This window comes from Natrix helvetica (genome assembly GCF_964273705.1).
Source record: "Natrix helvetica genome assembly, chromosome: 4".
Taxonomy (NCBI): domain Eukaryota; kingdom Metazoa; phylum Chordata; class Lepidosauria; order Squamata; family Natricidae; genus Natrix; species Natrix helvetica.
The window spans coordinates 102,385,165-102,446,112 of NC_138550.1; the positions used below are offsets into that span (position 1 = coordinate 102,385,165).

Sequence of the window (60,948 nt, forward strand, 5' to 3'; positions counted from 1 at the left end):
ACTCATGGACGAAGCCATGAGGCTGGGTCTTTGGGCCGAGAAGAACTTGTTCTCCCTCGCCGCGGAACATATCTCTGGGATGGCGAATGTGCAGGCAGATTGGCTCAGCCACGAGATTCTGGACAATGCCGAGTGGCAACTGCACCCCTCGATCTTTCAGGACCTAGTGGACAGATTTGGCATGCCGGTAATAGGTCTATTCGCCACCCCATACAACAGTCAGCTTCCGAGGTTTTTCACTCGGTACCCAGCACATCGGTCGGAGGGGGTGGATGCCTTGAGATGCAGATGGCCTCCTGGCCTTCTATACGCCTTTCCACCTCTGCTCTCCCGCCCAGAGTTATACAGAAAATTTTAGGGGAGAAGGCCGAGGTTGTGTTGGTCGCCCCACATTGGCCACGCAGGACTTGGTTCACCGACCTGCGGACACTTTCGGTGGACAGACCCTGGAGGATCCCTCGGGACAGGATCTCCCTCCGTCAGGGGTCATTGGAACACCCGGACCCTCAGTGGTTCCAGTTGACCGCCTGGCGTTTGAGCGGGGCATCCTGGGGGGGACAATTTCTCCTCCAGGTTCATCAAGACGATTCAGGCCGCTAGACGGCCATCCACAGACAGAATTTACGATGCCACCTGGAAATGTTTCTGTTCCTGGTGTTCTGGTAAAACTTTGGACCCAATTAAGGTCACAATCCCTCAACTTCTTGAGTTTCTGCAGGATGGATTAGCTAAGGGACTAGCCCCAAATACCATCCGGAGACAGGTGGCAGCCATATCTTCCGTTTTGACATGTGGGGGTTCTCCTTCCCTGGCTCAGCTGCTTTCTCAAGGGGGCGTCCAACCTCAAGCCTCCTGCGGTCCATAGGTACCCTTCCTGGGATTTACACAAGGTACTTGACGCCTTGACTAAGGCTCTCTTTAAACCTCTGTGGGAGGTTTCACTCAGATTATTAACGTTGAAAGTATCATTTCTGGTGGCCATAACTTCAGCGCGTCGGATTTCAGAGTTGCAGGCTCTTTCGTCCAGAAAAGAATTGTGCATTTTCCATACAGACCGGGTGGTCTTACGCCTGGATCCCTGCTTTGTCCCCAAGGTGTGTTCCTGTTTCCACAGAACACAGGAGGTTATTCTTCCCAACTTCTGTCCCAATCCTGTCCATCCACTGGAACGCAAATGGCACACCTTGGACGTAAGGAGGGCTCTCAAAATGTATTTACAATGCACATCTGCAACTCGGAAATCTGACACGCTCTTTGTGTCCTTCCACCCCACTTCCCTGGCTAACAAGGTCTCTTCCCCTACCATAGGCAGGTGGTTAAAGGCCTGCATTTCTTTGTCATACCAGTCTCAGTCTCTCCAAGTGCCAGTTAGGATCACTGCACATTCCACTAGAAGCGCGTCAACCTCCGCAGCGTGGGTGGCTCAAGCCTCCCTACAAGAAATCTGTAGGGCTGCCACCTGGGCTACACCTAATGCCTTCATTAGGAACTATAAGATGGATTCATTTGCATCAGCAAAGGCGGCCTTTGGTCGCAGGGTGCTGCAGTCGGTGGTTGGGGCTGATGCTTCATTGCCACATTCTTAGACCCTCCTTGGGACAGTTACTGCTTTGGTACATCCCAGACTGGATGCTGCCTTCACCACTAGGGAGAAAGGGCATTGGTACTTACCTGAGACGCCTCTTCTCCTAGGGTGGAGACAGCACCCAGCCCCTCCCTGATTGGGATTTGTTCCTGATTCATGCCTTGCTTGTTGCTGTTTTTACCTTTGCTGTTTAGCTGTTGAATAAAAAAAAAGGTTGTCGTCTTGGTTATGACACGGTAAGGACGGTCAGAGGAGATTAATGACATAGCAGACGGGCGCAACTGGATATCCGGAGTACAGGTATATTACAACTATTGACGATGACGCACGGGGTCTGGGGTTGTTTCTTCGTCAAAAGCTGGGTCTACCTAGCAACAGGGACGGAGCTTAACAATGTTACCAGACTCAGTCCTCAATATGATTGGATGAAGGTTAACCCAGCCTGGATGCTGCCTCCACCCTAGGAGAAGAGGCGTCTCAGGTAAGTACCAACGCCCTTTCTAAAAAAAATGTTTAATGTGGAATATTAAGAGTTTCATTATTTATCTGATGTTCTAATATCCTGCTTTTGTTCCTCTGGAACTCAAGATGGCATTCTTTCCTTCGTTCCTTTGTATTTGTTGTAAGTACTTCACAAGGGATATCTGTTAACATGGGGTCAGACATTATTGGTTTGCAGATGAAACCCAGTTATATATCTCGACCCAGGCTGAACAGGATATGTGATAGAAGCCGTATTCTGGTGCCTATTGACTGTTGGGATGTAGATGGGGAAGAACAAACTCAGCCTTAATCTGAGCAAGACAAAGAAGCTGTGGATACATAAATGTTCTGATTTCATGGATATTCAATCTATGGTTCTCTATGGGGTTGCATTCTCTCTTGCAGAAATGGTTTGTAATCTAGGAGTCCTCTTGATTCACAAAGCAAGTGGCAGCTGCTGATAAGGATGTTTTTGCTGAATTGTCTTGTGCGGTGACAACCATTCCTGACCTTGTAACAACCACTCATGTCAGACATCTCTGTTTGAATTAACATAATTCACTAAGGAGGTTTTGTCCTTGGAGACAACTTTAAATTTTCAAGTGAATGCATCTGGCTCCAGTAGTGGAGTATGAAAGCTACCACATGTACAGTAACAGTCTGCTTCATTGCATGATTATTAGTTTACACTGATTATTCATTTGCTTTCAGGTGTAGTAAGAAGACACCAGTTGTCAGCTTTAAAGCTCTACGTGGCTCAAGAGCTGTATATCTATGAAGTCACATTTTTCAGTGATTTCTCCGTAACCAATAATAGATAGGGGAGACTCTCTGCAGGTCTCTTCTTTAAGGAACGTCAAAAGCCCAGATTTAAGGCTTTTCAATGGCATTCACCCTTCCCAAAATAAAATTAGCACCCACCCTGTTGGGTTTTAGGAAAGCCACTATATCCTGGCTTTTCAAGACAGTCCTTTAGGCGTAACTGTTAGGAACTATAATCTCCCATCCTGAGTTTTTGTTTGCTCTTTGTGTGCCAAACTTTTGGTAATTACAACTGCAACTTTGATTTTTAACCTTTTTTGTAACAAGTAAATATAAGATGTTGTGTCTTGGATTGGGGTAACATAAACAAGCCTCATTAATTCAGTAAACATGTCTCTCTATTAAGCTATAGTTAAAGATGTTTTCCGATTTATAATAGTAAGGGAAAATACTGCAATATTGAGTTCATGCATTCCCCAAATTCCCATTTCAACATGTTGTTTGAACCCAGCCATTTGGATTGTAATCCACAGTTTACAATAGCACTCGGTTTATTCTGTATGTTGTGATTAAATAATCCATGGTTTAGTATGATAAGCAAGACATTATGTCCATTATGATCTGAGAAAGAAATCTAAACTGAAGATAGTACTTTTCTAGTTTTCCCATGTAATTTCTATTTGTCCGGGACCAAATTGTGAAAGTCAAGCTTCCAAATAACCTGTCATCAAATCAGAGCATAGTGATGTAGCACAAATAATTACAAGCTTCAACTTGTAACTATGAGATCCCAGGCTATTCACAAGATAGTCAAACTCCCAATTTATTGAAAATATGAATGGAATGGCAAAAGAAAATAATGAAAATAAACAATGTTGTTGCCTTATGTGTTATAAAGTTGGCATTGTATTTGTGCAGTAAAAGGATCATAATGGGTACTGTGTGTTAAATTACATCACTCTACTAAAGAAGATTCTTCATTATTTTCTCCAGTATGGTGCTATCCAAAAATGTTCAGCAGAAGATGGAAGGAATTGGAGTTCTATATATCTGGGTGGCCATCAAGATTAGGAATGCTAGAAAACTATTTAAATTATGGTATAAACTTCAAAGATTAAAAAATAGAATAAGAATGTTACTTTTAAAGTGTAGTATTCTCTTCTACTCTATTTTTACATGACTTGCTCATTCTATGGATTTTTAATTGGTAAAGCCCATTTCTACAAGCAGACAATATAAACTTTTTAAGTCCTGAACACAAATCCAGGCATGTTAAATTAAGATTAAAACCAAGCATTATACAACATATATTGTTAAGAAACATTCTCACAATGCAAAGGGAACTGCAGCCAGTGCAGCTGGAGCGTGTTTGCAGTAGTGCCTCCCGGTTTTATTTTATTTTATCAATTTTTAGTACTGCCATTGGATCCTTTTTTATTTAATTAACATTTTTTGGTGGAGATAACAGCGTAGAACATAATACAAACAAAAACTTTTGTTGCTGCTGAGAATTAAAAAAGCATGTGAAAAAGCTCCAGTGAAGACAGCAAAACAACCAAGAATTGAGGAGCTCTTTGTTGGCAAGAGATCTGTAAGTAAAACTAACCCCCCCATCCCCAACAATCTGGAGAGATTAGAACGGGACCGGCAAAAAGATGTGGCAATACAGCATTTATTAGACTTCACCGATCTGGCAGGGGGAGGGGGGAACAAACTGAAAGCCAGCTCTTCTCACAAACAACTAGCCAAATAACTTCCTATATGGAGGCTAAGCTAAAGGTAAAAAAGGCGGCCAACAACCAGATAATTCAGAGTATGGAGAGTTTACCTTGGGAAAATTCAACTGAGTTTATGGCAAAGCAATGCCTTCTCACAGCGCAAACGGTGGTTTCAATATTTGAACAATTAATTGCCATCCAACATGATGTAGAGACATTGAAAGAAGATTTAGCTGTTTTTCTTCAAGTACAATATCAGGTCCCAGGTACCACCACTAAAGTTCTTGCAGAAGACTTGGTTAACTCCCATACGCAGGATAAGAAAAAGGAAAAAGAGCAAAGAGTCAGAGAAACAGTTAAAGAGTCGGCTAAAAGGTGGCAGTCCTCTCAGAAAAACAGCCCTTCCCCAGACAAGGCAACGAGAGGAAAAGGTATCAATAAAGAAGAAATCAGGAAAGTATCCCTCCCTCAATTACAACAATCATATCACTCACTACCCAACGGATAGCTTTTAAAATCCATATGAATGAACTTAATTATGGACGTTGGAATTCCAGAAGTGCAATACTAAATTCCCTAAGCCAGCTTCTTCACTGTCACAGGGGCATGATTGATCTCCGTGCTGTGGAGTGGTTATCTGAGGCCCCAAATTGGAAGCGGATTCTCCTGTCTTTCAAACAGCCCACCATACCACAGATGTTATTCAAGATGAAGGCATATTTAGCCTCCTTCCAAATCTTGCCCATCAGAGTCTTTGGTGAGGAAAGGGTTACTCCGTTAATAGCTAACATGCGAGCTCCCAAAGTGGCTGCCTCCTCCTCATTTTCACCCTTGGAAAAGAGAGAGAAAGATAGTGGGAGTCAACCAGCCCTGCCCGGTGAAGAGATACTTAACAGCACAGAAGTTGGTCTCATTAACGCTTTTGGTGCTCTCCCAAGGAAAGAACAAGACAATATATTATATAAGTTAGAAAATTTAAAGAAATCCTTATTGGTCACAATGGATACAGCAGAGCAGCTTATAGATCTGCTTTCCCCAATAATTGAGCCTCTCACTTCTTCCCTAGAGCTCAAGGGATTACATGAATACAAGATCATGGAAAATAGAAGCCAAGACCCAAAGGGGGTATTAGAGATCCCAGTAGAGATGGAGATGTTTTCATCCCTGTGTGAATATCCCCTGACACCTTCAGCACCTTCAACACCAAACCAAGAAACTGAGAATTGACCCACGTCAGAGCTACCATCTCAAAGAATGAAAGACGACCTAATAACGCCTTGTCCTACACCCAGAGAAGAGGCATCAGAATGGCAAGCTCTGTTAGCTGATGCTAAAACCTCTTACCCTGAACAAGTTCCTCAAGAGTCTACCCATGACCTAGACGGGTCCTCCCTATTTTTAAAGAAGGCAAATTCGGTGTGCGATGACACCTCAATTCATGGTAACAACCAGACAACTTCCCTTTGTATAAATCAAGTTTCCTGATGAGCTGCAAAAGAGACCCACTTTCCCTTATAACCTGGAATATAGCAGGCTGGTCTGTTCCATCAAAAGACCAACTCTTTTTTGACTATATATCACAATTTGACATCTTCATCTTGCAGGAAACCTGGGCCTCCACAGAGATTCAGTTAGATGGCTATTGGGTTAACTCAATCCCGGCTGTCCCAAGCAAGGGGGGGGGGAGAGCTAAAGGGGGTATTGTGACATTAGTTAATACATCCTTGCAATTTAAATATGTACCACTGCCACCTTTCCAGCCATGGGTTGTAACTACATTACTCTTATTTAAACAGGTGGATATTTTGCTTTTTAATATCTATATTCCTCCACTTAATAAGAATAATGTGATTAACAAGATTTGGGACAGCATAGAAGATTTTATTCTTGGCTGTTCAGCCAAATTCGCCAAAGCTGCAATAATTATAGGGGGGGACTTAAACGCTAAAATGGGACCAAATAATCAAGCATTATTTAATCATTTTAAGATTCACTATGATGAAAATGCAACAGGAGAATCTTTGCATTCCAGACAATTTAAAGACCCTAAAGCTAATCGGGCAGGTTTGTTGTAAGACAAATGACTGTACGTTTGGATCTTTGCACAGCCTACCTACCCAGGTTAGAGACTCAAAATACCCAGGTAAAAATTAAATGGAACGAGAAAAACGCTAAGGAAGTTACCAAATGGATGTTAGCCCCTGAAACCATAGAGCTACATACATCTCTGCTAAAAATAAGTGTGGAGGATCTTACCTAGAGGGGTTTGAATCCTTAATTTTAAATTTGAATTCGGTTCTCAGTAACAGATCACTAGCTCACTCCAAAAGGCCGGTTTCAAAGAACAAAAAATGGTTTGATATAGATTGTGTGCAACTAAAAAGCATATATAATATGGAATTCAAGAAAAGTAAAAGTGCCCCCTTTGAGGATCACATTTACTACTTAAAGCAGCTGAAAGCACAATATAAGAACCTGCTAAAAGAAAAGAAAAGTGCGGCTTTGAAGGAGTCTTGGCATAGACTAATTACGGCAGTTGGGACAAAAAATACATCCCTTTTTTGGTACATCACCAGGGGATTGAGAAAACCTCCCCTACCCCCAACAAATCAGGTTCAAATTCATGCCTGGGAAGAGTATTTTAGGGAGCTTTATACAGATCCTGACTATGTAACCAAGGAGAGCCAAGCTTGTTTGGACCAAACTCCTTACTGGCCCCCTGTTACACCAGAAGAGATATCACGGTTGATCGGAGCCCTAAAGGCTAATAAGGCACCCGGGACTGATAATGTCCTGCCAGAAATAATCAAAAAGAACGCCAGTTGGTGGGCTCCACTTTTAGCATCACTGTTTACATTTATAGATAAAACAGGCCATATGCCTAGAGATTGGGGAGTAGCAATTATCATACCAATTTATAAAAAAGGTAATAGAAATGACCCAGGCAATTATAGACCCATTAGTCTTATTAGTAAACTGTATGCCAAACATCTAATTTCAGGGGGGATAATCAAAGACGAACAAGCCGGTTTTAGAGAAGGAAGACCTACGGTGGATCATATCTTGGTACTCCACCATTTAGTACAAAAATACATATATTAAAAAAATCCTCTTTTTGTGGCCTTCCTTGATTTTAAGCAGGCCTTTGATTCAATATCCAGGATCACCCTCTGGGAGAAATTAAAATGCACCACTATTGATAAACGCCTCCTCTTCCTCATACAAAAATTGTATGCCAATTCCACCTTGAAAGTGAGGTGCAATCCCCAAGGGAGTTTAAGTAAGGGTACAAAAAGGGGTACGGCAGGGTTGCATCCTGTCCCCCTCCCTCTTTAACTTCTATATTAATCCCCCGATTGATCTCTTACAGAACCCTGATTTCCATCCTCCTAACCTAGCACAACGCAAAGTGCCAATTCTCTTATATGCTGCTGCTGCTGCTGCTGCTATCATTTCACAAACCCCTGTAGGACTGAAGAGAGCAATTAGGGCAACACTCGGCTATTGCAGGCAAAACAAACTGGTCCTTAACTTTGATAAATCAAAATTTTTAGTTTTTGCTAAAAGACCAAGCCAATACTCCTGGAAAATAGAAGGACATAGTTTGGAACAGGTTAGAACTTTTAGATACCTTGGGGTGGTTTTCCACTCGCAAGGGAAATGGAAGGCACACCTGGATCACACATTGCAAGTAGACAATAGGTCCTCAAATGCAATTAAACATTTCTTTTATACAGGTGGAGGTCAGTTAGTACCTGCTGCCTTAAAACTTTTTGAGGCCAAAACATTGGCACAAATTCTATATGGGGCACAAACAGGAATCCTTGCAAAGAAAGACTTGCTAGAAACCATACAAACCAAATTCCTGCGAGCCATCTTAGCTGTACCCAATGGAACTCCAAATGCCCAGTTAAGAATTGAGACAGGCATGCCTCAAATTCAGGTAAGAGCCTGGAAGATGATGATCATTCATTGTCTTAAAATGCATTTCTTTCCAGAGAGACTGTCCCCACTAGTGTTGACTGACAATTTCCCCACCCCCTGGAAACAGGCAATTGATCACAAACTGTGCTCTTATGGGCTCACACCATTATTCTTAATGTCCCTAGGCTTTGATCAAGCAAAGCAAGTAGTAATTAATAGAATGAAGGACATGGAGTTCCAAGAAGAACTAAATAGGTTGCCTCTCCACAGTAGGGATAGAATCAAATAGGGTGTGTGGCAATCGGCAAGATATCTAAATGACCTGATCTTCTCAAAACAAAGAATAGCTTTTTTCTGAGACAGATTTAACACTCTTCCTTCAGCAGTCCTCCAGGGCAGGTATAAGAGAACATCCATAGCAGAACAGGTTTGTATATATGGTAAGAGAAGTGGAAGATAATTCACATATTCTATTACACTGCGAGCTATACAGCGCTTGTAGGTCTACACATATTCTCCCCTTATTAGAGAGATTGCCAGAGAGGGCACACAATTTTTATCTAGGCTTTCTCCTCCAGGACACTAACCTAGTTACCATGTATGCAGTGGCAAAGTTCTGTGCTGCTGCAATGTCCATAAGAAAAAAATTGGCTACAGAAGTATAGTTGTCATCTTGTACAAATTATCTGGACATATCTCTAACAATCTTTGGACCATTGTATTTACTCCTATACTTCACAGCGTTGCACCCAGGTAAACCAGGGAGTGACCCGAACAATCTGAGAACATGTATGTTATTTTCCACTTTTAATGTCAATACTTTTTAATTATATCTTAATGTCAGTACCATATTGTAAAAACTAATGTGTATTGCTGGTCTTTGACCGTATTAAAGATTTACTTACTTACTTCTCACAATGCAAAAAAAATCTATTTAGAATTCCTCATCCACACTGTCACACACAGTTTATCGTCCCGGTAGCAGAGACAGGTACTGATAAGAGGAAATAATGTTTATAATCTACTTTTAATTCTTAAATAGGGATGTACAACACAGTCTTCAAAACTTGCTATCACATTGTCAATTTTAATTTTATAAAAGAGGCAAATTATTAAATACGTCAGACAGAATTATATTTACTTGATTTAAAACAAATTGCATTTTATCTTACTGTTTGCACTCCAAAGTCACATACAGTTCTTGGTTCAAAAATGTATTTAAACCTAGATGTCTTAGACATTCCACGATTCTAGATTTTTCCTACCTTTGATCTGGAAGTTTTCAAATCAGTATAAAATAACAGAAGATATAAGACATCTATATTTTCCATGCAATTGACGAATCAACATTAAAAATATGGTAATTCTGATATTCTACAGAAAAATATATCTGAAAGGTATTCCAGTCTTCAGATATGGACTCAGCTACAAAGAGCTTTTCAGAAAATCAGATGGCTATGCAAGAGTTTACTTAAATGGGGCAACTGTGAGATAGAATAAGTACATATACTATGATTTAAAACTCATAGTATGTCTGCAAGGATCAAGACTTTTTCTTCATTTATGTAATAAAAAACTAGAATTTTAAGTACTTTTAAGTAGATTATGTTTTTAATTGGGAAAAAAGCAGGATCATTTTGCAGTACGTAGAGAACATGTTTCTCCACTACTTGTAAATAAGGGATTGCATTTGTTTTTAAAATTATAGAATTAACCCACCCATCTATTGCATTTATAAACAAAACCACCAAAAAAGATTAGTGTTTTGTACTAAACTCTAGATAATTAACTAAATCATGTTCCTCCCAAACTTTAAATAAATAACCTCAATAATAGTCCTGAGAATCTTTTGCTAATGAGATTAAATCAAGTAATTTAATGTAGACTAAGCAACAGTAAAACAGAAACTGCTCTTGCAGGGAAAGATCATTGTTTTAAAAGAGGCTGAGACCTGTGATACAAATAGTAGTCAAAAATATTGATTTGCCGAATAATAATAATAATAATAATAATAATAATAATAATAATAATAATAATAATAATAATAAAAATTTATTTGTTAGCCGCACCCTCTCCCGAAGGACTCGGGGCGGCGTACAATAAAAACATATAAAATACAAATATGGACAATACAAACACAAAATAGACATATACGTGGAGGAGGTAGACAGATGGATGGAAACAATTAAAATCACAGTTTAAAATCCCCTAAATACAATCACAAAATTAAAAAACCCGTCAGGAGCGATATCATCAAACTATGGTTGAGCCAGGCCAGCTACTTGGAATAGGTGGGTCTTGAGCTTTACACGGAAGGCGCGGAGGTCAGAGGTAATCCTAATATCCGGGGGGAGGTCATTCCACAGGGCTGGGCCCGCCACAGAGAAGGCTCTGCTCCTAGGCGCCGCCCCCTGGCACTGCCGCCCCCCGGCACTGAAAAACTATCAGATATTATTCACAAGAAACTCAGCCTTCTGTGGCTCAGGTATATTTGCAGTGGTGTATTAACCATTAAACAGACTAAGCACGTGCTTAGGGCACCAGGCCCAAAGGGGCACTACCAAGTTGAGAAAGAAAAAAAATCAATGAAAATTTGTGCAGTATATATAAAGGAGGGGCACCAAGATTTGTCAGTGCTTAGCCTTAATCCTCCACTGTATATTTGCATATGACGCATCCATGAACCATAGGCAATATGCTTTATTAGGAAATATGGTAAAATACTGGCGAATTGACAAAACCAAATGTTGATATTACTCCCATTTCTTTTTCTCTGTTTTATGAAGGTTTAAATGCAGAAGTTTGATATCACTATTCATTCTATCATTTTAAGACTATTTCTTACATGTATTGTTTTTATTCTGCCAAATTCAAAATAATGATATAAAGGACTTCCATATATCCAGTCAGATTTAAATCCAAATTATCCAGTATCATGTGCTTTTACATTTTGTTTATAACCCATTGTGTTAAAAATACTATAGTTATCTGACTTTCCTGAATTATTATGCAAGTATCATCTTTCATTAAATAAATGTATGTGACAGATGACCCTTTCTTTTATGTTATTATTGTATTGTAATTATTTTAAGGCAGCTTTAAGATACATGTACTTTTTCTCATAAAAATACTTTGCACAATATATCAACGTAAATGATATATTTATACTATACTTGATGTTACTTAACAGTAAGATAAATTTGACATTAATTATTGAGAAAGGCTTTTCTTCATTAGTTGGAAAGTCATGTCTTGGGAATGTTTCAGTTTACTTTCCTTCACAAAACAGGGTGTGTGCGTGTGTGTGGATCCAGTGGCCAAGTGTCAGTTCCAATGTTTTCTGGGCTTTTCCAAAATCACCTAGTCAGCTACTGTGAAAATTTATACTAGAAAGGCCTGCAGTGCGAACCAGCATTTTTTTCCCTTTTGTTTTTAATTCTATGCATGCTCACTACCATCCTAGCCATTTGGGAGACGACCTACTGAACTCAGCAGGCCAAGATGAACTAATTTCTATTTGGCAGTGACAATGATCAGCATATTTAATTTTACTCAAAATAGCGCCTATTGATTCCAATCACATTTCCACAAAAATCCAACAACTGGATTTTACTACCCCTTGGCGCCTTGTTCCTATTACTGGACACAATGGTAACTGTAAAGGAGTTACTTAAACAGGCATTGAATGAAAAATGTATTGGCATGCGTATAAGAAGCCACCGGATTTGTCCTGCAAATATCCAGATGGCCGCTAAACGGCAGCAAAGAGAGATCGAAATACGTACATTCCTGTTATGGTTGAGAAGGGAGAGAGAGGGAGGGAGGGAGGGAGGGGGAGTGTGTGTGTGTGTGTGTGTGTGTGTGTGTGTGTGTGTGTGTGTGTGTGTGTGAGAGAGAGAGAGAGAGAGAGAGAGTTACGTCGCAGCCTCCCCACTCCTTTCCTGTTTTGCGACATCGCGGGGCGATGAAGCCGGTCAGCTCTACTGGTTGCCGCCTGGCTCATCTGCAGCTCCAGGCGCGCCAGCCCACTTCCTCCCTCGTTCCTTTCGCCCGCCCACCGTCGCTAGCGGGGCAACCGGCACGGTCCCCGCACGCACTCCGTGTCACTGGCAGGCAAGCGCCTCCACTCGGCTCTCGGCGTCGCCACGCCGCTCAGCTGATTGAGGAGCACGTTCGGAAGCGGCGGTGGCGGCAACTGCTGCCACTAATGAGTTAAGGAGTACAGGGGCAGCCCGGCGGCGGTAGCATCAGCAGCCTTCGCCCGAAGGCTCGCGGCGCAGTAAGCGACAAAGCCCGAGCTCCCGTCTCCCGTTCCCTTTCGCGTCACGCGCGCGCGCGCATCCTCCCGAATTCTTAGGCGCGCCTCCCAGCGCGCGCCAGCACGCGCAAAATATATACATATACAGACACACACACCTCCGCGCGCGCCCGCGCTCGTCATCACCTCCGTCGTTTCCAATCCCTTTCTCGTAGTCGCGCGAGCTTCCACAGCCGAGTCGCCTCCTCCTCCGCCGCCGCCGTCTCCCCCCCTTCCCTCCGTTTGTTTGTGGCTCCCGTGCTCTCCGCATCTCGGACTGTCACTCCGGTGAGAGGTGGTTCGCATAAACCCCCTGTTGTAAGAGGCCTTCGCGAGAGAGAAAGAGAGACCGAGAGACCAAGGCCGGCATGTCCGGGCAGCAGCCGCAACAACTGCCGGCGACGTCTCCTCTGGCGCCGAGCAACCCGACTCCCTCGCCGGCCTCGGCCGCGCTTCTCCTTCACCCACCGCCGCCGCCGCCGCCACCGCCGCCGGCCACTTCGGCCCCGCCGCCTCCTCCTCCTCCGCCCGCCGTAGCGGCGGCGGCAACAACAACAACAGTCTCGGCTGTCTCCTCAGCTGGGCCCATATCTGCCGGGAGCGGCAGTAGCGCCCCGGCCCCTTTTCCTCACTGCGGCGATCCAGCCCTCAACGAGCAAGAGAAAGAGCTCAAGCGGCGCCTGAAGCGGCTCTATCCGGCCGTGGACGAGCAGGAAACGCCGCTCCCTCGCTCTTGGAGCCCGAAAGACAAATTCAGCTACATCGGCCTCTCACAGAACAACCTGCGCGTCCACTACAAAGGTGAGGGGAGGGGGAGAGAAAGGTGAGGGGGCTACGGACAAGGCCGAGGCCAGCCCGCTTTGCTGTCCGGCCTTCCCTCCGACAGGGAGACCCCCAGGCAGGCAACCCAGCAGTTTGTGTGACAGGATGGTCGACAGAAGGCCGGAGCTTGTCGATCTCTTCTCCACTGTCTACTAGAGAGCGAAGCCCCAACCCGAGGTCGACCCCTGCCCCTAAAACATCCACCCCAGTTCGGCCAGCAAAGCTCCCCCTTGGCCCCCGCCGCTGTCGATGGACGACACCCCGCTTCTTCGTGCATCATTTTTTGTTTCCCCTTCAGCAGACAATACTGACGCCACCACAGTCTCTCCGTTGCCCACTTCCCAAAAGACCGAATGGCCTATTTTTTTCTCCCTTCTGACAACCAACCCTGGTTTTGACGCCTTTTGTTTTGCTTTTGTTTTTTGTTTTGTTCTGGTCTCTCTCTTGATTTCCTTTCTGCCCCATCTACCTTCACCTTCGGTAACTTGGTTCCTCTCAACCGGATTAAGAGCAATCGGGCCTGTTCTTTTAAGGGAACTAGGCCTGGGATTATCTGTTTTTAAACCTGATACTCCATCTCTAAAAAAAATCCCATCCCTGGTTTTCTTTTCTTAACCTGGGAGGAAACGTTTTAGAAGCAATCGATGGGGGTGGGTGGGTGTTAAAAAATAGAACAACAGGAAACAAATCTCATTGGGTCCTCTTGAGAAAAAGTTAGGAAGCCAAGTAGACTCCCTCCCAGCTTCACTTTTTTTTTCCAGCTTCCAAATATTGGGACACTTGTGTGAGCCTATTTTCTGGTTGTGGGGGATGTGGGGAGAAGGAGTATATAAAGTGTCATTTTCTTCAGAAGTGATTATTTCTCTTGTTGAATAACAACTTGGGGTCAGGGGAGGAGAAAGCAAGTCAGTCAGTGTGACGCGTCACATTAAAAATAACCGGTTAGGGCAAGAAATGTGTTTGTTTAGCAAGAGAGTAAAGGTCAGCAGAAGTTGGAAGAATAAATGTAAAACTTTTAAACAGGTAAAAATGAAGAAAGAAAACCTTTGTTTTGTAAATTCATCCTGCATGATGGTGAACATTAGTTGCAATATTGGTTAATGAAAAAATAATTCCTTCCAATTCGATTTCTATTATATATTGAATTTATCTTCCTTCTTCTGATGTTAATATCAGGAAGCAAAGAGGCAAAATCTGATGTACAAAAGAAGCTATATTTTCTGTTGTGCTGAAATCATTTGGGACAGTTCATGTTTCCTTCTGCATTTTAGATTTATATGTGTACACACGCTCCACACATAGACTCATTCATCTAAAATGGAATAGGAAAGCAAGATAGACTTAAATGAAGCAAGATAAAAAAGGAAACTTTTGTAGAAAAGGTTATTGTAGAAAAGACTCACCTATTCTAAATTTTTGAACTTACGAAGTACAGGCTTTGGAAAAAATTATGTGTGTATGTATGTATATATGTATGTGTGTGTGTACACACACACACACAGAAACAGGAGCACTTTGCCTAGAATGCAGAAAAATGAAAACAAATAAGAATCTATTATATATAGCTTCTGATCAACTTAGTACATAGTAAATTTGAAATTCTAAATATTTAGATATCAGCATGCATCTTTCACAAAAAGTGGTACAGTGTCCTAATATGCTGACAGGCCCTTTAAGCACTGGAAGAAGTTGTTGTTCCTTGTTTTTATGCCGAATTCCTACATAGTGAAATAATATTTTTAAGTTCAAGCATAAAGATTTAGATAACTAGGAGTTTGGAATTTTCCAAGCCAAGTTTTTCTTTGGATTGCTTTGTATATTGTATGGTGGTATTACAGTGTATATTTGAAATATGTAACAATTTAATGATTCAGAAGTAAAACTAAAGTACTAAACTATCACTAACTGAAAAGAGAATGATATTTTGTCCTTTAGCTTACATACTTCTTTATCCCTGTGAGAAAGACATAAGTCATTGCTTCCATTTTTATTAATTGCAACTTTTCATATCATCAAAGGCCAGATCAATAAATACTTATCTTAGTTATAATTAGAAATATTCAGAATTTGAGAGTGTTGTGAATCTATGCTCACTAATCATAATCATACTACCAGATTTGGGAGAGATGCTAAACTGCTGATAAACTAAAATAATAATGGATAGTTTTGAACTCCTTGCACCCTTGCTGAACTATGTGTTGATAGCAAGGGGGAAGGTAGTGGCTAAATTTGTTGGACTAACCATGATTTATGTACTGTTAAGTCTGACAAGTGCTTAACTTCCTATGGATTTGAGCTTTAAGTTAATATGATTATTATGATTTGTGTTATTAATCAGGAAATATATTTTGAGAATAATTTGCAGCTATTCCATATTCTTTATTTTATTTTGTATTATGCTTTTTGTGTGATATTTTATTAACAAGTATTATAGTATGTAGTTTGGCTTAATATAAAAATATAATAGTGGTTTCTTTCTTTTTCTGCAATGCTCAAAAATAGTTTCAGTTCAGAAAATTTAGATTGAGCTGATTTCACCTATAGAAAAATAGAAATAAAACTACACAATTCATTATTCATAACTATGATTCATTAATAATGACTGTAATTCAAACATAGATTTAGTTACTTGAGGATCTATGTAGAGAAGAATCTTGAAGATTTGACTATATAGATACCTTTTGAATTTTTTCTTAGAAAAAGTATATTTAGAGAGATAAAATGAAAAATCATTTCAGTTCAAACAGGTATTAAGTCCTAATTAGTCTTAGGTAAAATTCTCAAATATAAAGAATAATTCTTCATGCAGTATACAGTTTATTGCTGCATACGTAAAATTCTCAAAGAATAATTCTTCATGCAGTATACAGTTTATTGCTGCATACGTAAAATTCTCAAAGAATAATTCTTCATGCAGTATATACAGCTTATTGCTGTATAAGCTACATTATCCAGTAGTGTCAAACACCATATATTAAAAGATAGTGGGAAAAGATATCTAGAAAACTTGTGTAAGAACTGAAAACTAGAAAATGAAGGATTAACTTATTCAGAAGAAGGCATTGTATTTTTATATATAATAACATTTTGAATAAGTTCAATAATAAATTTAACTGTTTTGTTATTAGTTACATAAATAAATAGCATTTTAAAACTATAATAAATGTTCCACTAAATTATAAGTAGATTTTTCAAAGTGATTCTACAGAATAAGATTATGTGGGAACCACACAAACTGTTTTCTATAAATGTCTGTACTAATTTTCAGACAGCTGAAATGCAAGTGCTCCTGATTAAAACCATCCCAGCTGAACATTAACTTCTATTGAACTAATATTATAGCCATGTTGCTTATTATCTTTTTATAGCTTAATTACAAATTAAAAATATTTGTTCTTGCTTAACCCAGACTGCACATGGGCTTGAATGGATAGCAGTGTCATTTTCCCCTGTTCCTTCCCTTGCATAAATGCCACTTAAAATGTGAACTGAATATTGCTATTTCAACCCTATATTTTAGTAGGCTGTTTATTATATTTTGGTTTTCTAGCAGCAGATATGATTTTTATATAAGAGTTTAACTCTGTGTTAATATTTGTTTTGTTTTAACTTTTAAAACTATTATTCTACTGTGAGAAAAGAATGTACATTTATAATTTACAATAGGACATATACAACGTATGTCAGCATAAAATAATGTGGTACAAAATTTGTATTTCAATTGCTAAGCCCTATTTTGATAGTTGGTTATATACCTATTGTTTAAATGCAGGACAAAGTAAGGAAAGTGATCGGTGGATTCCCATAGATTACTTTCACCTTTCATTAATGTTACCTGCCAATAGGAAAAAATATAATTCACTTTCCCTGATTTGGAGAAAATGGTTTGAATGGGATTGAGCAAGTTTAGACAAGTGCTTGAGTAGTTTAGCTCTTTGTCCAATTATTCAACTAACAGGTCTAAGGTGCTGCGGTGTTAGAATCTATTAGACAGGTTACTTCTGAATACACATCTTGCACTTTTTATGAAAAAAAACCTAAATCTGTATCTAAAATTAATCCTGATAAGTTAAACTAATAGAAAAGGAACATAGGATGAAGCAGGAGGGACAATCAATAACAAGCAAAATGTTCATCCTGAGTACTGCAAGGGACTATCAGTGTTGGCATGCAGATCAGTGGTGAATTGCTCCCGGTTTGGCCTGGATCGAGCGAACCGGTAGTGGTGGCAGGAGACTCCACCCACCTGCCCGGACACATCAGTGCCTGTGTAGAAGCGTTGAGCGAGTGCGCAAGTGAACCCGTAGTAAATATAATTGAAACCCACCACTGATGCAGATATCTAGAAGTAGTCATGGAGTCAGAATGCTTTAGCAATATAATGCTGCATTCCCCCACCATCAGCATCATAAAAGTACAGCTTCATGAACCTTTCATTGGCAGAAGCAATGGAAAACCTGCAATGCATACAATGGTGACAGCAGCATACAATTAGTGGGTAGAAATCAGCTCTTTTTCCCCAGCCTTTTAACTCAACCTTCTGAGCAATTAAAAGACTAGTAATTTCTTTATAAAGACCTTATGTAGGGCCTGAAACACTTCAAAAAGCACCAATCAGGCAATTCAAGAAGAGATACATATGGAAATATATGTATAGTGTATCTTGGTACTCTAAATTGTTTTGAAACTCATAGAATTTGGTACTCAACACATTTTGACATGAACATTTTGTCCTGGTACTCATGGTACTCAACGCACAAGCTAGAACTTGTCAGTGTTGGCTACCTTTTGACTCACTACATTATTCCTTACAGAGGGAAAATATTTGGTACTCATCATTTTTGATACTCATTGTACCTCCCAGAACCAATTAACAATAAGTACTAAGGTACCACTGTATTTTAACACGTACGTAGAATCATTTCAAATGTCATCACTGGTTTCAAATCTTATGCAGGTATCTAAATAATCTTATATCTGTAAAACTATTTAGCCATGATTAATCTTATTTACTAGTTTGAAATATTTTTTTAAAAATAAATACTAAGAGCAGATGTCTTTCTGGAGAATAAAACAAAAATAATATTTAATTACGTAGAAGTAGTAAAATAGTATTTGCTTTAAAGAAATTAATGTTAAACTTGTAAATTTCTTAAGGTACAAGGGAATGGTTGTAAATTAACCATTGTTTTAGTACAATTGTTTTACAAATGAACCTTTCCTTGTTTTCTGGTCAAAATGAGGATGAAAATGATAATGATTTATTGAATTTGTATAACAGCCAACTTCCAACTATTCAGGGCAATTCACAAGTAAAATTTTTTTTTTTAAAAAAAAATACAGTAGGTAAAAATAAAAGAAAAAAAAATGGATGATAGAAATTGATCCGAAACAAAAGAGAACAATAAACCTATACAATCCTAAGGGGGACCTTGCCAAAGGCCTGGACATAGACACACATCTACAAGAGTCTTCAAAACATCAGTAAAATGGGGGACCATCCCAATCTCAGAGGGACCTCATTGCAGAAGACAGGCCACCACTAAACTGAATGCATGTTTCTAGGGTTCATGTTTAGCCTCTCAGGTATACTTGATTTTGTAGCTGTTTTATTAATGAATACATTGTCTTCAATTTCTAGAATATAATTTAATATATTTTTTGCAGGTCATGGAAAAACTCCAAAAGATGCTGCTTCTGTTCGCGCCACTCACCCCATACCTGCTGCTTGTGGAATATATTATTTTGAAGTAAAAATTGTCAGTAAAGGAAGAGATGGGTAAGATTTTCATATATATTGTTGCGAATATATTTTGATTTGTACAGGCTGACATTTTAATAAAAAAATTGTAAAGTGCATGCAATTTCTGTTTCTAATTTTCTCCATATATTCAAAGACGTTCACTTTATTCAGTTGAAGAATTGTTATAGGCTGACATTCTTCATTTCTTTCAATCATCAATTTCTGTATAGTCCAGAGAAATCAAATACTTGGCCTACTTACATTACATTTTGTTTCCACTGGTAATTTAATACAATAACACTGTTAAATTAATGGTATGCATACTACCAGACCACTTCCTAGATAAAAATATTTTTTTTATTTTCATTTCTGCTTTTTGATAGTGTTCTAGTAAATTCAAATTTAGTAAATTTGTGACTCGTGTGAAATAATATAATGCAGCCTACAATTTCAAAATCCTGATTTCTTTTATTCAGTTTATTCTGGTCTATAGAAGAGTAGACAGTTCCAACTATCTAAAAAACCACAGCAAGCTTTGCAGAACATGATGAGAATCATGATCCAAAAGTGAATAAGTCTAGGGCAGGGGTGTCAAACTCATGGCATAGGATCAGGTTACATCCAGAACTGGCTCCATCCAATCTCATCAGTCTGTCTCACTCAATCAGACAGGGAAGGTATGCTACAGACCTGTCTGTAGCAAAGAATTTTGACTGGTGGGATCCAGGAAAAGAGCCTCACTTTGTGGACCATGCTGCTACCAGAGGTGAAGAAAGTCCTCAATCTCTTTGCCTTCTGCAAAGGGAACAAAATTTGGCTCTTCATCCTTGCATTGGGGGCACAGAGGACCAGGCAACTGTGGTGCTGGTTAGCCCCTCCACTTGTAATAATCTAATGTTAAATGGCCATTTTAGGATTTTTTCCCCCCTTTGGATGTTTGTCATTCTATAATTTTAAAGATTTTAACCCCAATTTAATTTTTAATTTTAATTTTTATATGTTGTTTTATGTATCAATCAAATTGTACACCGCCCAGAACCCCTTTTTGAGTGGAATGAGTGATTTAGAAATATGAAACATAAAGAAATAATAAATAATTCCTCCTACTTTTGAGTATGTCGTGGTTGTCCCAAAGATGCTTGTCCAAAAGGCAACTGGACTTTCATTCCTTTTGAGGAATGTGATAATATGAGAGTTTATATTCGTGATATTGATAGAGTTAATATAGTCAGGTTATAAAATATTTTTAACAGTTGGATTTTTAATGCAATTCTAAAAAATGTATACACTGTGATATGTACTGATTTTTTAAAAATAGAACGGGAACAGGTAGGATTAAAGTACACAGGAAGCTTTATATTATTTACTATTTCTATATAGATGTTTGATACATATAGGTGAGATAATTTTTATTTATTTATCACATTTTTAAACCGTCCGTTAGCCCTCCATAATAACATTTCTTGTCAAGAATTATTTGAACTTGGTTATAAAATGGCTATATAATAATAATGTTAGCAGTAGAAAGATCCAACTCTATATTCTGCGTATGTGTGCGCATCTTGGAGTGAATGTTGAGACCTAAAAATTTTTTGGCAAGAATTTAGAAGTGGCTTGCCATTGTCTTCTTTCTAGGTCTGAGAGAGAATGAGTAGCCCAAGATCACCAGCCACCTTTATGCCTAAGGTAGGATTAAAACTCAAAATCCCCCAGTTTCTCACCAGGTACCTTAACCACTACCCCAAACTGGCTCTCAGTTACATCTAAAGAAAGAAAGTTAACCATTGGTCTTTCTCCAATTTGGATTTCAATAACAGCCAGAATCACATTTTGCAGAAGTTAACTTTAAATGAGCCCTGGTACCAGAATGTAACCAAAATTCTGTGTTTTAACCTGTCTCTGTTAATAAATTGTCCCTGTTTAGAGATCATGCTGAACAGAGCAGTACAGAATAACAAAGTTGGAAGGGACCTTGGAGGCCTTCTAGTCCAACCCCCTGCTCAAACAGGAGACCCTATACCATTTCAGACAAAGGTCTGTCTAATCTGTTTTTAAAAGCCTCCAGTGATGGAGCACCCACAACCTTTGAAGGCAAACCATTTTACTGGCTTACTGTTCTCACAGTTAGGAAATTTCTCCTTGGTTCTAGGTTGCTTCTCACTTTAGATTAGTTTCCATCCATTGTTTCATGTTTTGTCTTCTCGTGCTTTGGAAAATAGGTTGACCCCCTCTTTTTTGTGGCAGTCCCTCAAATATTGGGACACTGTTATCATGTTGGCCCTAGTCCTTCTTTTCGCTAGACTAGACGTACATAATTCCTGCAGTCGTTCTTTATATGTTTTAGCCTCCAACCTACTAATCATCTTTGTTGCTCTTCTCTGCACTCCTTCCAGAATCTCAGCATTTTTTTTACATTGTGATGATCAAAACTAGATGCAATATTCCAAGTGTGATCTTACAAAGTCTTATAAAGTGGTACTAAGGAGATCTTGAGTCTATCCCTTTGTTCAGGAGATCTTGATTCTATCCCTTTGCTTATCCAGCCTAGGATTAGATTGGCTTTGTTGGTGGCTGCAACATAATGCTGTCTCATATTTAACTGATTGTCCAATAGGACTACAGTTCTGCTTGCAGTTATTACTATTGAGCCATGTTTCATCCAATCTGTAGCTGTACGTTTGGTTTTCTTGCCTAAGTGTAAAAACCTTGCTTTTGTCTATATTGACTTTCATTTTGTTAGATAGAGCCCAGTGTTCAAGTTTGTGGGGATCCATCTGGTTCTTGGGCCTATCTTCTGGGGGGTTGACTATTCCTATCAGCTTGGTGTCGTCTGCAAATGTAATTATTCTAATCCCTCATCTAAATTATTTATGAAGATATTGAAGAGTATTGGGCCTAAACAGAACCTTGTTTTAACCCTCTGCTTCCTTCCTCCTATGTAGATGTATTTCCATTAAAGGCTAAACATTGAGTGCGGTTTGTCAGCCAGTTACAAATCCATCTGGTGGTGATGCTATCTATCCCACATTTTTCTAGCTTACCAAGGAGTAGGTTGTGGTCTACTTTGTCAAATGTCTTACTGAAATCCAAGTATACTATATCCACAACATTTCACTGGTCACTAATTTAGTCACTTTGTCAAAGAATGAAATAAGATTTGTTTGGCATGATCTGTTTTTGACAAACCTATGTTGCTTTCTGGTTATAACTGCGTGCTTCTATGTTCACAAATCGGTTGCTTGATTATCTTTGCCAGGATATTCCCAGGTATTGATGTCAGGCTGATTGGCCTGTAGTTTCCTGGATCTAATTTTTTTCCCTTTTTTGAAGATGGGAATCACATCTTTTGGTAATTCCCTGGTGCTCCAGTATCTTTGAAAGATAAGGTTTGATGGTTCCGAGATCATGTCTGTCAGCTCCTTCAGAACTCTGAGATCTAATCCATCAGTCCTGGTGATTTGAACTCATCTTGAGTAGACAGGTGTTCTCTTACCATTTTCTTGCTTATTTCAATTTGAATTCCTTGGCTGTCTTTTACTGTTTTGTTTTTGGTAGGTCGGACTATTTTTTCTTTTGTGTGAAGACAGATGCAAAGAAAAACATAAGCAGCTCTGCTTTCTCCCTGCTGATGGTCACTTCCTTGCAATTTTCTCCCATTAGTGGGCCAATTGTTTCTTAGACTGTTTTCTTGCTTTTTATATGTTGAAAGAAACTTTTAAAATTATTTTTTACATTTGTTGCAAGTTTTAGCTCATTCTGAGCCTTAGCTTTCCTGACTTCATCTTTATTAGTTATGTATCCTCTTTCCATTTTTTATGCTTATCCTTTTTGTCTTTTAGTTTACCAGAGAGATCTTTGTGCAACCATGCTAAACTCTGCACAACATTGTTTAGCAAAACCAGCAAATGCACTTTACAACACTTGTCTTTTGCTATATTAAACTATCACTAATGCCAATAGTAATATGTGATAAGTTGTACCTGAGCAGCCAGTAGTACAAATTGTGGATATAAGTTGATTTCAGAAAGTCCATTCCTTATAGTTTTCTCTGATTGGAATAGTATATTTTCAGCTTAGTATTTGTCATAATTTAATGCATGTAAATCTTAATATAATAAAAGAAGAATACGTGGATATACTAGGTAGCGGATATTTTTAATCATATTGTTTTTGTCACTTGCATTGTGCAATTCTAGAGAACATATTAGAACCTGAACTTGGCTATGTTTACTCAAACAAAGTCCTATTAACTTTCTTAGAAGTCTGTAATATTACAACAAAAGAGGTGCAACTCTGTAGCCAATTTTTAGTAGAACTCTATAGGATTGTCCTGTGAGTGAGTGTGTGTGTGCGTGTGTGTGTGCGCGCGCGCATTTACTTAATTTTTTTCAAGGAACATTGCAAAGTTCAGATGTTTAGAATGAAGGTCTGATACTTTTAACTCCACATCTCAATTATATTCATTGGTTTATTTTATTAATTTATTTGCAATGGAAATGTGGGTTCTGCATTATTAGAAAATGAAACTAGAACATCTGTATGACAGAATTTCAGAAGGTATTTCATTATTCAGTTTATAATATAAAAATGAAAATAGGATCTAGATACTTTGCCATTTCCATTTGTGGGAGGGATCAGTGGGTTTTTTTTAAAGTAGCCATTAAAGAAATATCACAGTGATATACAAATAGTTTAATGTAATTTTATTATAGATTCAGTTATAGTATGTTTTATAAAATATAAAGCTTGCATCAAGTTTTAATATCCTTTGAGTTATTGTAAACACAATTTAAGCTGGGAAAGCCTATGGAATTTTTTAGCTAAAATTGAAGAGTAATATGAAGATGGTAATATTAAATATAATTTTGGAAAAAAAGAATTGCAATAATCAGTATGAACAAATCATGACAAAGAGTCTTAAAGAGTATTATGTTTCTTCTAATTTTGAGATAATTCAACAAAAGATTATTGGACATAAGAGAATGTCCAAAGGCTGGCTGCAAATTTTATTGTTCAAAAATGGAAAATTATGTAAAAGCAGTTACCTATATGGCTTCTTCTCTATTTTCCTGGTTTTGTTTGATAGCCATAATATTGTTAAGAAGTTTTTGAGGAAAATAATGTGATTTGATTCTAAATTATATATTTCTAAAAACCAAAGAAGTTGTGAAAATTAGATGTTGGCTTATTAGTCAATAATATTTTGCAGGTAAAAAAAAACAAATACAATTTTAGGCTATATCAACAAAATAGTTGATGATTTCTGAATCATAAGAGTTAGTAGTTTATCATGTGATGGTGAATCCCATCTTCAGCACCACTGTCCTTTTTTACAGTAGTAATGTATGTATTGAAATGTCTACATTAAGTCACTGAATAAACTCATTCAACACATGGTCAGGGGTCATCAATATGCTGATAATATTCAATTATATATCTTAATTCCAGACCAAATAGGTGAGGAAGTACTGTCTGGATGTCTGAGGCCGAAGGTCTCAATGGGGAGAAATATATTTAAGTTTAACCATAACAAGACAAAGTGCTTTGTATTTGGAAGATATAGTAGCTGATTCCAGAGGCATACCATCTTTAGTTTTTGCTCTGACTCATGGAACTCGTTCTTCTGTTCTCTTTAACTTACAGTTCCTTCTTGATGAGCAGATGGCAATGTGACCTGGAGGACGTTTTGATTGCTTCATCTGGTGTGACAGATAATATAAAATTATAGATTGCAGTTTTAGAAGGTCAAATTGGCTGAATATTATACATTTTTACAAAACAATATGAACAATTTGGCAGTCAAATTAATTGTTCAGAGAGGTGACAGATTCCTTCTCCTGAGTGGCTTATGTTTTTATCTTTTACACCCTAATTCCAGAGCAAAGGCTATTTTATCATATTTATAGCAAGATTTAAAAAAATAAAAATAAACGGTATAAAAATAGAAAGGGCAAACAGTAAGATAACTAATGAAATACTAAGATTAATTACTGTAATGAAGGGAAAAAAGAATAGAAAAAAGAAGACTCAAAATAAAAGTACCCAGATAAAATTTTAAAAGCTTACTGCTAAGCATCTCTACATAGATGACGTGGACAAAGTTATCTGGGAAGAGTTTGATGCTATTAGGTCTGATGAAGTGGGCAAGCTTTAAAAACTGTTAGCTCCATCACTTCTGTTTTAGATCCCTGTTCCTCCTAATGGGCTAAGGCCTACTGGGAAATGTCATGTGATTTGGCCATAGCTGTGATTAATTCCTCTTTAGGAGAGGGTGTTTCCACTGACTCTTAAGGAGGCAGTGGTCTACCCCCTTCTCAAAAAATGCTGGATTCAGTGGTAGTAGGCAATTTTTGGGCAGTTTTCAACCATCCATTTTGGGGGGAGGTTGTGGAGAAGATTGTGCAGCAGCTTCAAACATCTCTGGAAGAAGTAGATTATCTGAATCCCTTTCAGTCATTATTCAAATCTGAGATGGCATTGATTGCACCCTTGGATGATTTCTGGCAAGTGTGGGAGATGGATGGCATGCTGTCCTTACTCTTTATGACCTCTCAGAAGTTTTCAATAACATTGATCACGGTATCCTTCTGGCCTGACTGTGTGGGTGACACTGAATTATGCTCATTATCTTCCTTCCTCCAGGTCTGGTTTGCTGTTTGTTGATAGGGGAGAAGAGGTCAGCACATGGTCCCAATTGTGTAGGTTTGCTGCAGAATTTGTTGCTCTTTCATCTTTTGTTTAATATCAACATAAACTTTCTGGGTGAGATCATCTAGGTGCTCTTGTATTCTGATTAAAGTATTTGTGATTTTAATAAATTAAGCATACCTCAATAGATTAATATAAAATTGTACAGCATAAGAAATGACAATTGTTGCTAATCTTAATGTCTGGATTGGAATTGTAATCTCAAAGTTCAGGAATTATGAAGGCAGAAAGGGAATTATTCAGCATATAGTTTCTGGTCTGTTGTTTATAATGCTCAGTTTATTAACAATAAAGCACTTTGCATATAATAATCAGTTGGAATCTTTATGAATCTGGCTCATTGTTAATAACTGGTTGGTTTATGCTGCCCAATCTTTCACCATTTGGCTCCTGCCAGCAGAAGAAGCCAAATCTGTCATTATGGAAGTTGTAGTTCTGAATTTGTGAGGTGTCACCAAGTTGCTTAACTAAGGACTAAGTAAACAAGGTTATTTCTATCTATGCTTTTCTTGGTTTGTTGTTTTACTAATTCGAATCTGAAACTGCCTTTTTTGTTAGGCAAATAACAGGGATTTCAATATTAATATGAAACTAAATAAGGCCTCAGTAGAGATGCCTTTGATGAGAACAGTTAGATTGCAGTTACATAGTGGCTTCTTTTAAATGTCAGAATTTGATAATGAAACTGGTCACTATTAATAAATAATTAAATGTATTTGGTTATTATATCTGAAGATGCAAGATATGGAATAACAGTCATAAATTAGAACAAAACATTTTCTGATTATTAAAAAACCCTAATAATAAGAAAATGAAACCTATTATATTGGGAGATTGGATTATTTTTGCTGGTTCCATGCAGAGCCATCTGGTGAGGATGTTTTAATTTAGAGATGTATACAAAAGTCAGTTGCCTAAATATTTGTTTAAATTATTGTTGTATTTTATGGGTACAGTAATAATAAACAAATACATATGTTAACCCCCTGAAACTTCCTACAACATATGGCTTAAGTTGAGCACTACTTGAAATTATGATTGGTTGGTTGGTTGGTTGGTTGGTTTAATTGATTTATATAGCCAGCCTATTTGACACACAACTCAAATTTATGTTATACTTCATAAGAAGCCGAGCCTAATTCATGTTTCTAAACATATAGGACAGCTGTGGTTTTGATTAGTGTCTATTAATTGCTTATGGGCCAGTATATGAACACAACTCAGAAGGACATTGGGAAAATAGAACAGTCATCCAAAATTCAAGGTCTAGATGGATTTATTTGAGTAGCTGTAAAGTGCAGCATATATCAAGGAAAAGCACTGTACCTGCTCTGTTCTGCATAGGCATATAATCACATAGGGATATGGATATAAGTTCAAGAGTGGAACTATCATCAGCCATTTCCTCTACATAGAGGACATTGAATTGTGTGCTAAGAATGAATTGATTCGCTAATCCATCCATCCATCCATGAATCTACAGTGAGGAGATTTGTATGTCAGATGTCATTTGGACTCAAGAAGTATAGCCAAATGCTAATAAAGAGAGGGAAGGTAGTTGGCTGATGGATGGAATGACCAGAAAGCAACATAATAGCCATGCTGACCAGCCAAACTACCTTAGTATCCAAGAGTCACATGGTTACCATGAGGAGGAGGCAGGGAAGACCCTAACACCAAAGATAAAATAGGTCCTGAAGAGCCAGCTCATAAAGAGCAAGTTCCACGCCATCAAAATATATGCTCTGCTGGTCATTAGATACCCTGCCAATATAGTGACCTAGCCAAAGGAGGACATGGAAGATATTGATGTGAAGATCCAGAAACTCGTCACAATCTATAAAGGTTTCCACCCAACATCCAACACCCAGATATAGGACACCAGTTGGAAAAAATATCTAAACCAATGTCCTGGATGAAACCCATAGCATCTGGGAATACATCAGTAAGATAACACCCAAACATGAGCTGCCGAGAGAATGTCTGAGGCAGCAATGGACAAAGGAGGAAGATCAAGCAGAGGAAGTGCCATTGTGGGACAAGCCCTACAAGGGATGTACCATAAAGAGATAGCTGAGGTGGCTGAGCATTGGGAAATCCTGCCAGTGACTGGAAAGAGCTGGACTGAAAGAGAACACTAGTAACAGCAGCACAGGAACAGGAAGTAAGCATCAGATCTATAGAAGCAGGGGTCTGCTGCACTAGCTAGGACCCAAGTTGCAAACTGTGCAGAGAGAGACCTCAGAGACAGCCCAACACATAGTGACAGGATATAAATTTCAGGCAGGAACAGCATATATTGAAAGGCATAACCAAGTAGCTGGCATTGTGTACAGGGACATTTGCACAGTGTAAGGGCAGTACCCTCCCAAGTCCAGATGAGAGATTCGTAGAAAATAATAGGGCTAAGATCCTGTGGGACTTCCAGATCCAGGCTGGAGGACAATCAACCAGAGAATAACTTGATTTCAGGTTAAGGCTTTGAATCTGTTCAGCCTCTTTTGGGACACATTCTACCGAGTAAAAATAATACCTGCATAAGTATATATAAACTTAGCCCAGGAATAGAACATATTCTCGCATATTCTGCAAATAAAAATGGTAACTTACAAAAATAGAGTTCTTCATGATAGGGAATGCCTATACAGTTCTGTTGGCAGTCTTCAATACTAATTTTAGAATTTGAATCCATTATTGAGCACAAAGTAGGGCATGATGGATAATCCTTGAGAGGTAATCCATCTGAATTCTAGCACTTATAGTTTCTTAAATTCTAGTAAAGTTTACAGCATTAATTATAAAATGCATAATTTATTTTGCGATTATAATTTAGAACTTGGTAAATTCGTATTGTTCTCTTACATAAAAATACATTGTTAAATTGTTGTGGGATAGGAGATTATGATTGAGTTTCAAGGAGTAATAAGTAAGTTTTGTAATGCTGAATATTAACAATCACCAGTTTATTCTTTATCAGTTTAATTTGAAATAGATTATATGTGTTTACCCATACACACTCGTCCTATAGCAATTTTTAAAGATTCAATTTAAATGTTGAATTTGAATTTCCCTATCAGATTCCTGGATATTGGCGTGACACTTCCTCAGCTGCTTAGCAGAGGAAAAGAAAAGCATTAATATTAAATATCTCTGAAAAAAATATATTTTCTTTTTTTTATTAATGTTTTAGAGGATGAGCTCCTCCATATAATAGATATATGGGGGAGGATTTCCCTTCGGAAAGTATATATTTTTCTGAATTGCATCAAAAATCAAACATACCAATGAGGGAAAAATCCACCTTTAACATTATAATTCAAAATACACTTTAAAGATGTTTAAATTATTCTTCTTTTCCAAAATCTTACTTGCTAGGTAGAAATTATCAACTTACTTTCTTTTTTCCCCTCATTTTCATGAAATGTTGTTTGTTTTTCATTATTCTACAAAAAGATTTTAGAAATCAGCATTACTTTCCCACAACCTATAGGAATTTCATCCTAAAGGACATTTGATTTGTTTTCTACCAGATTTCTTTCTTCCCTTTATTCTTTTCCTAAGCTGATATGTTTTCCCCTGGTACCATTTTAAGGCATTTCTACCTGTCAAAGTCAGGCTTATATGTTATCTTTTAGGAAGATTGTTGCAATGGCAAAATTCAAAGTTGGACGTGGTGTGTGGGGGGGTGTTCCTTGTTGAAATAGTTCTTAAATCTTGACAAATGTTTTCGAGATTAATTTGCATAGTCAAAATATAATCCAAATGGGAAATGTAACACAGGATCTTTTTTCCTGATTAGTTAGTTACACCAGAACAAATGCTCAATAGTTCATTAATATCTGAATATTGGGAAAATATTTTATCAGTCTTTAATATTCTCAGGAAAGGAAAATAATAAAAGCCAAACAAATATTTTGAATAAAAATATTCAAAAATATTTTTAAAAGGTATCTTTGAAAAGCTGTATATAAAACTAAATTAAAAAATTGCTTTTTTGTTTCATTACTGTTTTGAAATGAGTATATATAAAGCAGAGAAAGATGACCTGTTTAATTTCCATTTTTCAGTTATATGGGAATTGGGCTCTCGGCTCAAGGAGTGAACATGAACAGACTACCAGGTATGATGAATAATAATTATTTTTTAAAAACCCTTTATTGTTTGGATATTCAACTTTTCTTTCTTCCAGATAGGGAATTGTCTTTAATAAAATTTTAATGTAATCTAGGATTTAGAAATCCTAGATTGGTTTTTGTTGGATTTTATTCAAGCTTATAGCTTGTCACATCCTATCAAAACTTACTTCAACATTTCAAGAGTGATTTGCTGGAAGATAATGCTGTCCTTCCATGCAAACATCAATTAAACACCATTTAGCATAACAGAATTGAAAAAAGCATTCTGTAACAGTATAAATTTCATTTGGAATAGGCTACTCATATAAATGGATGTTTCTGTCCAAAAAAGGAATATTCAGCATGCCACAGTTATGTGAATAACTTAGCTCTGCTTAGGAAGTCTCAAAATGCAACATTTTGACCAAGAGAAGGAGTTGAGATGCTAACAGAGAATTCGAAAAGATAGTTTTTACACTATTCTGATGCTGATTTCACTTTAAGCACAATATATTTACAATTGGGCCCAAAAAAGTTATCAGTAACATAGATGTTTTTCTTACCTGTTATTTGAAACTCTGCTTAATAATTAAGGCTTTGGAGGAATTGATTGCTAATTAAAAAATGCTTAAAGGCTTCTGTGTTGGTAATTGCCTGAATTGCACTGTAGTTTTCATTTTCTGTATGCATGGTGGTTTAAATTATCACCTTCTCCCCCAAAAAAAATTTTACATCCTTTTTTTTCTTAATTGAAATGTAGCTAGTTGTTAGATTAATTTATGTATGGCTGAATGAATGACTGAGCAGACAATAGGATGTATATACTGTATTGGTCTTAACCTCTTTTTTCCTCCTGACTTCTATACATTTTGCCTGAAAACTGAAGACACGGTTTATTCATCTGTTTAGTATTATTACTGATATATTTTGGAACTGTTTTATTAGGATTCATCACATGAAATTCTCTATGCCAGTTCAAGCAAACATGCTTATGTTCTCCAACTGAATATGTGTAGAATGAGGAGAATAGAAGGTGAAACTATAGAATAGTACTATATCATTCAGTGGCTGAAAACAGCTAATGTAAACATTGAAGAAACATTTTGTCTAATTTGGATTTTAAGTGAGAATTAATTAAGATGATACTATTTAAAAATTTCTCATACCATAGTCTAAAAATCTAGATTAGTTTTTATAGCCAGTCATTCTTCACTGCTAGTCAGTCTCAAGTTCAGTTATTTTTGTAACAGTAGCGTAAATCCTAGATTTAGTTTTAAACTAGGAAAATTATCTTTAAATGCATTTTAAATAATAATTACATAACTAATATATTCTAAGATTGATTGTGATTTTATCCCCAGCACTGTGTATTCTCACTGTCCTTAAGCAAGAGGAAATGGGAGAGGAAATGCAAAAAATATTCCTGGTCTGAAAGGTTTAACAACTATATACACATATTTTGGTGTATGTCTCCTTGAAACCAGGAGAACTGTTCTTGAATAAATCATTACATTTATAAACTTCTTTATGTGCATTTATTTACATTTCTAAAAATTGTACTGGGAAGGAAAATGAGAAGGAAAAAATAATTTCATTACTTAATTTCATTACTTTGAATCAGATTTTAATCATTTGTTCTTATACAAAATTCAGCAGATTATTGATGCGAATGCAAAATGCCAAGAGTAACATATAACTTTCCATACATCTTCTGTTTTTTTATGTTTGTCTAGCCTCAGATGTAGCACACAATTTCATGTTGTAATGCCAGAACCAGGTTCATTTTCAAAGTCAGTTTACTGGAGAATTCTAAACTCTATTAATTTATTTGTATAAGGCTGATACAACTAAATAGTACAGGAATGTGTGAGAAAATTTCAACCTAACAGCATGGTGGATAGGCCAATTACAATCTTGATAGAACTGACACTAGAGAAGATAACTTGGGAAGAGAAGAAGGGGAGAATACTGTTTCCTAGGTACAAAGAGAACATTTCAGTACTTTTGCTGCTTTCAAATCTTGCATCGAACAAGAACTTAATTAACAATCAATTTTTACATGCCAAACCTTATACCCTATGGCCTGTGCTGAATCAGGGGACAAATTATTTGATGAATGGGTGGCAACTATAATTAAGGCAACCTTTGTGTAACACCATCTTGTGCACCAATTAAGGCCTTTCCTGGAGAACTTGCTCATAGTCACTCATGCCTGGTCACCTTTAATTTGGACTATTGCAATATGCTTTTCATGGAGCTGTCACTAAAAATTACCTCAAAGCTTCATCTGGTTGAAAATGCAGCACTTTTAAAGTGATGGGAGCCTTTAACTTTTTCCGTTTAACACCTCTAATGCAAGAGCTTCACTGGCTACCAGTTTTCTTCTAGGTGTAACTTAAGTGCTGGTTGTTACCTTAAAGCTCTGTATGGCTTAGGTACTGATATTTATGGGATCATCTTCTAGTGGCTTCGATTTGCTAAAAAATGAGAGTATCTCTGGGCCCTTAGGAAATATATCCAGGAGTCATAGCAATAAGCCATTTTAGTTGTAGCCTCCTTCTCTGGAACAGCATTCTTTATGAGGTCAGTGTGGCTCTAATCTATTTTCCCATTTGGAAATCCATTAAGCCATTAAATTAAATTAAATCCACTTTGGGAGTAACTTTGGTGATGGAGACTTTCCTGCTAAGTTTGGACACTTTAGGCTATTTCTTGGAGTGTTTCTTATTTATCTTATTCTATAAGTTAATTATACTTTTGTTTAGATTAAAGCAGCATTTAGATTACAGCAAATAAATAAATACATATATGTTCTTCCTATCTAATAGTTCATAGTGCTGCAAACACACATAGCTAACATATATCCATGGTACCTTCTGTTTCTTGAGCTCAGAAGCACAATGTTTGTATTCCTTTCTTAATAAAACTTTTTTTTTAAAATCTTGTATGTTGAGGCTGACACAGTCCAGACATTTTGTTTAGTTTGCGTCCAGCCTTAAACAAACTAGTAGGATTTGATATAATATTTGAATCTATTAAAAGAATAATTAAATTTAGATGCAGCTCTCAATCTATTTCTGGGCATTTTATAATATAGTAAATACTAATTTTTGTCTTGTTTCTAGGTTGGGATAAACATTCATATGGTTACCATGGAGATGATGGGCACTCATTTTGTTCCTCGGGAACTGGACAGCCCTATGGTCCAACATTTACAACTGGTGATGTCATTGGTTGTTGTGTAAACCTGATCAACAATACCTGCTTCTACACAAAGAATGGGCATAGTTTGGGTATGAAAAAAAAATGATTCTATTTTGTAAAAATATCAAATACTGGATGATAGCAAATTTGACCATCTTTCCAAATTTTACATATATATAATTTTGATTCAGAGCTTAACTCTGACCAAAAAAATAAACATTCAAAAAATATATAATGGTTAAAGTTTGGCTCAAACAGGTCTTAGTTTCTCAAGCAAGGTCCTTGTTAGTACCTCTCTGAGGACTATGATCTGTTTTGGAGAAATGTAATAGCCATGCTTGTCCATTTTAAAAGAATAAAACATTATTAGTTTGAAGTGAAAATACAGTTTAGTAGCATGCTTGAAATGTGGGAATTCTGTGGGAATGGCATTCCTGAAACACTAAATGAATTCTGAAAGTGTTTCTGATCTTTATCAATGAAAGTTCAGAAAACTTCATTCATTCATTCGTTTGTTCGTTCATATAGCCACCCATTTCAAATCAGTGACTCAGGGGAGCAAGTAAAGACAATAAAAACACAAAACATAAAAACATGAAATACAAGCAACAGCCGATTGCTGTTATTTGTTGGTACTATGATCTGTCAGTATCAGTGGCAATGGCAATGGCAATTTGATAATAGCTTTGAAATTTATACAGTTTATTTTATTGTAAATATAGCCTTTTAATATGATTGCTTTCCAGTTACTCTGGTTATCTCAAGAATTAATGTTTGAGTAAGTTAAATATTTTTCAGTACAGCTTAATTAAACAAATAAGGATGTGGAATTATACATTCAGTGAAAAAAACATGAAATGAACACATATATGATAGTTTCTCAGTTTGGTTTCCCTTGGTTTCATGTGTAATTGTAGTAAATATTTTACAATGAATGCATTACAGTTTTAATTTTCATCTTCAACAAAAATGAAAAACCAATAGACCTAATTTTATAGGGCAGTTTCTTAAGGTAAAATATTGTATTTGATTTGAGAATGTCAGTTAAAATATATAGCATTTAGTAGAACAATTAGACTTTTCTATGAATTGTTTATATCTTAGATAATATGTTGCCATTATAACCCAGAGTTTTGAAATCTAGACAGCAAAGATGAGCTGGATTTGTATTAGTTAAATAGAATTATGGTCAAGCAATATGAAACACTGAAATAGTGAGCAAATTAAACAGAAGCAATAAAACAGTTGTGTAAAACCTTTGAAATTACAAGTTCAAAACAAAACAAAAAGCAGAAGTCCCTCCTCATAATTAAGACACTTTACCCCTTCTTATGGAAATCAGTGCAGATAAAAACTTGATGACTATGCTATTGATGGCAGGATTATGACCCTTTAGCAGGAAAAAAATTCCTCTTCATAACACATTTAATTTTTTGTTGAGAGAAAGTGAAAATATTCTTGCATGTATGTTACTGTGGGAGAGACAACAAAAATATACCATTTGGGGTCTCGGTTTCCTTCTGGCTTTTGTTGGTGAATGGGATTCTGTTGTAACATCCATCTAATATTGTTGAAGGTAAAGTATTAAAATGAGCCAAAGTGAAGGTATTATTACCGGCAATATGCTGGCAAATAAAGTAGAATGAGTAGCTTTCAGGTGTAAAGTTTTTTCAACTAAAAACCCCACCACTGGTAATTGGCGGTAGCATTCAGTCTTAACTCTCTAGAACTAGCATCAATAGAGAAAAGAGAAAGAGATTTCAACACACAATTTGGCTAAGATTTTTGCTTCCATGTTGATGAAAAGAAGTGGCTTTTTCCTTGCAATCCTGCCATGTATACTATTGTTCAGTTTTTTCCTGATGGTGATCTCATGAACACTGACATTCGGCAATGCAAGAGAGGCCTTTAGTTTGTTAAGTTATTACCCTGCTGTTCTTCGAGACCTCCTGGCGAATTGCCTCCATATATAAACAATCTGCTTTCTTTGAAAATAGTTTTACAACATTTCCAGCCTGGTGAGCATTAACAACTGTTCTTCGGAGGTCCTCAGGAGTCTCCTTTGTTTGAGCCGTGACATATTTCTATATAACTGTGTTGTGAAGATCAGATTTTGAATACCCAGGACACTGTTCTTTAGGCAGGACACTCCCCCCCCCCACCTGATTATCATCCCATTGATTGAAAGACCTGGCTTTAATTTTCCCTTCAAATGAGCTGATTATCCTAGAGAGGCACATATACAATTAGGTGGCTTTGGATCATTTCCTCAATAAAAATGAACAAGAATAATATTTTTCACTCATATCTTTAATTGGATTCATTTTATCCAGTTCTAAGGCTGTGGAGAAGAAGTCATATTTATACAGAAATATTGAAAATCCAAAAAGATTCAAAACATTTAAGCACCACTGTATTAGAAAGAGAAAAGAGTTGCCTATATGTATTGTCCTTCATATCTGACTTGATAAGGTGTAGTCTTTATGATAACACCAAAATAACTTGCCACATGAGAATTACATTTCTGCAGTAGTAGAAAACGTTAGCTGGACTGCTACATATAAGAGACAGTGGTTATTTTGCCACTGAATTTGGTAGCAACTCATTTATTAGTCATAATACCATGTAACATTTAAAATAATACTGTATTTGTTTAAACTTGGACAAAATAATCATTGGAGAAACGTCCTATGTTAGGTTTATTGCGATTACTTTGAAAATTTGAATAATATATTTGGTATCATAAGTGGAATAGTTGAGGCCTGATTATATCAGCAGGTCTGGATACGCCAGGAGATCAATGAACTCAAAGGTTGCTCCACCGTCTATTACTTTTCTTCTTTAGTTCTTTTATACAGAACTATTATATTCTCGTTTTTAATATTCCTTAATAATTATTTTTAATTGCTTTAGGTTAACAATTGTTTATATCTGTTTTATTGTACTATTGTATGCTGCTCAGTATCACTTTCTATGAGAAATTGGTGGCCATACAAATTTGATAAACAAACAAGCAAGGACAGAATGGTAATACTGTGAAGTTTGGTACATAGTAGTGGAAGTATGATTCATAAGAGTTAACTAAAAAGTAGCTTTTCAGTTAGCTTTTCTTGAAGCTGAAAATAAGAATTTTACTTGATAAATTGGTGCTTTATAAATACTTTGACAATCCTGTGCTTTCTGGCCTTGTTCATTACAAATGTAATTATGTAAATAATGCGGTTGCTATTGGATGTCTTGCCTGTATAAATTTATTTTCTAGCAGAAAGAAGTGAATAGCTGTTAATATTTTCTCTCGTATGGAGACATATTTTAACTACAAGACCATTGAAGCATGACTTGTGTTGTCTGTGACAGCTCAGATTTTAATTAAATATTTCTTGATTACAGGTATTGCTTTTACAGACTTGCCGGTAAGATCATTGTATTAAAGTATAAAATATCTGTGCCCAAAAGGGATTTTACTTGCTTGCGTAATATGCATTTTTCAATTAGTTCTATTTTTTTTAAATCATAAGAGCAAAGTGCATTTTAAAAATATCAAAATTAATTAATAAGCATTTGTTTATAATAATGGCAGAGGATTCTAAGGAATTATGATTACTAACTTTTAATGTTTTGTCTGGAGGATTTGCAAATATAGAAATTTAAGTTTAGCAGTAGAGCACATCCTTTGCATATAGAAAGTTTCTGATTAGGTTTTTGGCATCTTCATACATATAAAAAGAAGTACTGACAAGAGGAAAATTTTGTGCTAAAATCTCTAGGCAACAATAGCTAGTTTTTATGCACAGTAATGAGGTAAAAGTACTGCACTAGTGACTAGCTTAATACTAATTCTGGCCTTCCCCAGTCTGAGTTCCCTCAAGATGGATGGACTTCTGCTTCCAAATGCAAAGTCCACATTTTTAGAGGCCATCCAGGTTGAGAAATGATGCTAAAATATCTACATCATGTTATGAGAATGTATTGATTTTAGGTTTTTTGTTCTGGTAGATTTGAAAAATGTTGTCCAACACATTAACCCCCACCCAACCAACCCCCCAAAAGCAGTACATTATTTTAGAATGTTTGTTTTATCAACCTGTTCATTACAAAAAATATTTTTTTTGTTTTGATAAATTTTTATTCTTGGAGACACAGGCCTGCTTCAGACTTCTTGAAACCTAGATGTTGCTTCATTCAGTTCATAAGATTATTAAGTCTCTATTGCCTATCCTGATTGGCAAGAACTCTGCAAGTTTCACTGAGTGAAATTTTTCCTCCTGAGGATTTCTTAAATAGTCTTGAAACTCAAACATTAACTACTTAATTTTTCTGTTGGTGGAGCATGAAGAAGTTATTAACTTAATTATATGGTTTTAATTCTAACTTTTATTTGCATTTTGTACAATTAAATTTTATATTATAATTCTCTCTTGCAGCCAAATCTATACCCCACAGTTGGACTTCAAACACCTGGAGAAGTAGTGGATGCTAATTTTGGACAACATCCATTTGTATTTGACATTGAAGATTACATGCGTGAATGGAGAACCAAAACTCAGGCTCAGATTGACAGATTCCCTATAGGAGATCGGGAAGGAGAATGGCAGACGATGATCCAAAAGTATGAATTGAAGATTATAATGAGTGTCTGTTTAAATTCCTATTCAAATTTGGGAGATTTTAAAACTGGTCCATTTCGCTCCTGCAAATCTTGTTCTATATTTCTTGTACATTTGTGCAGTGAAATAAGACATGCTTTCTTATTCCTGAGAGGATAATTTTATCTGATGTAGTTATCTCCATGTAACACCATGCATTTAACGCCTTTGAATAAATGTTACTCATTTTGTGTATGTGGTAGGGCTGTGCAGGACTTTGGATTTGAAGGGAAAAGGGTACGATGGAATTTCTTAACTATTTTTAAGGGCTGCTGTGAGGACAGCCATGTAATCCTGGAAAAAGACATTGTTGTTTAAAAGCGTTTTAGACAGATGGTACAGCTCACAAACACAGACATGTGTGCATAGGCATATACTCCTTGCAAAGCACTTTTCCCATTTTCATATCTGAAGCATTGCACAACTCTCATTATCTGATTACTGTAACTTGGTGGTGGCTGCATTGATTTCTGGTTCAAACTTGTTCTAGTGCATCTAATTTAAAAGGTCTATTTTATGAGAACATCTTGAATCATTTTTGTGCTTGGAAATGTTAGAATTATTGTATGCGCGCTAATTTCAAATTTAAAAGTGATCTATAAAATGCAAATGTAGTTGGCAAAATCATTTTAGTTTTAAGTACTGCTCTTTTAAGCTTTGCATGCTTCATATTAATATTTTTAATAGAGTATGCAGCACGTACCAGGAGAGGATAATTAGATATACGGTACTTCATTTAGGACTAATCACTAATTCCAACTGTACATAACTTAATTCATACCATACCGTTCAATTAAGCAGAGAGCTCTGTTTGGCAATCCTGTCATTATGGATTCTTTACAATCATGATAGGGTATTCCATGTTATTGTGAATTGTTAGCACTGACGTGGGTTAAGAAGATACTGTTCTAGTAATTTGATGGGAAGATGAGTAGAATTATTTTCTCTTAATTATTCTATGAACAGTGTACTGCAGGTTTGATTCTGCTTGATTGAGGTCGGAAAATTGTGTATATTTTTTTCAGTGAAAGCTAAATTAACACATGCCATTTACCTACTGTTGCTGCTTTTCATTCAAAGCCATTTGTAACTAATAGTATGTTTTTGAATCAAGAGTCATGTGGACACACTTGGATAAATTTGATGGATAGAGAATACAGATAATATTTCCTCCTTAATATCCAAAACTACTTTGCCTAGGACAAAGAATACACTTTGCATGCACATTATTATGTGTGTTACATATCACTATGTTACTGTTTCTACCACATCTCTCACCGTGCTAAACGATTTCTCCATTGTGTGTAATTCCATTTTATAGTCTTTGTTATCTTTGGCACTCTTGAATGTTCTGTTTAAACGTTTAGGTTTCAACTGGTAACTAACTTGAATGTACATATGTATTTAAATATACATATGTATCCAACATTAAATTGAGACACGTTAAATATATATAACTTGTAAATACATAACATTATATTCTTATTTATGTCATTATATTTTATAATATTTTTATTTTTAACAGTGTATATTAGAATAAATGTAGCATTTTATTCAAAGTAAATTTACGTAACCTACTGAAAAAAAAGTTTGTATTGAAGTGAATCTTCAAGGAAAAGAAATACTTGTAAATAAATTGCCTAATCAGTGGGATTAAATGGTAAAACTGCCTCCATGCTATATTTTGTATTAACTTTCTTTTACAGGATGGTTTCATCTTATTTGGTACACCATGGATACTGTGCAACAGCAGAGGCTTTTGCTAGATCTACTGACCAGACTGTACTAGAAGAATTAGCTTCCATTAAAAATAGACAAAGTAAGCTTGAATAGTGCTGTGATATCTAAAAGAATTTAAATATTGAGATATAGAAATGCTTCTTCTTAAGTGTCCTTTGGATTTCAGATATTATATTTTATTGATCACGGTTTTAAATATCTGAATAATCAATAGAAGCATGATTTTCTTTTGTCAGAAATTGATTATGCACAAAAAATTAATAGGATTGTTGCCTAATAAAAATAATGGTTATTTACTTAATTTCATTTTTTACATTTATATTATGTGTTTATAAAAACAGCTGAATAAACTGATTAAAAAAACCAATATGTAGAAATTTATTTAGTACACTTCTAATGAAGTAATGCTTACATGCTTTATTATTAGTTAATATCAATTTGCAGTTTAAAACAATCTATATACATTGTCAAGACATTAATGGATATCTAGCTTATTATGATCAAAGCTATCTAGAATATTTTATATATTTTTGACAACACTGTATTAGAACTAAAGCAGATTAAAAATAAACAATTGTCTGAATTCTTTTAGTTTAATTATTAACTTTAGGTCCTAGTCATTTGATCAAAGTTAAATGTAATTCATCAACTTTAGTAAAACATGATGAGAAAAAGATTTGTGGGACCCAAGGAAAACATCAATATTGTCATAACAAAGAAAGAAATACAGACTCTTACCAAGACTGGAGAGGAGAGATCCAGAAGTATTCAATTGTTGTTTAAACTGCTTGTGAAATATACATTTTTAAACTTGTACTTTTGTTTTTGCTAATAGGAATTCAGAAACTGGTTCTAGCAGGAAGAATGGGAGAGGCCATTGAAACAACACAGCAGTTGTATCCAAGTCTATTAGAAAGAAATCCTAATCTTTTATTTGCTTTGAAGTGAGTCTTTATGTAATGCAGATATTTGTAAATAAATATTCTGGGGGAGTTTCTGTGTGTCCATTTTATGGTTTTCAAGCTCCTATAGCAGCAAATTACTAATCATCTGGGAATTTATGTAGTTATGTCACTGAATGAATAACAAAATAATGGCTCCAAACTTTGCCTTATTTTTTAATCTTAAAATTAAAAATTAGGAGAATTAAAAGCAAGATTAAAACAATTAAAAAGTAGGTTAAAATTTAAACAAAACATTTCTGATTACATTGATTCTATAATAGATCATTAGATGAAGATAGAATTTCCTTACACTCAGTATTTGTGAAGTGTGCAATAACCATTCATTTATTTGAGTCTTGATTTCTATATATATATTGCCCATAGATAATATCAGTGCTGCAATTCATTATTTTGCCTACAGAGTTGTGCCCCACCATTTCAAGGCTTATTTGTTGTCAAAACGTTTTTTTAATTCCCAGAAGTGAAAGGGTAAGCCTAGAATCTCCTTGTAATAGTTTCTCCCCCAAGAAGCAAAATTGATTTGATGGCATGGAACATATTTCTGGATATGCATGTTGTCATTGCTTAATTCTCCAATGTACAGATTTCTATGGGAAACAACGAAGACTTCTTCCTTTATTATTTCATTATTTTAATACACCAATTTAGACACCTAATTAAATAGATGCATAATTGGCTATCATTTATATAACATAGCAGCAAGCCCCCATTGTAGAAATCTTTAGTGCGAATATTTACAAGCTTGGTTTTTTAAATTATTGTTTAATCTTCATAAATAACTTCTCTTCATGTTTTCCAGGGTACGTCAATTTATAGAAATGGTCAATGGTACAGACAGCGAAGTACGGTGTCTAGGAGGTCACAGTCCAAAATCACAAGATAGCTATCCTGTTAGTCCACGATCATTTAGTAGTCCTAGTATGAGCCCCAGCCATGGAATGAATATCCATAGTCTATCAACGGGCAAAGGAAGTAGCACGCACTGTTCTGGTGAGTTTGAAGAAGGCGATATGTCGCTTTCTTATCTTCTTCAGCGTTTTCACTTAGTACATGGAATAATTTGTGTTGTGCATCCTGGCCTGGAATGTCAAATAGGAGAAACTGACCCTTTTTTGCCAGTATCTACTTCATGGGTTACAAGCTGTTTTATAATACTTTGTTCCCACTGCAGGCTGCACTTCTATGAACAGTTTCCATAATATGATCTAGTTTAAACTAGAGGAGTTCTTGCTTTGTGTGATGTCATTTGTTTTCAATAATATTTCATTTAATAAAAATTAATTGGTATTCTGAAAATTTTTTTTGGGGGGGGGAAGAAATAGGGCAGGAGGAAAAAGAGAAATAATACATACTCAACACACCTCAAACTTCTAGAGGTGTTACCATTGCCTTCATTGTGAAAATAAAGATCCCTCAGAAATTTGTGCTGTGACGTGTACCTAGAAGAAGGGAAGTTTCCTCTGTGCTCTTATACCATGTTTGTCCACACAGACTGTTTATGGTACCACGTTCTGGGAAAGAACTATCCTTTGAGCAGGACTGGCTTTTAGGTATTTTGAGGCAAGAACTAGGATTTATGTTAAATTAGCTTATCCTCTATACTACTTAATGCATAAGTTTATTATTAGTTTATTATTATTAGTTAATGCATACGTGCTACATGAGTTACATATACTGTAATCATGTAAGAACACATTCTATTAATTCAAATTACTATTTGATTCCTTCGCCTTTTTTTTTAGGTTTTGAAAATAGTTGCAGTAATGGAGTGATATCAAACAAAGTTCATCAGTCATATTGTCACAATAAACATCAGTCTACCAGTTTAAATGTACCAGAACTCAACAATATAAATGTAACAAGATCACAACAGATCAACAACTATTCCAGGTACATAAATGTAATTCTATCTAGTTCTATTCTTTTTTGCTCAGTTGTCATGTTTTTTTTCTTGCTCTCCTTTATTGTACTCCTTTGTTCCACTCTTTTCTTGTTCTCCTCCCCCTCACACCAGTATTCCTGTATCACACTGGTGAGATAGAAGTGGGCTGCCACTGAGAATTGGGATGATAGTAGCTTGGCATCAATTCCCATGTGTGTATGTCAAGGACAACATATGACAATGTTAATAGGTTAAGTATCATGACAAGAGCTCCATCCCTCATCATGAATGGGTAGACTGCCTGCCTGCCAACTCCCAAATTGCAAAGGAGAGCAGCAAGAAAGCTCATGGCTTCATTTGATCTCTCTAAAATTTAGAGCTAGGGCTATTTTGTATTTTTTTATCATTTTTTAGGATTTTTCTACAATTCATTTAACACCATGTTGAGCGGCCAGGTTTTCCATATTGATTCTCTTATCTTGGCACAGGGTTAGAAAAGAGCCGTCTTACCCTGGCAAAGGCTCTATTGAAAGAGTCAAGAATTGCAGGGTGCTGGGAACTATAGCTCAGCAAAACCTGGGAGCAGCGGATTCCCCACCCATGGGCTGCATCGTCTGCTCAAAACAGAATTTAACTGTATTGTGATTATATAGTAAAATACTGGTGGTATCCTGCCACATTGAGGTTGTAGATTACAATGTGAATATTTATAAATAAGATCTAATTATAAAAATTATCCATAACTTTCTTCACAGCAATGATGTAGACATGGAAACAGATCACTACTCTAATGGAGTTGCAGAGACATCATCTAATGGTTTCTTAAATGGTAGTTCTAAACATGACCATGAAATGGAAGAATGTGACACAGAAATGGGTCTGCAATGATTTTTTTTAATCTATCTACCGTTGCAAATATTGTTTTTTTATTACTGTTATTTGAAATGATTTCCAAATGATATTTAACTCTTGTGTCAGTTTATATATTTAACATTATCATAAAAATATTGTATGCAAAATATACCTCATACATACAGCATGATATCCCCCAGATATTTTGCCCCCAGGTTTTTTGTCCATATTCATACTGGTGGGAATAGGTCCAAAATACCTGTAGGATACAGACCACCTTTCCCTAAGTACATATATACTAAGTATCTCAAATATTTGAATTAGCATTATTTTTGTTGGATACCTTACCTGTGTCAGTTCCATGGTTCAGCTAAGCTGCAAAGCAGTGATGGAATCAGACTATTAAAATGGGGATAAGCTCCATTTGTGTTGTGTTTGATTAGGCAAGTGCTCAAAATGGAGAGTCGGATGTGCCTAGTAGTTTGATACTACTTGGTATGCTTCTTTGTGCCATCATTTGATTCTTCCGGGCTGAAAAGCATGTCTTAGCATCAGCCACATAATTTTCTTGGCAAACGGCTGATGTGAAATGAAAAGGCACAGACTGAACGATGCTACAGTACTCCCTCTACAAATGTTTTAGGAAAAGAACCATTACAGTCCACAGAACAAGATGTGAGGTAGGGTTTTGTAGTTTTGGTGACTGCCTAAATTCTTTGTATGCTTTGTCTTACTATTTGAGATATAGATTTGATATTCTGTAGAAATATTCAAAAATAATTCTGTGACTGATCAGTTGAAATTTCAGAGGTCAGAGTTGGGATATAGTACAGTGTTTCCCTGAAAATAAGACAGAGTCTTATTTTCTTTTGACCCCCAAAATATTGATTGGGTCTTATTATGGGGGGGCTTATTGTTTTGGGGTTGTCGGGTGGCTGCTGTCTTGCGAGCGGGCACGCAAAGAGCAAGGCACAGCCTCGGGCAAACAGTTATGTTACGCTGTCGCAGCAGCGCAACATACCAGCCATGAGGTGACCACGCTCACGAGCAGCCACTTGGCAACCCCCCTTTCCATCCAGAAAGAGCACCACTCATGGACCAAGTGATATCCCAAAGGCGCTAAACCACATGGTGCTCTGCCCTCCCCCCCAGCTCCTGCGGCTTGACGCATTCGGGATACCCTTAGGTCAGTGCATGGCGCTCTGCACCGCTGGAAAGGGAGGTTGCACGAGCGCCTGTTCCGTCCCCAGCTGGTGTGCCTCCCAACCTCACCATGCCCTGGCCCAGCTCTGCCTGCAGGGCCAGTGTGTTGCCGCCGCCACGGAGCTCCAAGCATAACCTATTCTCCGGCTTCCAAACTCCGGAGATCCGCAGCCGAGTCTTTCGTCAACGGCCTCTCTGGAAGTATGCTCTATGGTTGTGGGCTGGCTGAGGCAGAGCATACTCCCAGAGAGTACAGCCATAGAGCATATTCCCAGAGTGGCAACTTCCGGAAGACTTGGCATCCTACCTCCGTGCTTTGGAAGCCGTAGAAAAAGCCATGCAGCAGTGGTGGGCAGCAGAGATGCCCTAGCTCTCCAGGGAGAGTTAGGCAAGGGCATCATGAGGCTGGGAGGTGCACGAGCGGGTAGCGGAAAAGCTGCTCGTGCAACCCCCCTCTCCATGCAGAGCCCCATTCACTGCCTAGGGTATTCCGAAGGCACCAAGCCGTGGAAGCCGTAGGGCGGCGAACAGGCGCTCAAATAGCTTAGCGATACCCCTAGGTCAGTGAATGCCGCTGTGCCTGGCTGGCTGCTCGTCAGTGTGGTCACCTCATGGCCGCTGTGTAGTGCTGCTGCGACAGCGCAACACAGCCGTTCGACCCTGAGGCTGCACCCAGCTCTTCGGGAGCCCGCTCACAAGAGCCAGCGCCCGGCAACCCCCCTCTCCAGTTGGGCACAGCACCACTCACCGACCTAGCCGGTATCCCAAAGGTGCCAAGAAACGCGAACCTTTGTCCCCCCACCCAGTCCCTGCAGCTTGGTGCCTTCGGGATACCGCTAGGTTGGTGAGTGGCGCTCTGCCTGGCTGGAGGGGGGCTTGTCCAGTGGGCTTATTTTTGGGGGAGGGCTTACATTTTTGCCCACCCGAAAAATGTGGCATGGCCTTATTATCAGGACATGTTGTATTTTCGGGGAAACACGGTAAAAAGCTGTGAACAGATATAAACAGATACTTAGAGGCTATATTGCAGAGCAACATTTGCAACCAGCAAAAACGTCATGTGCATTTTTCACACAAGGACTGAAATAAGCCTAATAAGAGGCTTAAAACAGCGGTTTTGTTTGTCTGAAGGATTTTCCAAATTGCCCTGATTCTCTTTATTTTATAAAGGGATAGAATAATATAATAAGCCTTTGTTGTTCAGGTTCAAGGAAGCTATTTTATTCCTTAACCTCTTCCCTTCTCCCCAAGCCACCTCAAAAAAAAAAATCTCAGGCATGTATATTCCAGAGAAGCAGAGGATCTTCAGTTTGCCACAGCTTTTGGCTCTGGTCTCAGCTTCATAGAACTCTTTTTCAAAGTATTGGTTAGCATTTGTATTCCTTGGTGATTTCAGAAAAGCAGTAAAAACTTTTTTTCCCCTGGGCATTTGCGTCCTTGAAATTTTTTCAATTGGTGTGTCATACGAAGTTTCCTGTGAGGGTAGTATAGCATAGTAGTGAAGGTGTTGGATTTAGACTAGGGAGTGAAAGACAAATCTCCAACTGCAATTCAAACTCTGTAAATGTTTTTAGACTAGCCACGCAGACCAATTTACATTGTAGGAATACAGTTAGTGAGAAGTTCTCATATAACTCTTTAACTGTCACTGATGGCTGGCTAGAGAGAAAAAAACCAGTAATCATTATGTTATCATAATGTACAGCAATCATATAAATACTGTATATGCTATATATATAAATACTGGTTTAAATTTGAACTTGTCCCATACCTACATTGCTTTCATCATGATCTAATTACTACCTTGTTTTTCTTAGAGGTGGATTCCAGTCAGTTAAGACGCCAACTATGTGGTGGTAGCCAAGCAGCTATTGAAAGAATGATTCACTTTGGCAGAGAATTACAAGCTATGAGTGAACAACTAAGAAGGGAGTGTGGCAAAAACTCACAAAACAAGAAAATGCTCAAAGTAAGTCATGTCACCTTTGTATAGAAATTGCTAATAATATGGTAGGTTCAGATCCTACTCCATTTATACAATGTAGAGGAAAATTGTAGTTTGCTTGCAGACATTTCATTAGTCAGCTAGGTAACATCATCAGTGCAAGTAAGTATGGGGTTTGCACCCAACTTACTGTATATATAGTAGCTTTCCCTGCCAGTTTTGATAAGGATGTGGCTTTCTTCACAGTAGTTCCTAGATTAGGATTAGGATAGCATATTTTGCCTGATTGCTTGACTGGTGTTTATCCCTATTTATCCAGGTGTTTGGCTGCTAGAGAAGAATGTGTTCTGAATCCAGAAATGTTACGGATATCTGGAAGTTTGGCGTTCAGATAAATCAGCCATCATTTGACCCAGAGAAATAGCATTTACATGCTATTCAAAGGACACAATAAAAACATTAGGAAGGAAACAAAAAGACCAGAACATATCCTTTCCAGCAGCCAACATCCAGATAAAGAAAGATTAATTAAGGAAAACAATCAAGCCAAAAACAATAGGAACTATCAAGGAGAAAACCATCATCATCATATCCTTTTACAACCCCATAATCCTTTGCAGGTTGGATTCTGGGCAGCTGAATGCAGCAAGCAGAGTGTTTACTGGCCGGATGCCCTTCCTGTCGCCAGTGCGGACTTTTATTCAGCAGATATATTCTCATTGTGCTAAGAGAGAGAAATATCTGCCTCTACCTAGGATTGAACTCACAGCCTCCTGATTGTGAGGCGAGAGCTCCACCTCTAGGTCACCACACCATTTCCTTCAAGGAGAACACCATACCGCCACTAAAACTGGCAAGGCAAGCGATAAACAGATAGCAAACCCCACACTTACTCAGACTTATGAATCTACCTTCTTGGGTAATGAAATGTCTGCAATCAAACAACTAAGCTCAGAGAGCGCCAAAGACCCCCCAGTTCAATCCTGAGCTACATAAATGGTCTTTTCTTGGTACTGAAAATATAGATAGCATGAAATTGTGCTGCCTTTTTCTTTTGCATAAGTGATTGGAAGATTGAATTGTATTGAGGGGAATGCAGTAGAATTTATCCTATTAAAATTGGTTGGTGGGAATTAAATAAAACATTTGCCTTTTTTTTTAGGGAGTTCTCCTCCTTTACACTTAACTAGCACGTTTTCAGTCTTTATTGAGGTTTAATACTAGAAACTATTATTTTATTATTATACAGAAGTAACACCAGTTGACAATATTAAAGGGAGGGGGTACAAATATTTCAAATGTATATTTTGAGAAACGTTATGATGCGTCTGATGAGAGATTCAGATTTGATCTGAGTAAGGTAAAACCTAATACTGAAAATAGCTTTAGTTTATTTCAGTAGGAAGAACAACGTAAATGTCATAATGACACAATTCATAGAATCATAGACTTAGGTAAAGATAAAGGTTCCCCTCGCACATATGTGCTAGTCGTTCCCAACTCTAGTGCTCATCTGTTTCAAAGCCGAAGAGCCAGCACTGTCCGAAGATGTCTCTGTGGTCATGTGGCTGGCATGATTAAATGCCAAAGGCGCATGTAAACACTGTTACCTTCCAACCATGCATTTTTTTACATGCTTTTGAACTGCTAGGTTGGCAGAAGCTGGGACAAGTAATGGGAGCTCACTCTGTTACACGGCACTAGGGATTCGAACCGCCGAACTGCTGATCTTTCTGATCAAGCTCAGCATCTTAGCCACCGCATCCCTAATCATAGACTTAGAAGGGCTCATTTAAGTCATGAAGTCTATTCTCCTGCTTTATGCAGTAATCTTAAATTGAAGCATCTAGAATAAATGGCTATCCAGCCACTAATTTCTAAGATTTGTTTCCTCAACAGGATGCATTCAGTTTACTTGCATATTCTGATCCATGGAATAGTCCTGTTGGAAATCAGCTGGATCCCATTCAGAGAGAGCCTGTATGTTCAGTTCTCAACAGCGCAATACTAGGTAAGCCTGTTAAGTTTCCTTCCTTATACAAATTTGTAAAGGTACCTTAAACACAGAGGAAACAGATTACTTGACTATTGAAGGAAATTCTGGAATTTCTGTTACTTTTAGAGGTATGACTGTAAAAAATAATTCTTGTACTGTAAGCCACTACATGTCAGTATTCCATTGGGTCTGCCATTTATTATCAAGCTCATGATGTATCATAGAAACACGCAGTTCTATCCAGAGGCTTCTTAGCAGCCAGAGTAGGAGAGCCATTTCACCCACCCACCCACCCCGCCATGTACTCCACTACTCTCACTTCTTTTTCACTCTGCTGGTCATAGGGAAATATGAAATATAATGGCCTTTCAGCTTAGAAACGAAGGATTGTTCTATTACACCTAAAATAATTAGTATCATTCCATAAGCAGTCTTGACATTCAGGTATTGTGTCACCCAGGCTAAGCACCTTTGCATTACTAGTTGAGAGGATACAAATGGGCCTTCTCTTTCACCAACGTCAGAACTTTCTATCAAGAGTTTATTAATATTCAGTAAATATTGGAGGCATTAACAGTTTATGATTTGACATGGTCTGCATAGTGAACTAAACTACTGCTTAGTATGGAATTAACAGCCCATCCAGTAATTTTGAAAATAAATTATGAGTTGGGTAGAAATATTAGTGGAAATAATTTTTTTGAGAAGTAAAACACGTTAAAATAGTGCATTGTTGAATTTTTTCAGAGACACACAATCTACCAAAGCAACCTCCTCTTGCTCTCGCAATGGGACAGGCTTCACAGTGTCTAGGTCTGATGGCCCGATCAGGAATTGGATCCTGTGCATTTGCCACAGTGGAAGATTATCTACACTAGCTATGCATCTGAAGGTGTCCATGGTGTATAATGTGGCATATATTCAACATGAAAGTAGACCAACTCTGCCAATTGGGAGTTTGGATTTTTTTTAATTATGTACTAAGGACAGGTCTGTTGCTTTACATTGCTTCCTAGTTTACAGCATGATGCAAATGATTTTCTAAACTACTGTTAGGAGATATTTTCCATCTTTAACCAGAGTTAAATATCATCAGTAACATCAGATTGAAAAAACCTTTGAATTGTTACAAACAAACCAAAAAGTTCTGCCTTCCTCTTGGAGGGCAGGGCAAAATAGATAATGTTGTGGATGTGTTAGTATGTGGGTGATGTAAACTTCAAGCAGGATAATTTGCCAACTTTCACCCTCATTACATAGATCAATCAAATGTAATTTGCAAACTGCATATGTACCTGACAGTTTGGCTGTATAGTATTGATGGGAAGAAATATTTTTAATGTGTACTGTAAAACTTGAAATACTCAGGAGCTGAGTGAATATGTTTGTTGCTACTTACAATCTCAATCTGTTTCCTAGTGGTTTTTGTTTTAACATGGTCGTTTCAGCTCTGTTTCCTGTTTAACTGCAAACAACTTATGTTGTAGACTCACCTGTTTAACTGTTGTATCATAACAGTATTACATGTCAACACAGTGTGGTTATGGCCTATTTATATAAAAACCAAATATTTAGTCAATTTCAGTCTTAATTTAATCTTTGTACACCCTGCATTTTAAAAAGTGCTTAAATGAGTACTCTATTGCAATAAAATGTAGTGATACCATAATTAATCAGCCATTAAATACTTACATATGGTAGGATTGCTACCTTATTTTTCTGCTTGTGTTGTATTTGGGATTCAAGTAGATAAAATTTAAATATTTAAATTTAAATACTCTGGTTTCTCTTCAGATCATATAAATCTTTCACCTTTAAAGTATTATTGCTACGTCAAGTCACATATCCTGGACCAAAATCATGTTATAATCTAAGGCTGATGCAACTAAATTAAGTGCCCTGAATTATTGTGGTTAACGTTTGCTTTTTATAAGTATATATAACTGATATAAAAAGAGAAATAGTTGTGTAAGTAGTTAGCAGAATGTTTACCTATACCAAGTGTTAACAAATGCAGGCAATGGATACCCAAAATATGATTCTCATAGGCCGGGCCCTATATTTATCCTATACATTATGCAACAGGGGGTCTACATAAGAACGAACATTTGCTTCATATTGGACATTAAAAGGTAGCAAGATAGGATCTTATCCTATAATAGGAAAGAATCCAAATGCATGCATTTGCTTCATTTATTTGTCCGAAGGGAATGAAAATAGCAGCGTTAATAGTTCTTTCAGATATTAAGCTAGGACAGCTTTATGCTTTTACCAGAAGAGATCTTGCAATAATCTACCTGTGCCTCTTAATGCAGTGGCAAGGAAACATTCTTGAATTATTGAGTAAAGAACTTATATTGGGCAAAAACGGTCCAACTTTATAAACAACTGTTGATGCTTTTATTTGGTAAAGCCTTTTGGTCTCACTGTACCATGCTCTTAACCATTTGCTTTTCTGACCTGACAGGTTTGTTGGCATGGCTCATAGGCAACATTAACTCCTGCTGAAAATTATGGATTAAGGCCCCACTTGAGCAAGATTGTGTTACCTATATTATGCTCTGTTTTGTAAAGAAGGGTTACTACTAGCAGTAATTTAACAGCATACTATCTCAGGTCTATTCATAGAATGAAAAGGACAGTGTAAGTCTCGTATGTCTCCAAGCAAATTTAAAAAAAATCTAATGAAAAGTGCAACATCAGTACCAGAGTGGAACATTCCCAAGGCTACGATAGGCAGAATATGCAAGGTGAAGATTTAGTCACCCATCATTGTCAGTATTGAACAGCCCATTTGTTACTCAGCCTACCCCTTAGCTATATAGCTACAGATATAAAGCTTCAAGGCTTCAGCTTCTGCAAAGTCAATCTGCTGAGTCTCCAAATTCGAAGGGATTATGTGGTGACCCTTGAATGCAATAACCACTAGAGTTAAAATATATTAGCTTCCAAAGTATGTCTTTGTTCTTTGAAAAGTGGGATAGGAAGAGTACTGATGCTTTTGAACTTTGGTTGTTGGAGAAAACTCTTGAGAATACTGTGGACAGCCAAAAAACAAACAAACAAATCAACTCAGACTTCTCACTTGAGGAGCCAATTGACGAGGCTCCAGTGATCCTACTTTGGCAATAAAACAGCTCTGTTGAGAAGACGCTCATATGGGGAAGGTGGAAGAAAAAGGATGGCTCCAGACACAGAGTGTGAGAGACCACTGCTAAGAGACCTGAAGCATCAGGTTAGCTACAGATAAAAATTATGTGGTTGCTGAGTCAGCAATGATTTGACAAATAATCAAGTGTGTCTCTTAATGCCAGCTGTTATCCCAATTCCCAGAATTTGAGTAAAAAGCCAAATTAATATAATCCAGTGATGTCAGGGAATAATACTGAGATCTTAGGGGAGCTATCTTCCATTATCTAATTCTAACCAGGATTCTGATCGAGATGCATAGATCTGGACTACAAGAATTATGGGATTACCCCATCAAGAGACAAAGGACAGAGGGGAAAAAAAGGCTTGCCCAATTACTTAAACTCTTAGTCCACTTAGACACACTGGATACCTGTTCCTGAATAGCTCAATTTTTAGTTATTTTTGATCTGTATAAAATTCATTTCAATGAAGGAGATCAGCTTCCAAGTTTTAACTTTTTTTACTGGAAAGGAGCCAAATGTGAAATAAATTTCCTGACAACCTGATTTCTTCTTTGGACCTACTTTGCTACTGGAGTTGACTCCTAAAAAAATTCAGGAGTGGATTAGAACTATACCGTTGTCTGCTATAAGTATTCTCTGCTGGCTTCTTGTATTGGACCATTTGGCTATGCCTCTCACCCTAGTAAGTAAGCCAGGGATAGGCAGTTAATGAATTAGGTATTTCTACTGATTCACATCTTGCTTGTGGCTCCCATAGGCACCTAAGCATCAGGTAGGGGAACAAGCTACTTGTTGGAACATGTACTAATTCCATGGGAATTATTTTCAGGCAAACCAGATTCAATGTTTTATATTTTATTAATATTTCCCATTTTTGCAAACCTATATACAAATTATTTCAAGATATATCTTCTTTTTACAGCTGGAATGTACTTCCAAAAAACACATCGTGGGTACAGTAGTAAGTCAGTTTACACATGTGGGAGAGTTAAAATGATTTTTGTTAAAAATCATTTTAGCAAAAAGAATATCAAAATATTTAAGATTTCTCATTCAATCAAAACTTATTTCAACTGAATTCAAAAGACCCAGATAAAATTACTTTTAGTTGGAACATACCATTGCAAGACCCTAATTATTTTCCAGGAGGTTATACTTTTTAATTCTCTGTAAAGGTTTAAAAGAAAACATAAATCATAAAAATGTTAATATATAAACAAGGACATTACATAATTCAAATATTATGCAATGATATTGTACATAAGCAACAGCAAAATATTTCAGGGAATTACTTTTGAAGATACCCAATGTTTTGTAAATCGAGTAGCTTTTTCTTTTTTTACTTTACCTAGGGAACAAGAAAACATACAATTAATTTAAAAAAGAAGTCAAGAATGCTAAAGTTGTTGCTATAGGTTCCATAAAAGCACAGATTTGCCAGTTTGAGCAATCCCATTTAAGAAAACATCTTCCATTCATTCTCAACAGAACCTATATAAAAACAACTAAAACTATAAGACTACAGCATATACAGTATTCATGAACAATTTTGGTTGTGTTTGCCATTATGGAGTCTGCTCATTTTATGGTATTCAAGCAGAAAGGAAAAAAAATCTTCCATCTCTGGAATTTGTGTTTTCTGCACCTTTCCATAATGTCGTGGATTTGGTGCCGAGAGACAAAAGTACCTTGCCTCTTGTATTCCTCACCTGGTATCAAAACTCATATTTATGTGATAAATCAGACATCCACTAATATCAGAACTCACTCACCAATCTTACAGGAATAAATACAAAAATGTCTATTGTTCCTGGGAAGCCTTTACAAGATTTGCAAACTAAAAAGTTTTTCATTCAGGTCTTCTACCCTTCACAAACTCAAATAGCCTTGTATATAAACTACAATTCTCAAATAAACATATCTATTTTGTTTTCCTGGCAAAAATACTGAAGCAGTTTGACATGTACTGCTGTGCGTTTTTCCCCCCCTTTCATTTTACATGGCAGCCTACAATCCTGGAATCTCCTGATGATTTTGAATCCGACTGTTACCAGGTCTGACCCTGTTTGCTTTTTTAAAATGAACTAAAATTAACTGTATGTGTTGTCATATGTGACTGTTCAAGACCACAGGTGCTTTGAATAGTAAGACATCTTACTCTTAAGTTGCTCAGTGGTAAACAGTTCTTATCTTAAATTACATGGACAGCTTTATTTCACACTCAAGCTTCATAATCATATCCCAAGGATATAAATGCCTCACGTTACAGACATCTTTAGCTACTTGTGCTTTTGTTACACTTAACCATATTTATATTTTTCATATGTGGTATCATGTAGGAAATTACCATTTTGATGGAAGGTGCTTCAAAATAACTACAGCAATTGCTTTGGACCAGATTTTTCACTTTTAGTACATGTTCCTCAGTTAAAAGTAAAAGGGGCACACAATGTGAAACCTAAGCTTAAAACACTGAAGTCAATAAAGGCACAATCACCACAAAAGCTCTCTTAAATTGCTGTAAGACAAAGGAATATCATCTTACCCCAAGATTTATTCACAAACTGGATTGCAGCTGTTTTAACTGCATTTTTCTTGTTTTCAACCGAAAAATATTGATTTGCTGGAAAAACAAGAGGATTTTAACTGAATTGTAGTTTGTGACACAATCAATGTATTTTCTAAGTTCATTATGCAAAGTTCCTTTACCAGTAGTTCGATTGCAGTTTGCTCCATAAAGATGTTTCTGTATAAAGTCTTTGGCATCCTGTTGCTGTCGATCGGTTAGCTCCTGGTCTTCTAACCGTACAGCCATGTAATTTGGGGGGTATCTAATGATAAAGGAACAGTTAACATATTTACTGCCTTGGTTCTCTACTTCATTTTACAGAAGCAAAACCACATTTCCTATATTTTAGCCAAATTGACTCAAAGCAATAATATGCAAACACGGTAACTCTTATTCTAAATATATTTCCATTATTCATGTATGTACATGCCTAACACTCCCTCACTCTCATGACTTTGGGCAGGACTGTTCAACTTCCAAGACGGAGCAGGTTTCCAATAAAATTAATGTTAGATAAGGAGGTAGGTAGATATGGCCCATTTAGGTTCAGATTAAGCAGTTTAATTTGAAGAATTGCTAGTTGCAGCATGAACTCTGATCGAACTCAAGCTTATCAACAGTTTTACTGTTTCAAATATTTAGCTTACATAAAGTGATGCCACTTACAGAGTTTGCCCTTCATCTGCAACTGGTACCTCAGGTTTAAATGATTACAAAAACCTGCTCGAAACAAAATGAATGTGCAATAGCAAATCTCATGTTATAACCACATTTAAGAATTACTCCAGATCACTGCAAAGCCCCACCATCCATAATACAGGTGTCTTCTCCATGCACCAACATCAATTCTACAGCTACAGGCCTTTTGAAGCTAAAACAAAGTATTTCTAAAGGTTACTGTAAGGGCGACTTCCATTTTAACTGTGGCCTCTCTCTTCTTAAAGAAATTTAATTTGGAGCCTTATGAAAGTACAGCACAAAGTGATTTGAACCTGCAGGAGACAAGTGTATCTACAACTGCCTAAATGAGAATGTTGCTTTTATTTGAGAATAAATTGGAAATTGGTTTCCACAAAAATGTTATTTTTTCTTGAAATTACTGTAATAATTTAGTTCATCATACCAAATAAGAACAACAAAGTCAGGGCTTACTAAACCTGGGGCCCTTTTAAGTATGGATTTCTATCTCCAGAATTATCCTCATGCTAGCCAATAAATTCGGAGCATTGGTCTATATATCCAGAGAGTATCCAGAAATGGGAAAGCTAAACTAAGCCATACCTGGTTGCCAAAATGTCTTCTTCACTGTCTTTTTCTGAATCGTCTTGATTTTCAACTTCATCTTCAACATTCTGATCTATAAATCAATACATGCATAATCTCCAGAGGCTTTGATACAAATCCTCCATAAGCCTGAATTTTGATAGAATCATCCCTCAATCATTTTTATTAATATATTGTTTAGAAAATGTAATCCATTCTACTCAGTATTTGCTGGCAGATATGGTTATTATACTTGGTTAGCTAATTTTAGCATGACCCACTGATGCACAACTTTGCTTAGTCCGCCAGAAGTAACCAAAGGATAATAGTTTTGTTAAGAACTTTGTCCCTCTACAAGGATAAAGCCAGAGTCCTCCCCTTGTACTTGCTCATGGATGGAGACAACTCTGCTAACCAAGACTTAAGGTTTACATGATGTTCTATTCTTCCCATGGCAAACTTGTTAACAATCAACTTGGAATGTTTTTTTTATCTGAAAAGTGACAATACAAAAATACCAACTTAAAAAAAATACCTAGAAGTATTTACTGATCAATATGAAGGAACTGTAATATTTTTCTATGTAGGGTACTGTCTTATTGACTAAGACTTTCACATCATTCTTCTAGACCAGTGGTCGGCAAGCCGCGGCTCGCGAGCCACAAGCGGCTCTTTACACATTTTAATGCGGCTCTTCTGTGTGCCGGATTATTATCCTCCCTAATCACTGTGGATCGAAAAGAAAAAAGGGAAAGGGCGCTTGTTTTGAAGCGCCCGCTCCCCTCCCTCCTCTCGGGCACTTCAAAACAAGCGCCCCTTTCCCTTTTTTCTTTTCGACCCACAATGATTAGGGAGGATCCTGAAGTCGGGCGGGGACGAGAAGCGAGGAGGCAGAAAAAGAAACGCAGGTTAAGGAGCTCCCCCCCCCAGCAAAAATCTAACCGGGGAGCCGGGCAGTAGCAAATTAGCCAATCATGCGAGGAAAGCGAGGTCTGACCGGGTGGGCAGCGAAACTCCAGGGCTCTCTGTTCTAATTCCCCGTGAAAACTGTTGCCTCTGAAGCGTTTGCTCTACTGTTTGAACCTTTAAGCGTCCCTTTCCCTTTTTTCTTTTCAACCCACAATGATTAGGGAGGATCCTCCCTAATCATTGTGGGTTGAAAAGAAAAAAGGGAAAGGGACGCTTAAAGGTTCAAACAGTAGAGCAAACGCTTCAGAGGCAACAGTTTTCACGGGGAATTAGAACAGAGAGCCCTGGAGTTTCGCTGCCCACCCGGTCAGACCTCGCTTTCCTCGCATGATTGGCTAATTTGCTACTGCCCGGCTCCCCGGTTAGATTTTTGCTGGGGGGGGGGGGAGGAAGCTCCTTGGCCTCCGTCTCTTTTTCTCCCTCCTCGCTTCTTGGGGCTCCACCAATGGGGGAGCAAGGCCCAGCACCAGGCTTTGGGCTAACACAGGGGTCTGCAAAGTTGGCTGTTTTAAGACTGGTGGACTTCAATTCTCAGAATTCTGGGAATTGAAGTCCACCAGTCTTAAGAGCCAATTTTGCAGATCCCTGGGCTAATATGATTGATGCCCTTGGTGGACTTCAATTCTCAGAATTCTGGGAGTTGAAGTCCACAAGTCTTCAAGCTGTCAGGTTTGAAGACCCCTGGGTTTTTTTTTTTCTAAAGGGTTAGGGGTGCAAGGATCTTGTAACTTGACAGCTTTAAGACTTGCGTGCTTCAAATGCCAGAGTTTATTGAAACTAAAAACAGTGTACCATCCTATGTATTTTCGGTTTTAAAAATGTGGCTCTCAAAATAAATTTCAATCGTGGTTTTGGCGAGATTTGGCTCAGTTGAAAAAAAAGGTTGCCCACCACTGTTCTAGACCACTTAGAAATATCTGAAAGACCATCAGAGACAGAGAATTTATATATTCATCTATTTCATATTATAAATATATTTATATTATAAATAATATGAAGTAATATTAAATATTACCTTTTTTTTCAAATCGTCATATTCACCTCTATCTTTGTTTGCCATATTAGATTACATGTGGATCTCAAACCACACTTTTATACTATTCACAATAACACACAGTAGAAGTAACATAAAAAGTAGACATATATACCTTGCTCCTCAGATGTCGAATTGGTGCTAATGGAAGAAAAGTTGAGAAGAATTTAGGATGAGATTTCATAATCTATAAATAAAAAGTTAATCACATGCAGCCAAATTATCAATACTAAGCTAATTAAAATACATGAATTTAATATGACCGACTGTAAATTCCTCAGAGTCTTTCTTTTCAGAAATTGATAGGAGTTTTGAATTGGAGAAAATAATTTAGCTTTCTTTCAGGTAGGTACAAAAATAGTCAAATACTTGACTCATTAACAGCAAAAGATTTCAATCATCACAAATTACTTTTCATTTCACAAATGCCCCATACAGGTGGCCTTTGTCATAAAACCATAATGGAGCCCCAAATTTCTGTTGCTAAGTGAGAAAGTTGTTAGATGAGTTCTGCCCCATTTTACAACTTCTTGCCATGGTCGTTAAGTGAATCACTGCAGTTATTAAGCTAGTAACACAGTTGTTAAGTGGCTTCTCCACTGCTTGTAAGTCAATGACTACCTGTAATACAATTTGGTAAACATACAGTACTGTCATTTAGGTAAAATCAAGCCTGAGAGAAATGATGGAATTAACTGTTTCTCAGGATAACAGACAAATATAAACTGTAGCTCAAAACTTGGAATAGTTATTGTAGCCCAGAACATATCTGCTTACCTGTTCTGTGTGGATGCCAACTCCTCCAAGACATGTTCAGGAAACAGCTTTCTTTTCTGAGAAGATTAAATTTTTCCAATTAATACTGTTTCTAGTCATTAACGTAGTCCTCTAATATTTTTGGGGGGACATTGATTAGTTATAAACTATAGATCTAGTTAATTCAAGGCAGCAAATCTAAGTATGAAAATATAACATCATAACAATAACGTAATACCTAAATCAAGCACATGTTGAAATGGGTAAGAAACGTCATATCCTCCAGATCTGAGTGTTAAACTGGCGGTCCGTGGGCCGGATGCGTCATCTGCAGACCATGCCCATCCCGATTCCACAAAGGCAGAAAACATCGCAATGTCACGTGATGTGATTGAGTTTGACACACGCACTCCAGATGTTTCTCAACTACAACTCCCAAAATCCCTAATCACTTGTGATGGTAGAAGAAAATATCTGCATAATAAGTTGCTTGTTATTGTCCCAAAATTTTTAGTTGGTAATAAGAGCACTAAGGAGTTTACTTTTGCAAACTGCCACATGTTCTGAGATTAGAAATCGTTTTCATGGTGGGAAATAAATCCCTAAGAATAGTTTATTTCTGTATTATTTACTATATTCAACACATATTCCCTTGTCATTTTCATTGCTTAAATCTGTCCAATCTGATTCTCTTCGAATATGCCGAACAAAACTCACATCATCCTCAATCAAGTCCAGCTCACTTGAAGGACCCATTAAGGACACCTTAAAATGGTAGCTGGAACATTTACAATACAATAGCAACCCTTTCATTAAGACAAATCCTTGTTCAACAATTTCGACATGTTACAAATTCTCAGACAATCAGGAGGCATTATATGTAGTTAAATTTACAGTGAAACATGATTAAAACTATAATGAAGTTTATTCCGAGGTAGGGTGTAAACATGTTTGAACCTTTTTAAGTTTAACAAAGTATCATAAAACATTATTAACACGAGATACAAAATTACCTTTTGTTCCTTAAATAGTTCTTCTCTATGTCGTCTCTTTTCTTTCAATATGGCCTTTTCTCTAAGAAAGCAAAATAAGACATGAATGGATTACAAAAATATGCATTTGCTCCACAAAGCTGAATGCTTTCACAAAATGCTGCATACGTACAAGGGGATGTAATTAAAGGTTTTCCTGTTTTTAAAAATATGGGATGTGTCACTTTGGTTAAAATCTGTATTATTGCAATGCATATAATCAACACCCAGAACAGTAATAGAGTTGGAAGGGACCCTGGAGGTTTTCTAGTCCAACCCCCTGCTCATGCAGGAGAACCTATACAATTTCAGACAAGTGGTTGTCCAATCTCTTATTAGAAGCAATCAATGATGGAACACCTACAACTTCTGGAGGCCAGCCGTTCTCCGATTCACTGTTTTGTTAGAAAACTTCTTAGTTCTAGGCTGGGTCTCTCTTCCATAAATTTCCATCCGTTACTTCCTATCCTGCCCTCGAGGCTTTGGAGAATAGGTCGACCCCCTCGTTACAAATGATACACGAGAGGCAGCTTTACAAATTGCTTACATGAACACTGAGGCCAAAGAAGGACAAGGGGGAATGGAGTTACGGACGGGAAATCTCTACTGAAAGCTTGGCCAGAAAAACCAAGGTTGACAATATCGGACAAAGGGCCACTCCTGAAAACTGCTTTAAATGCTGCCTCCGCTGCCTTTTGGCTTCTCGGTTTTGCTGTGCCGAAGCGGCGCTCCCAGGAGGGCGCGCAAAAGGCAGGGCAGGGCGGTCAAGGAGTGTTCTTACCCCTCTGCGCCGGTTCTCGTTTTTTGGTGGCGGAGGGTTTGTGTTACCTGCGGACCCGCTCCCCCGCCAACCGGCGCTCCTCCGCAGCCGCCTCCCGCGCCCTCTCGAAGGTCACCTCCTCTGGGGCCTCGTCGCTTTCTTCTCCGTCGGAAAAGGACATAACCGCCGCTTCCCTTTGCTCCATCGCCTCAGCACCACCACTGCGCGCCTCCATCTTGCTAACCTAACTTCCGGTTAACTTCGAACTCTATCGCCGGAAGGAATCCGCCGAAACATAAAAACACGGGGTTGTTGCGGGGGGGGGGGTCGCCTACGCAGAATTCTGGGAGTTGAAGTCCACAAGTCTGAAAGTTGCCAAGTTTGAAGACCTCTGGACTACGGTACTTCAGGCAGCTGGCAAATAGAATTTTGAAATAACCCGAAAGGCGACTTTCGCCTTCATATTAGATACTTTTAAAAACACACACACAAATAAATCATATTTGCTGGTTTGTGGAGACAACAGAAACCATACCAGTCATTAGCCCGTTAAAGGATGTTTATAAGGACCACGGGAAAGTCTGTGGAGATTCTCACTCATCCAGGTCATGGTTGTCCCAAAGGTGCTTTTTTCAGGAGGCAACTGGGCTTTCTGGTTTTTTCTTTGAGGATGTTTCGCTTCTCATCCAAGAGCTTTAGAAGCTTTTTGGATCAGAAGTGAAATGTCTTCAAAGAGAAAAAAACAAGTCCAGTTGCCTCCTGAAAAAGCACCTTTGGGACAACCAAGGGGAAAAAAGAACCCAAAATGTAGATTGTGACAAA

The 60,948-nt window shown here is 37.4% G+C and overlaps 2 protein-coding genes across 2 annotated transcripts; one reads left to right on the forward strand and one right to left on the reverse strand.

Moving 5' to 3' along the window:
• Window positions 1–12,888: 12,888 nt before the first annotated feature.
• Window positions 12,889–52,288, forward strand: RANBP9 (RAN binding protein 9). The gene is made up of 14 exons (XM_081952099.1): window positions 12,889–13,570; window positions 19,259–19,370; window positions 30,110–30,162; window positions 33,283–33,450; window positions 36,752–36,774; window positions 37,786–37,970; window positions 39,714–39,826; window positions 40,583–40,691; window positions 41,512–41,702; window positions 42,455–42,602; window positions 43,350–43,471; window positions 46,467–46,618; window positions 48,494–48,605; window positions 49,338–52,288. Exons 1-14 carry the CDS (start codon window positions 13,138–13,140, stop codon window positions 49,466–49,468), a joined length of 2,052 nt encoding a protein of 683 aa, XP_081808225.1. The 5' UTR covers window positions 12,889–13,137; the 3' UTR covers window positions 49,469–52,288.
• A 296-nt stretch (window positions 52,289–52,584) lies between these two features.
• On the reverse strand, window positions 52,585–60,387 carry NOL7 (nucleolar protein 7). Its single transcript, XM_081952110.1, has 8 exons — window positions 60,195–60,387; window positions 59,349–59,409; window positions 58,357–58,412; window positions 57,695–57,720; window positions 55,596–55,671; window positions 54,455–54,576; window positions 54,291–54,368; window positions 52,585–53,093 (listed from the first exon to the last, which is right to left on the reverse strand). The coding sequence occupies exons 1-8, from the start codon at window positions 60,359–60,361 to the stop codon at window positions 53,026–53,028; spliced, it is 654 nt and encodes a 217-aa protein (XP_081808236.1). The 5' UTR covers window positions 60,362–60,387; the 3' UTR covers window positions 52,585–53,025.
• Window positions 60,388–60,948: the final 561 nt, after the last annotated feature.

Excerpts from the sequence above, each read along its gene's own strand:
- NOL7 (XM_081952110.1), bottom strand. The coding sequence starts at position 60,361 with ATGGAGGCGCGCAGTGGTGGTGCTGAGGCGATGGAGCAAAGGGAAGCG. Across the intron at positions 57,721-58,356 it reads TTGGCATCCACACAGAACAG|CACCAATTCGACATCTGAGG; the intron begins GTAAGCAGATAT and ends TTCTTCCATTAG. Across the intron at positions 53,094-54,290 it reads GTTTGTGAATAAATCTTGGG|GTAAAGTAAAAAAAGAAAAA; the intron begins GTAAGATGATAT and ends CTTGTTCCCTAG.
- RANBP9 (XM_081952099.1), top strand. The coding sequence starts at position 13,138 with ATGTCCGGGCAGCAGCCGCAACAACTGCCGGCGACGTCTCCTCTGGCG. Across the intron at positions 30,163-33,282 it reads GAACATGAACAGACTACCAG|GTTGGGATAAACATTCATAT; the intron begins GTATGATGAATA and ends TCTTGTTTCTAG. Across the intron at positions 41,703-42,454 it reads AAGTAGCACGCACTGTTCTG|GTTTTGAAAATAGTTGCAGT; the intron begins GTGAGTTTGAAG and ends CTTTTTTTTTAG.